General features: G+C 40.3%; 1 protein-coding gene across 1 annotated transcript; it reads right to left on the bottom strand.

Annotated features, from left to right (window-relative positions):
- Window positions 1–32,178: 32,178 nt before the first annotated feature.
- Window positions 32,179–67,419, bottom strand: Rgs5 (regulator of G protein signaling 5). The gene is made up of 5 exons (XM_051186206.1): window positions 67,269–67,419; window positions 46,925–47,035; window positions 41,721–41,782; window positions 34,285–34,451; window positions 32,179–32,780 (listed from the first exon to the last, which is right to left on the bottom strand). Exons 1-5 carry the CDS (start codon window positions 67,310–67,312, stop codon window positions 32,619–32,621), a joined length of 546 nt encoding a protein of 181 aa, XP_051042163.1. The 5' UTR covers window positions 67,313–67,419; the 3' UTR covers window positions 32,179–32,618.
- Window positions 67,420–72,089: the final 4,670 nt, after the last annotated feature.

The raw sequence follows: 72,089 nt of genomic DNA, 5'->3' as shown, positions 1-72,089 counted from the left end.
AGACTTTTAAAGCTGAACTAAATCCAGATCACAGCTGTACAGGAATTTTTATAATAGCCAGCTACTTAGCTTCACCTGTAATTCCTATTTTCCCATTAGCATTTGGACACAGTCCATGGAATAATTACCAATGGCACATGGGATAGTCTCCACACCTGCCTCCAATTCTATTGCCTGATGTATGGGTCTTTAGCTCACTAATAATTGAGAAAATACATGGATACTCTGACTTCAGCAGTAAAATGAGTGCTTGACTGTTGGCTTTTTTTTTGGTTTGTTTGTTTTGTTTTGTTTTTGAGAATAAAATTTTATGAGAAATTTGAAGCACATGGGAAATTTTAAGTATAAATAGAAAGGTTCCTGTAAAATAAAGGGAAATGAGGGAAATATTGGATTTGAAAGAAATCTTCATCTATAATTCTTTGGAATTAATGAGAGTTCCTATTTGTTGGGGTTGCAATGAAGCCTGGCATTGGAATTGTATGATATGTATGTTAACCAATTCAGTTTTTTCAATGTTTTCACTTAATGAATCTATCCAGACTTGAGTGAAGTTGAGTCGTTTGCTCAAATCTAATAACTAGTGAGTGATAAGACTCAGAATTAAAATGAGTTCAATTTGAGACCTCAGCTCTTTGGTTCATAGAAGCTCCAGTCCCCTCCCTTGAATTATACTGTCTTCAGAAACTACCTAAAATTAATCTTTCTCTAAGGGTATAATATCATCTGAGGTCATTTCACATGATATTAAACTTATCTAGCCTTATATAAAACTGATTGGGGGTGTGAGAAAATACCCACCTAAAGCAAAAGTTGGGGAATTTAATGAAAATGATATTCAGAGGCCCCCAAACCTAGAGGTTAGGTGTTTTAGGAATTATCTTACTTGCTCTCTATTACTGTAATAAAGATCATGACCAAAAGCAACTTGAGAGAAAGGGGTTTACTTCATCTTGCCTTTTATAGTCCATCATGGGAAGAGGTCAGGACAGGAACTCAAGGAAGAAACCTTGGGACAGGAACTGAAGCAGAGGCCAAGGAGGAATGCTGTGTACTGTCTTGTTCCTCCAGGCTTGTCCATTTTACATGTTTATATACCCCAGAATCACCTGCCCAGGGATGTTACCACCACAGTTATTAGTCAAGAAAATGCCTAATTGACTTGACTCCAGGTCAACTCAATGAGGCATTTTCTCAATTGAAGTATCATCTTCCCCGATGACCCTAGCTTGTTCCAAATTGACAAAGGCAACTAACCAGCACTGGGAGTAATAAAGAAGGAGGAGAAGGAGGAAAGGGAGGGAGGGAGGAAGGGAGGGAGGGAAGGGAGTGAAGAGAAAGAAGGGAAGTGCAGAGAAAAGAATGGAAAAGGAAAGAGAAGCGAGGGAAAGTGAGTCAGGGAGGGAAAAAATGCATGTCTGTAAAGCGTAAGTTAATCACATAACACTTTCAGTTATGAGTTATTGAGCCAGAGAAGCCAATTCTGATGCAGGGAGCTGAGCCCATGCACCCACTCATATAGGTAAGTTGCCATCACTCTCGGTATTTTCACTGTTGCCAAAATGAACGTAGGAAGCACCCCATCTGTGAGTCAATAACAGAAGTTCTGCAGGAAATACAGTCTGCATGTACAGGACTTGAAGGCTGCTGGGAAAGGGCTCTTGGCCCAGTTACCCTGACAGAAACCAGGAAGCATAATATTTTGGAAGTCACGAGGCACATTGGCTGAGTCTATATTCACAAAAGCCTGTGAAGTGGCTATTATTGTCCTGGCTTCCATTTGACAGGCGAGAAGAGGAAAATTCACATAGCTAATAAGTGGCAGAGTGTTCAGCCATTTAACTCTATGTTCTTCCCATAACACCATAAAGCTTTCTAAATTATAATTATCATTTCCTGAGTACAAAAAAACAAGATAAAGGCATATTTGATAGGGACACTATGTGACAGTTAATTGGGAGGATATGGCTGCTGGGGGAGGTTGAAAGCCATGCATCTTTAGGAGTCATAGGTCCAAATTTTTTGGCTTACCTCAGGGTAAGTGTTCTACTGCTTTAGGATTGATAGGGTGTATCTATGAGAACCACTGGAGTTTCCTGGGGTCCTGGAAACCAAAGGCTACCAATGCTGAGCAAGTGGCTTTTGGATTCTTGTCTCAAGAAACTTGAACAATAAAACTCATGGACCAAAGAGGGCAAGTCTTATAGCAAAGTTTATTATAGATTCATATGTTGAAGCCTAAGTGGAAAAAGGAACAGGAGGAGGGAAGAGGGGGAGGAGGAGAAAGACAGGGTGAGAAGGAAGAGGAGAGAGAGAGAGAGAGAGAGAGAGAGAGAGAGAGAGAGAGAGAGAGAGAAAGAGAGAGGCCAGTTCATCTGTATAGCAAGAGGGGTGCCTGTAAATGGGTGTCGTTAAGCTGCTAGTCTGGGTCCTTTTTAAAGGACTTATGGTAGAAACATGCATTTGCCTTGGTGCACATGTAGAGGTCAAAGTACAGATTTCAGGGCTCAGTTCTTCCATTCCACTACATGGTTCCCAGGGGTTAAACTCGGATCTACAGTTTGGGCAACAATATCTTTACCTTCGGAGTCCTCTACAGGTCCTTTCTATTAATATCAATCTATCGCTTGCTTTTGCTTCTTTGAAAGATTTGTACAGGGTATTTGAGCCAACATAGGAGATTCTGTATGGTTGATAGCAGGCAATGCATCTTTCAGATAGTCCATACTATATAAACTGGTGGATTTTCAGGTTGTGTCTTGCATTTAGGAGACACCATTTTGTAAGCAGCATTTGACTGTTTGAGTGAGAAGGGTAACTACTGCCTCAGAGTGGGCATAGAAACTGCATCATCTATCAGACAGGTCTATCAGACTAGGAATGTGGAGAGGAGCCACCAAGGTGACACCATGTAGCTACTGGGAAGGTAGGACACCCGGGCATTCTCCTGTAACATAACGCCATGCAGAAATACATAGATTAATAGCTAGGGGTTAATAATTAAGAGAGAGCTAGCCAGTAAGAAGCTTAAGCCATTGGCCAAACAGTTTATAATTAATATAATCCTCTGTGGGCTTATTTGAGCCTAAAGGGCTTCATGACCTGGAAGGAAAGAAATTTTGCTGTTAATCAACCCAACACAGACTGATACATGACTTATTCTGGGGAGTAAAAGCTGAACCATCCTATAAATTTACTGGGGTGAACTGAAACAGTAAGGGCACATGGCACATTAAAATTGTATCAGGGAAAGCAGGTCCCCCAACTTATTGGACATGTTTATTTGAACCTCATAAAACGATGAACACTAATACAATGATGTCATGGCCCCATACCAATCAATAAGTAAAAGACTCCAAGACTATCCCTCAACTGATGGCTTGTCTTGGTTCCCTTTCATCACTGTAGCCTAATCGCATGCCTACCCTTTCATTTGGTCATCGGCCCAGGCCTGACCTGCTGTTTCTTGCTCCTGACTGACTAGTTTCCTGCTCTAGGCTCAAGCTTTCCACCTTGTAGGTGAATTCTGCTGCTTCACTTTCAAACTCCAACTCCACCACTCCAGCAGCAGCTCAATACTCACACTGGTCTGATTCATTATCCAGTCAGTGCAGACTCTTTCTCAGCCCACCTCTGAAACCTCTTGAACTCTGCTGTAGCCTCTTTAACTTGTATATATTTGCCATGTGACATGAGGGTTTGTATTAGTAATTAGGATTGCAGTGAAAGGACATGCATGTGCCTTGAGATGGGTGGGGTTATATGACAAATTGCTGCCACTGAAATCACTAAATCTTGTTAATCTATTATCATTCAACAAATTATAATAGTATGGAAAGGCACAGATATGTTCATGAACATGTTTGTCATAAGGAGTTCTTGACAAGGGATATGGTTATAGAAAAGTTAAATAAATACAAAGTGGGATAGGAAGATAGGATCAAACATGTGTGACTGTGGCAAAGCTTAACTCTGGGACCTTTCAACCAAGAAGAACCATCCTTCAAACTGCCTTGGACCACTATAAAACTTGAGCAGACCTCCAACTAAGAAAGCCAGTTGCTTCCAACAAATGAAGTTCACCCCTTCAGAGAACTCTTCTCATATAAAAACTCACAGGCTCCCAAAACAGAGCTCTTGAGCCCTGTGCTTGCCAAAACCCACTACCACTGTGTGGAATGTACACATACTTTTTACTTAACAATTAATCTATGTATATATTACTACTATCCTTGTATCTTACTGATTCCTTGTTCAATACACAAAGAACCTAGAGGTTGAATCATGGACCACCCCTGAGACACCCTCCAGGAACACAAGCAGCCTATGTGCTTGCAGGAAGAGGGACTAGCACAGAGAAGAGTTAGGCATTTTGCCTTTACTAATCCTATGATTTGTCTGTTAGGACCAAGGTCATGTTAAGGAGGTTAACTAACTCCCATGAAATATGTTTATTCGAGTATAATGGATCAAAGAAGAGTCTACATCAAGGTCTCTGCTATAAACAAAACTCAGTAAGTGCTATCTATTAGTCTGTAAGAGAAAAGCACTCTCTCTCTTAAAAACAAAACAAAACAAAGCAAAAACTCTAGACACAGATTTAAGAATAGAAAGAGAATCTTGTTGTCTTGGTAATTTCATCTCTTCTCCTGGCTGTACCCTCTTTCATCTTCTCTTTTAAAACTCCCTATCTGTATTTTGTAATTCTAGTGATGCATGACTCTTCTGGGAAAATATTAACAAGCCCCACTGTTCCCAGCACCTCATTTCTGTATGCTAATATACACAGCTTCTATAAAACTCAACTCTATTCTGCCTTATGTCATTTGTTGGTATCTTCCTAAATTCTCATTTTCTCTAAAAAATAATATGGTTTTTGATGGCAACCTTCATATGGAAGGTTTCTTCTGTATGCTCCACAGATAGTAAGCATAGAAACCAGTGGCCAGCACATGCTCCTATGGTGGCATGGACTTGCAATGCCATATTGGTTAGTGTTTCTGATGCAGACACAGAATTCCTTACACAGTGAGAACACAGGATCTTGGTTCCTAGTCATAGTCTTTGGAAAACAAACATAGAACTAAAGCTGGTATTTAGTAATGTCTATTTGATGCCTGAAGGGAAACTGAATGTGGAAAATAATAACAAAAGAGACTAAGTAAGGAGAAAAGGCAGGCAGGAAGGAAGAAAGAGAGGGAAGATAGATTAAACAACACAACTTCATGGAACATAAAGGCAAATTGGACAGTAGGAGAGCTAACATGACCTTCAGACATAATGTGCCTGGTGACCATTTGGTGCTTAAGTGAACACACCACCTGTGCAGTGAGTTAAATGTACCCGACACAGTTGAATTAACAGCTGTTGCCAGAGAGCCTGTTTTGCTGGAGAGTGAATTGTCAGCTGCATTTCCTCATCACATATCCCTCAGAGAAAAGCCTACACAGGGCTCCCACTGGGCAGACAAAGTTATCAACAGGCTCCTTCCTTGCCTTTAGTCTTTTTCTTGTGTTAGCTTCTGCCAAGAATTCAACCAGTCCAAATAAGTTTAGGCATTGCTTCAGATGTTTATTTTAGGTGAGCGGTTCTTCTCAAAGGGAGGTCTGTTGACTCCAAAATAGGACAAAAATTATACTTGGGAACATTCTCCTTACCACCAGAAACCTCTGGCTTCACTCTGACAGCTTTTCAACTTCTCTTCAGCAGGTGACAATGGTGAAGTCACTATCGATACCATAAAGACTTAGGTGTATCTGTCACCTTAATGTTTTTAGGTGTGTCTACCCAGCATGGTTCTCTTTGAGACCTTAAGACAAAATGTGTGTGTTTTTCCTCTCCATCCTCCAGCATTCAAGAGTTGGAAATAAAATAAGGAAGTGAGGGAGTTCACTAACTGCAGAAGTTCAAATAAAACTGTATCATAATAAATCTCTTATGTGGTTCTTCATTTCTAATTTGGTCTGGGATACAGTCCATGATTCCCTAAGTTAAGCAGAAACTGCTTAATTTCCCATGAGTCATGCTTATGGATAATGCTTGCTGGCTGGGTCAGCTTGCCTTGACCAAAACACTGTCTTGTCCTGTTAGCTATGTCTCTCTATTTCATCTTCCTTTTTTTTTTTTTAAATAAGGCAGAAGGAGTTTGATTTAAGCTAATCAACCATGTCAAAAACTGTACTAAGCCCACATTTGTTCTGAGTTTTAGACTTAACTACTCAAACTCCAGGTACATCTGGATGCTGCAGGCTCAGGTTGATGTACATTTAAGCATTTCTCAGAGACTGAACCCTTGATGTCTCATTTCCAAAAGAGAGACTTAATTCATAGAGATAACAGTAAAATTCACAAAGAAGTATCTGTCCAGGTCATGTCACATATTAGATGTTTTCATCAAGATTTCTTAGTGAGCCATTATTTCACTTTTTTGTTGTGGGAAGTCACATGGCATTTCCCACACACATTGTAGCACTACTAGAAGTTAGCTGGCTATGTATAGCACTTTCAGATATTCGGATTTTTATCCCTTTCTGTCTTTACATTTGGAGGGTGTAGTCTTGAGACTCTACTCAACTTTTTTGAACTCTGAATGTAACAACAGTCTTTGCGTGATACAACTGAAGATGAGACACTGGGAAACCTAGACAGAAGTCACAAAGATGTTTCACTAGATGGTGCTACAGTTTGGACCTGGAATATTCCCTAAGTTCATGTTTAGAGGCTTGGTCCTCAGTATAGCACTGTTCACAGTTAAGGCTTTTGGAAGGTGTTTGGATGATGAGAGCTCTAGCCTTATTAATAAATTAATCCATTAATATAGAGACCAAATTATATGGTATTATTGAGAGATGGTGGAAACATCAGGAAGTGGGGCTGAACTTGAGGAAGTAGATCACTACAGTTGTGTGTGCTTGTGTGTGTGTGTGTGATTCACTTTCTCTTTGTCCCTCTCTCCTGTCCCCATCCTGTTCCTCCTCCTTTCCCCCTTTCCTGACTACAAGATCTTCCCACCACAATACTCTGCCTTGTACAGTCTCAGAAATATTTGAGCCAGCCAGCCATGGATTGAAACCCTGAGCCAAAATAAATCTTTCTGTAAGTTGTTTTTTTCAGGTGTTTTGTCTCAGTACGAGAAAGCTGACTAACACCAATGATTTCACTAATAACTCTAGGTGAATCTTTTTTTTTTTTTTTTTTTTTTTTTTTCAGAGCATCCATCTCTTCCTCCATCCTGTGGACAAAATGTTAACTACATTATGGGATTTCTGTGAAGTCTGAATGCTGTAATGTATTAGCTGCTCCACCAACAATGTCTCTGAGCCCACAGAAATTGCATTTCAGTGCTGAAAGCCCAGAAAAACAAAACAAAACACACAACAACAAAAACCCTGCATTTTTCTTAGCTTTACAGCAAAACTTCTCTATGCAAATTGAGATCTATCAAACAGAGGGATGCATGAGAGTCTTTAATGTCAAATGGAGTTAAATAGGAAGACAGCCAAGATATGACATCATTGTTTTTCTGGCAAAGCAGGGGAGCAAAATTCTAGGTGAGCAAAAGTCAAGGTGACTTTCCTCATGCATCAACTTTATGCTCATGGTAGGGTGGTCTTATCCTGACCACTATGATAGCTTCTCTAACCCATAGTTCCTGGGGAGGGAGTATAGAGCAGCTCCTTGGTTGACCAGTTCCATGTGGTATTGAAGTCATTTTGGAAGGCTGAGATGAGAGGCTAAGTCTGTTTTGCCAGCTTGGCCAACAATTTTGTGAGCTGTCTACAGCTATTAATAAACGTATTTTTCCCCAAGTAATTACAACAGATTTTGTTTCTACAATTAGGAACATAATGAATAGATTCTATCCAAAGGTGTATCTCAAGGGCATCATTCTTTTAGGGTTTAAAGCTTCTGATAATGGAAAATTCTTGTCTTTGGGGTCATTACATATTCAAATCCAGAAGCCTCACAAGGCATGGAGCATAAGAAAATGACTTCATTAGTCTGCTATTCAGGACATTCATCTGTAAAATGCTATTTATATCAAATATAAAGAGTTTCCTTCTCATTAAAATATTTGTTAGATATCTACTATCATTCTTGGTCTGCTATGGTTTAAATTCTAATAACATGGGAGAATATAAATTTTGCGAAATAAAAACTGTGTAGTAGATTGGTTATTTTTCTTGTTGATATGAAAGAGTACCTTATATAAACAAGTTATAGGATGGATGGCTTGTTTTGGCTCAGAGGTCAGGGAGTATTGTCCCGAATGGTGGTGAAGGCAGCTGCAGGGGCTCCATCCTTATGATAGCAGCTTGTGGTGTGGCTTGTTCACTGTTTCTCAGACAAGGAAGTAAGGAGAGCTTGAGCAGGAAGTACAGCATAGCTATAATCCTCAGGTTCCTCTCACCAAGGTTGGGACCAAGCCTTGAAACACATGCACCTGTGGCAGGCATTTCACATTCAAAGCATAACAAAGAACAACTTAGAAAGAAGTTCTCAGTTAAGACTAAGCCAAGAGAAGAGGTAAGAATATGACAGACATGAAGAGCTGTGATGGACGATGTTCTTCTATATATGTTTCCCTTATTGGTTGATGAATAAAACACTGTTTAGCCAATAGAGGAAGGAAGATAGGCGGGACTAGGAGACAAGGAGAATTCTGGGAAAGAGAGGTAGAGAGGTGCCACAAGAGAGATGCCTTGTAGCTACAAAAGGAGTAACAGGTTTGGTCATTCTCTGGTAAGCAAAGGCCAGGTGTAAATACATAGATTTATAGAAACTGGTTAATAATTAAGACAGAGTTATCCAATAAGAGGCCCTAGCCATTGGCCAACAGTTTAATAATTAATATAACATAACATCCGTATGTTTATTTGGGACTGAAGGGCGGCAGGACCTGGTGGGACAAGGAAACTCCAACTACAGAGGCAGGTGAATCCTGTTTTATGTGAAAGGAACACAGGTAAGATTTCTTGCCAGGCAGTGGTGGTACAAACCTTTAGTTCAAGCACTCAGAAAGCAGAGGCAGGTTGATTTCTTGTGAGTTCAAGGCTAGCCTGGTCTAGAAAGCAAGTTCCAGGACACCCAGAGTTGTTACACAGATAAATTCTATTTTGGAAAAAAACAAAAACAAAAAAATTTCTCTGAGCTGAATACTGAAGCAGGTTGGGAAGAGAGATGTGGATACCTGAAGGTAAAGAGTTTTGGATGAAGGGAGAGAAAGCATTGTACATTTAAGTACAAGCTGGAAGGCAATGCAGCAAGGAGAAGGATGGTGGACAATGAGGCTGGAGCAGTAGCAGGGATGGCTGACCATGGTTCCTGGGCCTCTGTGCTGGGATTGAAAATGAGATAATACACACATCCACGAATGATGGATCATTTTTTTTATGATGCCAGCTCAAGCTAGTAGGGCTTCAAGGTATGGTTGCAGAGTATTTTGTTTTTCAAAATAACTTCTTTCTTTATATGTCCTCTAGCAAACAATAAAATTGGTGCATATCCTCACAGACCGCCAATCCATGGTTCTGGGAACAGAATCTGCTTCAGTAACCCAACAGACGGGAAGTCCAATAAAGACACTGGTAGGAAATTGAAAGAAGTTGATGTTACTCGGTGTGAGGGAAGGACTGACTAGGGTTTGTAGCACCAGGAAAACGTATTTCATCAAATGCTCTGCTAAAGTCAACAGACTATGAATTTTCTGTTGATCCTAGAGCAGAACCAGCTGCTCACCTATCCTGTGAGGCTGGCATGGAAAGCCGACCTTTCTTTCTTCCTTCCTTCCTTCCTTCCTTCCTTCCTTCCTTCCTTCCTTCCTTCCTTTCTTTCTTTCTTTCCCACAATGTTGCTTCTGTCTCAATTCTTCTTCCTCCCATTTACCTGGTAAGTTCTCCCTTCATTCCTTCTTTTTCTCTTCCTCTTCCTTATTTTCTGGTTTAAGAACTGCTTGTTCATCCTATGCAACTGCTCAACCACTCAGCTGCATCCTCAGCTCTTCATTTTACTATTTTCAAAAGAGTTGAGACCTAGCAGCTCCTGTGCCACTTTCCTGGTGACAACTTCCCTGATCCCCTATGGCAGGGCTGGCTACTTCTATTCTCTGCTTCCATGTGTTTCTTTTATGTTTATGATATGTTTAATAGTTACTTCCATCTGTCTCTCCCCCTATGATGAGAGCCTCATGAGATGCACATGTCCCATTCACATTTGAACCCCCCACATTTTTATTATTACCACTAATTTCATTATTATCACTCATAATTATTTCCAATACTTGAACAAAAACGTTTGTTGACCTACTAAGGGGTAAAAAAGGAATGCAGGAAGGAAGGGAGGAAGGAAAAGAGGGACGGGGAAGAAAGGAGAGGAAGATAATTTATATACTTCATGACCCACCTCTCATATTTGTCTTGAGAAATGTGTGTGTGTGGGTGTGTGTGTGTGTAAGAGAGAGAGAGAGAGGGAGAGAGAGGGGGGGGAGAGAGAGAGAAGCCTAAACTGGCCTCTAATTCCATTTCCTCCTTCCTCATCTTCCCCAGTGGCTGGGATTATAGGCCTGTGCCACCAGCTCATTTGTCCCAGAGGAGGAATACATGCAAATTTGGGGGAAATCCAGGGCTCCTAATGAAACTATAAACATAAGTGGGCATCTTGTGATGATGATACACAAGGATCCCTGCAGGTAATATAAACAGTTTTAGCTGGCTGTTCCCTTTTCCTAGGAAGACGATATTTGTTTGGGCAATATTATCATTCCTAATTCAATATGCTAAACTCCCTGCACTGGAAAGGAAAGCAGGTCTGTGTGTTTCCTTCCTGGTGAGGGGGAATTTTCTCCTTATCATTATTCAAATAAAACATTGATTTGAAGGGTCTGATTTGCTTAGTGAGAAAATGAGCCCTGGTTTATTCCATCACCTGACATTCTGACAAATACAATAAAGATGATTCCTGCTGACTCACGGTTTCTTTCCCAAACTATTTTGTCTTTTCTGAGCCTTGTTTCTATAATGTTGAACCAAGGATATTGAAAAGAACCAAAACAGTGCTAATAAAAATATAGTTCATATTTAGTAGGTTTTCCTCCTTGATGGTCAGCAAATCAGAAGGCATTATTTTATTGTTTCTAAAACTACATTTATTTACTTGAAGGCATGGGGTATGCCGCAGCATACCTGTGGAGGTCAGAGGACCACATTCCAGGTTAAAAAAAATTTTTTTTCTTTTCCTGCTGTGTGAGTTTCTGAAACCGAATTCAGGTTATAAATCCTGGTAGCTAGAAATATTGGGCCATCTCACTGGCTCAATAAATTCAGAGATTATTATATTTGCTTGCCTAGGTATTATAAATTCTATTCTACAACAGCGAGTTTAGGTGTTTGTGAGCCATTAGTGTGTACTTAAGTTTTTCATTGACTTTCCAGTATTTTTTATTTATTCTTTATTCTAAATCTATACTATTCTTAGCAATTCTGGATTGTTGGGTGAAGCCAACAAGAAAGAAACTGCCATCATGGTTGTATTTGTCATCTATATTTAAAAGATTGCTAAGAGTCAGAGAGATAAAGTCAAATGACAAGCATTTTATATAAATGGAGATGAGTCAAAAATTAATGCCAAGAGGATGAAAGGTATTCATATAGAACAGGAAATAATATGTTACAGAGAGTTTTGTATGATGGCATTGATCCTGATGAAGTCAACGGAACCTACGGCAGCTTGAGTCTCAGCTAAAACCCTGAAATCAATATGATGTTGCTACAAAACTAATAGCCCTGCTTTCATTCTCCCTCGGGCTTGCTGCCACTTATAGCCCAGCCTGTGTATTTGCTACACATATCCGTAGCCTCATGCTCTACAGCTAGAATGATACTTTCCTCTCTCCCAGCTACTCAGGTGTTCCAGTGATAGAATCAGTAAATGAAGAGATTTTTGTGCAGAATGCATGAAGACTGGTGAGAAATCAGCAGAGAAGTGTGCTGTTCAAGGCAGAGGCAACAGAGTTCATCAGTTTTCTTTTTTCTTTGATAGTGAGTCCACTGTGGAGGAAAATACTACCCTAAAGTTAAGAAGAATGTGTTGGGACTGAAGTCCTCAGCAATGTTAATAGACCAAGCTGGGATTTCCATGGGACTTTGCTATGTTCTTGGAAAAGTGTTAAATGCTTTGACAAGTAGGATCTCGGGTAACTTCAATGTTAGTGCTGTTATCTCCAATTTACAGAAGTTAAAATCATTGAGGCCCAGGAAGTCTAAACTCTCTGAGTTCATAGGCCAAAGGTAGCCCTAGGCAGGGCTAGACGGTGCTCTATTCTGGCAAAGGTTGAAGTGCATATACTCAAAGAAATTTTAATGTGACTCAATGATGCGGAAAGCTCTGAACTGGAATGACTCAAAGGGAAAGTACACAAAATGACACTAACCACACAGAAGTAAAACAATGTAAGCAAGGGGCCCAGTTGTCAGTGAAGAATGACTGAGGCATTTGGAGATGAACCTCAGCTTTGAAAGTTCAAAGAAGACTTGGCCAATGACCTGAGTCACTTCCACTCAAAAAACTGACTCATACTGATAGAACGCACAAGAGGCTCGTGTTGATAAATAAAAGGCAGTGGGCATCTGTATTGTAACTGATTAAAGCACTCTGCTCCTGCAGACAATAAATAAATAAAAATGAATAAATAAATATCCTGAAGCCCAGATAGGCAATTCTAATCTATTACCCACCCCCCCACATGGTTCTTTGTTACCACTCATAGTTCTGGCTTTGTAGCTCCAGACAGCTTATATGCCCTTCCAGCTCCTATTCTCCTTCCTCAAAGCAGCCAGAATTGACCACTTGTTCTAAAATGACACACAAACACACACACACACACACACACACACACACACACACACACACCACAGTGTGGGTAGGGAAAGGAAAGAGAAGGAGAGAGATGGGGAGGGAGGAAAAGAGGGAGGGAGGCAGGGGAGAGGAAGGGAAAGAGAATATGCAAAAGCAATGTACATAAGATTTTACTGAAGTCATTGGGAGGCAGTGGGGTTGTTAGTTTAAGAATATTTAAAACTTAAAATCCCATATTTAATAACCCCATTCTTAAAACTACTTTAGCCCCTCTGGAAAACTACCCAAGAAACACTTTCTTCTCATCTACTTTCCTTTTGTCCATTATTTCTCTGTCATCCAAATTTTAATTCTCTGTGTTTTTGTTAATTATATATATATATATATATATACATATATATATATATATATATGACTCACGAATGCATTGAAAACAGTAACAACATAGGAAAAGGGCAATAAAGGCTACTCTCATGCCAAAATACTTAGTTCTGTATTTCTTGAGCATAAAATTTACTTCATTTTCCTTGTTAGTATTGGCTCATACTTGGACAGTTTCACCTCTAAACTCAACCTTGTCAAGGATTCCTAATGGTCACAGTTCCTTCCCAAGGAGATGGTATCAGGTCAGGGCTTAGGTTTGGTGGTGAGCACAGAGCCAAAACACAAGGACATTCTTAATTTTCTCAAGAGCCTGCTAGACTTTGTGTTTGAGGGACTGTTGTGGCCCAGTTTTCCTCACTCAGCTGTTGCTTTTGAGTACTGCTTGCATCTGTATCAAACAGTGTAACTATCTAGACTTCTACTGAGCTCATGTTATTAACCCAAATGAGTTTAAGTTTCCATATTCCAGAAAATTGTATTTCAGTGTTTTGATAATAATAAACCAGAGTCATAGTCAATGATATCAAAACTTCAAATCAAACGATTATTTTCTAATCTTACCATTATTTAAATGAAGGAGTAATCCATGCAAGAGTCTAATGAGCTCAGGAAAATTAAAGATATTCAGGAAGGAGATTGTTTAGAAGGCCATGCAACTAAGGAGGTCTCACCATTACTGGAAGAAAGCAAGGTTTTATTATGAGTAAGTTAAGCAATGGATTTTATGTTTAATTAGATGGTTTTACTAGGAGATGCAACAGAATGTCCAATATCATACTTTAAAATGTCTTTGGATGTCAGATGCTAAAATGTGAGATGAGCAACAGTAGCTGAAAAAAGAAGAAGTTTAACAAAAAAAAAAACAGACAGGAGAATGTGAACCACGTGAACATCTAGCAGGAAAATTAAAGTAAGTAAGAGAATAGCAGGTACAGAAGCTCAGTGAATAGACTGTGTGGGTTACTTACCAGAGAGACAGCATGGGAGGAATGAAAGTACAGGGCCAAGTTTTCATCATCATGCAGGTCAACTGATGTTCTGAATTTAATTCTAAACGTGGTGAGAAAGCAGCAGGAATCTCTAAGCTAGTTTATGTCTTTTTTTAAACTAAAATTTTATTTTAGATAAAGTGTGTGTGTGTGTGTGTGTGTGTGTGTGTGTGTGTGTGTGGTGTGGTGTGTATGGCATGTGTGAATGTATGTACTATGTGTATGTATGTATGTGTGTGTGTGTGTGTTTGCGGGGAATATGTGTGTGTGTGCATATGTATGTGTATATATGTGGGCTGTGTATGTATGCATATGTCTGTGGGGGGATATGTGGGTATGTATGTATATGAGTATGTATGTGGTGTGTGTGTGTGTGTGTGTGTGTGTGTGTGTGTGTGTGTGTGTGTTAGGTCTCTCAGGTTGCAGGGTGAAGGCTGTATGAAAGAAATGGTGTACAGAGATTGGAGAAGAGGCTGTTTCAGGAGCTCATGGGAATAGGAAAAAGAAAATTTTAATGTTTTCTGTTGAAAATAGAGTTTTTTTTCATACAATATATATTCTGATAATGGTTTCCCCTGCCCAAACATCTCCAAAATTCTCCCTTTCACCCCGCCCATCCAAATCTAGACCTTTCTTTCTCTCAAAGGAACACTTTGAAGGCTTGGACAGAAGTAGGAGTGGAGGGGTTAAAAGATGGACATGTCAAGTGTATTTTTGAAAGGGACACAATGATATTTGTAAAAGGAAGGAGTAACATGTGCATAGAAAAAAGAAGTAAGGATGGCTCTCAGGTCTGGCCAAGTTCATTCAAGCATAGACAGTGCAATGGGAAATACTAGACAGGGAAGGGCCTGAGGAACACTGAGCTTGAGAACAAAATGTCTGCTTGATTTGAGTTATATTTATTTTAAGACACCGATTTTGCCTTTTAGCAAAAGACAACATCTCAAATCAGTAAGATAAAGCTGATCATTAAGTAAATAGTTTGGAGAGAAATGGAGAGCCATATGGTAAAAAATAAAGTCTAGCATGGACCTTATGTGAAGACACACGCCAAATGAGTCAGTTTTAATAGCAGAGGAAGCCATAAAAGTATGTGAAAACCATTGGAAAATTATATCATTGTCTTAATTTAGAAGACAGTTAATTATGATATAATTTTCCTTTATAAGTTCTCCAACCTTGTCACATTCAAGGTACATTGTTCTAGGTTTCTTAGCCACCATTCCGGGAACCTATCAATAAACTCTGAGAAATTATATTTGGAATTTTGGGTTCATTTCTCTGCAACTTCCCTTTCAGTGCTACTGGCTTCTCAAGTTCTGTCTCCAATGTCTTTTCTTAGTTTAGTGATCAGGCAAGGAAGAAACTCTAAGCTACATCACTGCCTTTTCAGAATGTGTATTATATGAGGACTCCACACATTCTCTGAGGGGAAAGTGCAATGGGGGCATGTGAGGGTCTACAGTCCCTCCACTTCAGTGCCTTCTTTCCTGTCCCTAACTCTGTGGCATTGTTTGATTATTTCATGCACTACTTTTCATTTTGCCCAAATTATGTAGTTGTTCTCAATGAGTCGTTTATATACGTTCCTCTGTGGTGACTGTCCCTTCCTTCTCTTGGTAATCAGTTGATCATACAATGATCTGAGGAAGATTTTTATGTGATTTTGTTGCACAGTACCTACACTTGGCAATCTATGACATCAAAACTAAATCCATGCTGGAGAATAACTTTTCTTTTTAAGCTATCTTATAAAATCTACAAGAATTGCCATATGCTAGAGCAGTGCTTCTCAGCCTGTGGGTTGCAACCCATTTGGGGAGTTACAGTATCTTTTCACAGGGCTCACATATCCTGCATGTCAGAATATTTACATTGTGAGTCATAACACCAAAATTATAGTTATTAAGAAGCAACAAAAATAATTGTATGGTTGGGGTGTCACCAACAACATGATGAAGTCTACTAAATGGCCGAAGCATTTGGAAGGTTGAAAACCACTGTGCTAGAGTATAAAAATTAACTTCAACAAATTGCCATGGCTAAATTTTGTAAAGGTAATACATAATTAAACAATATAGATAAAATAAGAGTAGGCAGAAATAAAGAGCAAAACTGAAGAGACAAAATACATGTGGAAACTGGAACATGCATTGCCAGTACAACTAGCAAAGAACATATGTAATGGAAAGCAAAATTTATTTAGAATTAAATAGCAATAAAATCACTGTTGTCAAAAGTTGCATAATGTCATTAAAGCAGTACTTTGCTTGTGTATTATTTTAAAAAAGCTACAGCAAAAAAATGAGAAAAGCTAAAAATAATGAGATAAATATCCAAATTTGGATGTTATAAAACAGAGTCAGATAGACCATAATGAGGATATAGTCATTAGGCTGGTGTAGAAACAAATGGAAGACATTAAGTCATAGAGATAATCAGTAAAGCCAAGAAATTGGCTTCTTTTAAAAGCTAATAAAAAGAAATCCAATTCATGGATTGATTGATGGCCAGCAGAGATCACAACACAGTGAGTTTAGGAAAAAGGTGTGTGTGTGTGTGTGTGTGTGTGTGTGTGTGTGTTTATTATAAAAAAACACAAACACTAGTTACTAAAATGTGATGAGAAACATTTTAAGTAATCATGTTCTGGAGCATATGTTGTTCTTAATATAAAACATGCACACAAAAAGCTGATTATGATAAACTAAGATCTTAAAGAATCTCAAAGCCACTAACCAAACTGAATTATTCTTGAGCGGTTTCCAAGATGAATCCTACCCAGTGTTAAATGAAGAGACAACACATATCACACAATTTGTTCTCAAATACATAAAAATTGAGAGTGTTTCTAAGCATAATTTGCAGTTATAATTGTGACACCAACAGTGAAAAATTAAAGGCAAATATCACATATGTGGACAGAAGTAAAAATTCCAAGAAAATGCTTACAAAATAAATTTCACAAAAAAAAGATGAGCATCATATCCCAGTTACATCTGTTCTAAAATTTGAAGTGATTTAACACTATAAACTCAGCATTATAGAATTAATGAGAAAGAATGTGAATGTCCAGAGATGAGAGATATATTTGAAGAAAAAAAATCATCCCTCATTCATCATGAAATCTTTGAACAAGCTAAAATTTTAAAGTACTTTCTTTATTTTATAAGTGACAAAGGTCACGGTGGTGCATGTCTATAATCCTAGCACTTGGGAGGAAGCAAAGTCAGTAGTGTGAGTTTGAGGCTAACCTTGACTACAGAGTGAGTACTAGTGAGCTCAGGCTATCTAGTGAGGTCTTGCCTCAAACAACTAACAGGAAATAAAACAAAGAGTGCATTTACAAAAAAGTTCTCCTGCGTCTATCTCATGGTGTTTGACTGCATTTTAGGGTTAAATTCCTCATGAATATTGAAATTGAACATCTTTGAGTATTCCTTCATATACCCATGGAGTATTCTTAGCTAAGTAAATGAAAGTGTTTTATAGTAATATAATAAGGACCAGTAAAAATTAATAAGTCAATGCAACAAGTATCAGCATGACTGCCAAAGCATCATTTGAATGGCAGTAAAGCAAATCACAGTAACAAAAACATGCGTTAAAATTGTCTACAATATGAATAAGCATGGAACCAAGGAAAATATCCAAATAGCTAATAAGTATATCTTTTAAAAGTGCTCATCTAGGCAGGTGATATGGTTCAGGAGTTAAGGGCTCTTCTGCCCCAGCTGGATGACTTGAGCTCAATCCCTGGGGCCCACATGTAAGGAGAGAGCAGACTCCCCAAAGTTGTCATTACATCACCAGTACACAGGTACCATGGCACACCTGCATAAATGTACACACACACACACACACACACACACACACACACACACACACAATGAGTTCATCGTTGTCTGCAAGCTGCTAAATCACAACCCAAACCACAGCACATGTATTGAAATGACAGGAATGTGAAAGTCACAATGATCCTTGGTGAGAATCAGGGGCAATTTATCCCTGCATATCCCGCTGATGACGTAGAAGTATTTTTGAAAGCCACTCAGAAGTCTTTCATGGAGTGGCAATGTACCAAAGTAATGTGTCAGCTTGACCAAGGTGAACTTCACTTCTCCAAATTCCTCTCCTGATAGGTCACCAGTTAGAGAGGAACACAAGATACTCTTGAGAGATAAGAGAGGAACATCAAGCACCAGTCATATCTTACGCCCACACATCATTTGTCTGCTGATTTCATCCCTTTGGCTTGAGGTGGTATCTGGACCTGTGGTTGCCCCACCCTCCTCTCTCTCTTCCAACTCTGCCATCACAGAAAGAGACCACAAGAATTAACAGCAGTTGCAGTCTAGCCCCTGGCCTGCAGCTTCGGTACTGGCTTGTTTTTTCTCTCTTATTTTACATCTGCCTTTCTTCTCCAAACATCTTCTCCATGGATGTCAAGCTCCTGCATCAGACATGGCTATTAGATGCTTACAGAGACTATGTAGCCAATTTCCATTGTGTATTACATGATTCATTGTTTTTTCTTGCACTTGGTTCTAAAATATTAAATTTATATCTTGAAAATTCCATACATGTATATAATGTATTTTGATCCTCCTATTCATTAACCTGTCTTACTTCTCCACTCCCACTGAACCCCTTTCTTTTTCCCAGCAAGAACCTCTTTTACTTCCATGTCGTTTTATGTGTTTAATTAGGGTTACTTGCATGAGCATGGATGAGGAGTTTTTTATTGAGTGGTATATTTTCTAGTTGAGTTGACTATATTTTACTAACAACTTCCTTTTGCAAAATAGATACAACATGCATAGCACTTCTTTGGGTCACATTCTTAATCATGGATGTGTTGAACATCACTTTGTCTTTCACTAGTGAGTTTAAACCATTTCTGCTTAAATTCCAAATATTACAGAAATGTGAATTCACTTAACATGGGGAGGTGCTAAGTGCTGAACTTGACTAGGATACAGCAGTTCTCTGTCCCCTCTCCCCCTTATCTTACTGTATCCCTCCCCCCTTATCTTACCGCATCCCTTCCTCTTATCTGGGTGATCACTGGGTTCTTTGTAAGTATCCTCTATCATACATCAATAATTGTGCCATCCTTACTTCTCTGAGCTAAGCTATCAAATGATCCAAGTCCAAGGAAGGTGTGGACAGAAACCTGACTTAAAGCAAGCTCACTAGTACTGTGGATGATAACCGTTCATAATAGTGACTGATGTGGGGATGAGAGTGGGACTGAACCTTCAACGTATGGGATTTGCTGTCATGGGCTATGCCATAGTTGATTTAAAGGACAAAGTCTGGATAACTGATGGGGATATGCAGAAAAATCCCATCAGGCTACAGAAGTGTTCTGTTTCTAATTTTGAAAGTAGAGAGAGAAAAGTTTGTTTTCATATATATGTCTGTCTTTTTTGACTTGCCCTGGGTGCTGCAAGACACCCATGACATTAAGCACAGACGCAAGGCCTTTGGCCTGCCTCATGGTCTTCAGCACATGCAGAGGGAACATTTGCTCTTGCTGTCCTCCACTTTGCATCTGTTTACTGCCAACAAGCAAGAATTACCACTCCCTCCTCATGTTCTCCCTCACTGTAATTAAAAACAGCAACTTAACAAAATCTGCTGGATGATATGCTAATTTCTGAGAATGACTGGCACAGCTTTACTCCTGAACAATAAAATACTTCTGTTCTTTCCAGGTATTTTCTTATAATGAATTAGATTGTTTGGTAAGATTGCTTTGAATCTCAAGAATAACTTTTTAAAAATATGAGCTAAATTTAGTAAACTGTAGTTGGGATTACTTTGGGTCACCAACTAGCTCCAAAATAAAGACTCAAAGGCTAGTTATCAATTATGAATGTGTAGACTTAGCTTAGTCCTGTCCTGCTAGCTCTTTTAACTTATCCTGTCTATACATCTAGGATTTGCCTCAAGGTTTTTTTTTTTTTTTTTAACCTTTCTTTCATTCTATATGTCCAACAACTTTCTTGCTTTCTCCTATATATCTGTCTGGCCCTTGGCTTCTCCCTGTTACCTCCTTTTCTTTGTCCCTAAGCCTAAATTCCTCCTCCTACTTACTCTCCCTGCCTGGAAGTTCTGCCTATACCTCCTCACTTGCTTTTGACTATACAGCATTTTAATAGACCAAATAGGTACCTTAGGCAGACAAGGTAAAACAAATGCAACATATCTTTACATAGTCAAACAAATACAACACATCTTTACATATTCCACAATAATACAACACATATTCCACAATAATAAACAATGCCAATTGTCGAAGTAGCAAATTGGCAATTATTAGTATATTTTCACCTCTCCCCCCACATAGCCTATATTATTATTATCAAAAATAACAATTCAGCAGAATCTAATAAATGATATGCTAATTTCTTTTTAAGGGAAGCTTACTTGTCTTGGTAGTAACTTAATATCAGGAACTCAGAACAAGTCCAAAGGTGTTTTAATCAGATGCTTGAACGAGAGAAATCCTTTGTATTCACCCAGAATTGCTTTGTGAAACAAGGTGTGAGTATAGAATTTTGATGGCTAATGAATACAACATTCAGTGTTGTATGGGTAGGAGTCTGCAGTAGTGCAGTCACGGGATTCACTTTGAATAATGGCATTGATGACCAGGTTGACTACCCAAACGAGGTCACCTGCAGGCTCCCTTCTCTAGGATCTCCACAGTGTGAGCTTCAGCATGTCATTTATCTCTTCCATTTGGCGCTCCATCTGTACACGGATCTTCTCAACAAACCCCCAAGTTCACGGAGAGCAGAGACTGAAATTTCTTCATGGCTGGATCCCTAGCTAGCACGGAGACTGCTACACAGTCAGAACCCAGTTCATGTATACATATGGGTTACCTGCAAAGAACTAAGTTTAGGGCAAAGTTCTAAAATGCAGAAAAACCCAGAGCCTTGGGCTTTGCTCCTCCAAGACTTAGAATTAAATTAGGATCTTTATGTTTATTCTTCTAGACTAACATTCCCTAAAAGTTGTTTTTTGTTTTTGGATTTTTGGTGTTTTTTTTTTTTTTTTTTTTTTTTTTTTGGCTCCATGTGACTTGTTTCAGTGATCATTTATAAGCCATAAAATTGAGCCATTTGTCTTCCAGAGCTTAGGAATGTGTTTTCCTACAGCTGCTGATTCATTACCATTATTCCAGTTATACAAACATGGTGTCTGGGTAAAGTCAGAATGTAGCTGGGAGAAACATGGAGCTTGACCAGGGCACTTAGGAGGAGAACAAGAGCATATTTGACCTGGCAGCTCTCTTGGAAAATCTCTGTAAAACCTTGGAGCTCTCAGCATAGCCCTTTCTTCCATATGCTAGCAGAATATATGAGTTCCTTGGAGTCCTGTCGGTGATCCTCCATCAGGATTGGTGAGGATGATCTTCTACAGAGGAGTGGGGTTCTGACCAAGAGCAATTGTTCTGGTAGGTAAAGCAGGAGAGGTATTCTGAACACGGAGCTCTGTGCCACTGAATACCTCAGGAAACCTAAGCATCCTTCATTGTAAAATGAAGGTTAAAGTGCTGAGAAATAACATGAAACGAGACTGAGAGGGAGTAGTACTCTGTGTTTATTGCTCTTTTCCAGCTGTGGGTCTAGGGTCACTGCTGACTTTCTCTGAGTCTTAGTTCCTTATGAGAAAAATGTGGTAAGATTATTTACACAATTTGTGTGTGGAGTTCAGAGTACTTGCTGCCCTTGCAAAGGACCCGAGTTTGGTTCTATAGCTCCAGGACATTTGACACCCATTGAGCTATCTCCCCAGCTCCAGCAAGAAGCATTTCTATTGTTTAAATTTTAAATTGCATTTATTTGATTGAAGTGAATGTGCTAAAGTATACATGTGAAGGTCAAAGGACTATATATATATATATATATATATATATATATATATATATAATTTTTTCTTATTTTACATATCAACCGCAGTTCTCCCTCCTTTCCTTCCTCCCATGCCCCCCCCCGACCACCCTCCCATCCCATTCCCTGCCCCCACTCCACACGGAGGGTGATGCCTTCTAGGAGGGATCATCAAAATCTGTCAAGTCAATAGGGCCTAGGCCCTCCCTCCTGCCTCTAGGCTAAAGGAGTATCCCTCCATGGGGAATGTGCTCCCAAAGTCTTTTAGTGCACCAGGTATACATCCTGGTTCCACTATCAAAGGTCCCTTAGACTGTCCAGGCCTCTTAACTGAGACCCACGTTGCGGGGGGGGGGGGGAGTCTGAGTAGGTTCAATCCTGGATTCCCAGCTATCAGTCTGGGGGGGGGAGGGGCATGAGTTCCCCCTTGTTCAGGTCAGCCATCTCCGTGCGTTTCTGTAGCCTGGTCTTGACCCCTTTGCTTATTGAAGACACACAAACATTTCTTGTGTGTGTGTGTGTGTGTGTGTGTGTGAGAGAGAGAGAGAGAGAGAGAGAGAGAGAGAGAGAGACAGAGAGACAGAGAGACAGAGAGACAGAGAGACAGAGAGAGAGAAGACTGAGACAAATAGAAAGAGTACTCTAGTCATTGGGCCCATCCTCCATTCCTCTATGCTCTCCATGTTTGGCCTCTGTTAATTCTGTTGGTATTAACAATGTGGCTTTGCAAAATCTTAAAATTTCTAAGCTTCAAACTATCTTATATGTAAAGTAAGCATTTTGAATACTACCCACTCACTTCACCAAGGTACAGTGGTGACCAAGTAAACTAAAGTCAGGGAAAACTGAATGATCAATAGTTATGATGAAGTCAAAACATAGTTGTAGCTAAAGAATTAAGGCATCTCCAGGAGACATCTGGTAGACCAGTTAACTGCTTGCAGTTCTATATACCCTGGTGAGATTATATTCTTGGAACATAATGAATGAAGCACAGTTTCAGGCTTATTGTAGCTTTCAGTTAAGAACCAATAGTAAGATGAAATAATGATGTGTATTTGCTCTCTCTCCTGATAATAACTAATGATGTACATCCTTCTCTGACTGTGCCTTAATGATTCATACCAGATAGATGGTGCCTTAGTTAGCTTTAACCATCAACTTGACACAGCCTAGAGTCACCTATAGAACAGCCTAGATCAGGTTGACACACAGGCATGTCTGTGGGAGGTTGTCTTGATTTTTAATTGATATAGGATAGCTCAGCAAATTGTAGGAAGTACCATTTCCTATATAGGTGGTTCTTGGCTATAGAAGAAAGCTATCTAAACTTGATCCTATGGGTGAACTCACAAGCAATGTTGCTCTGTGGTTTATGCTTCAAAAACTGCTTGAGCTCCTGCCCTGATTTCCCTCAAAATTAAAAAAAAAAAAAATGGACCGTGACCTGGAAGTATAAACCAAACAACCTCTTTCTTTCCCTTAGTTGCTTATGGTCACAGTGTTTTATCACTGTGAAAGGAAATTACAATAGACAGCGAAAGAATCAAACTGGTCTACTTAGGGAGCTCAGAAGGCAGCTTTATTGCACAGATTACAACCCTCTTGTATATTTCACCAATTTCATTTACTCTAGATCATCTCTCTGTGCTGCAGAATATCCTTTTGGCAGAAGAGTGAAATGATTCATCTCAGAAATTATTTGTGCTGTCTAAGGTCTTGGAGAGGAAGAGTATAGCCTACAACTCAAATCGTGTGAGACTAAGCCACAGTAGACTGAGTCAACCAGAGGGAGATGACAGTGTGACTAGAAATCCATTCCCCCAGCCCTAAAGTCGTCTTCTGATACCTGCACTTACAGTTCAAAGAACCACAGACTTTTTAAAAATCAGTCTCTGCCTTCTGATCTTTGAGATCTCATTTTAGTCTGTCACTTGGTTTGAGGGGTTAGGATGTAAATAAATGATTTCATTTGGATCCCAACTACCTTGATCCTCATATACCAACACTTTATTGAGTGCTGATTAATAAAATAAAGGACCCTCTCATACAAGCTAAAAATATAGGCTATTTTACTTTACTTACAGTTAGTCATTGTAAGAGAGTACACTGGGAAGAAACAAATCCCCAATGCCATTAAGCCTTTTTGGATGAAGCAAGCAGGGCTTCAAATGAGTAAGATTAGCCTGCTCTCCAAGTTTACCCCCCACTGCGATACAGAACTTGTATCAGAATGAAAAGTCATGCAATGGTTACCTGCCAGAAAAAAGAATCTAGACAATCCATTTACTTTTCTCCCTTTCCAGTTCCTGCTTAGAAAATTGGCTAGAGATGCATGGAAACAAAGAACGTGATAGATGCCTGACCTACTTATTTAAAAAAGATGCCAGTGTCAGAGCCCAGGGAGTGTAGTGCAGACACCTTGAAGGAAACAAAGTAGGGACTGGGCCCAGAGGATTCTGTGGTTATTGATGGTCCCACAGTCTCCCATCTGCTTTGGTAGATAGCAGTTTTGCTGCTCCTCTCTGAGTTGGTATTAATCACCATGAATATCAGCATGTGAGAGGACCATTGTTCCCTGAGGGTAGAGCTAGAAGCCATATTAATTTTAATTTTCTTCATTTGTCTGTCTTCCTAGGAATTTAGGAGAAGATGGTATCTGTACATTTTTCTGCATGCCTTTTTCATGAATTATCACTTTTGTTTTATTAACATTCTTCCAAGAGGATGTCCTGACCATTCTGGAAGGATATTATCCATTCTACCTAGATGGTCTGGAGGGAGTTAAGACAGTGTCTCTTCAGAAGATGACGTTGGTTTGCTTAATTCTCCAAAAATGGCTGTGTGTTTATTGGGTTAACTCAATGGAACATAATGAAAGCTCTTGGACAAGAGAGAAACTGGCATGGGGGATGCTTTGAGAGCTTTAAGATGCATGTTGACATGCCAGCTTAGAGAACCATGTGTGACAGCTGATTTAGGATGCTATTCACTGGAGTGACAGGGGTCAATTTTTAATTAGGACAACCTGTTCAATGTACAAGTGACTTCTGAGGGAATCCTTGGGAGACTATCTGTAAAACCACTGAATATTGATTTAAATTATCCCAAATGGCAAGCAGTCAAATACTTAGGAATTTCTGAAGTAAATTTATATGTTGCGTTTAACAACAATGTCAGTGTTTTTAGTTTTCTCTTTTTGAGACAGGGTCTCACATAGTCCAGGATGGAGCTGGACTTAGATTTGCTACTTATCTGAGGATGATCTTGAACTTCTAATCTACCTGCCTCTACCCCTGGGTTCTGGGATTCCAGACATGTACTACCAAACCTGGTATACGTTGTGCTGAGGTTTGAGTCCAGAGCTTTGCGAATTCCATGAATACACCCCAGCCCTTGAGTGAGTTTTAAATGAGTGGGTATGTGAGGTGTTACTCAGTCAATGAGCAATGAAGCTGCCTGTATGGGTCTGCATGCTCCATTCTGCAAGATCTTCTGTCTTTGGGGTCTGTTGTCTAAGGGAAGCTACAGGCCATGGGAAGCCATCCAAAGTTCAGAACAATCTGATCCCATACTCTCAGTTGTTTTCTACCGGGTCTCAAAATGCTCCTGGATTATGTGTCACTCTTCCTATGAGAACTTGTACATAAAAGAGAACTTTGAGTGATGGACAGTGAGTTGTAAATGGCAGCTTGAGAGATGCACATGGGAAACAGCATGAGACTGGATTCAGTTCTTCATCTCCAAGTAGTGACTAGAGTAATAGTCTGAAAGTTTGCTTCTCTGCCCCCAGCTTTATATTTGTCACCTGGTACTGTCAGATAATGAGGCCATGTACAACATGTATAGATTACCAATGGTCAAAATACAACATTTGTAAGAACTTTTTAATCCTTCAATCAAAGCAAAGCTCCCCTTAGAGTACCCTAATTGTATGGCTGTCTTGAGGAAGATGTTTTAAAATATTTACTAATTTGTGTGTTGGGGGCAGGGGAATTGCCTTTGCCATAGCATGTGTGTCAAGGTCAGAGATCAGCCTTTTAGGAGTTGGTTCTTTCCTTCCATCTTGCTGAGGTAAGGTCTCTTTGTTTCTGCTGTGTTGTGTACCTGGGTCAGCTGGCCTGCAAGTTTCTGGTGCATTCTCCTGCCTCCATTCCCCATCTCTCCTTAAGAGTGCTGAACTTACAGCTATGTGTTTTCCTATCTGTCTTTGAGAGGTGGCAGTGCTTCTGGGAGGATTTTGGGGGTCAGGGATTGAGCTCAGTTCATCAGGCTTGTGCTGTTTGCCTGCTGAGCCATCTCCCTGGCATGGGAAGATTTTAAGTAATAAGCAATGCACACAATCCAATTAGAGCCATTTATATTAAAGTAAAATAGTTGACAACTTTGCAACAGGATGGTCTATATTCAGAAGACTATCTTGCTAATGCTAGTGGCTGTAGAGTTGGGGAAACTGTCTTAGCAGCATTTCTCTGAACCGGATTTCTTTAGCATTTTCTGTGATGTCAACTTTGAAAACATATACATATATATATATATATATTTATTATATATAATCTGATTTGCAATTGGATTATCTAGAAGAATACTGACATTATCCATGATTATAGACAAATCACTAGACCTCTACAGAACCCAAGTTCCTCATTGATGAACTGGAGACAGGATGGAGGAACCCTCAGGATGGTAAGGGTGTATCCTTGTCTGTGGCCCCTGTGGTTACTGGGGGAATTAAACTGTGCAGGAGAGTCCATACCAGATTCCAAGTCTGTATGCCCCAAACTTCCAGTCTCTCAGCTGAAGGGAACCTTTGCTAAGATGAGAGTGACTCCATCCTGAAAGCGACAAGATGTCCTGAACTTGGATTTTTACAAATCTTTATCACTTCCATCTGCTCATTGTCAGTTAGTTGCTAGAGAAACCTGAGTAGGTTGGGTTTTAGTCCAAATAAATGCTCAGTCAAAGAAAACAAAGTTGCATCAATCTCTACTCACTCCTATTCATTTAAGCTTCTGTTTGTGCTCTAATACCTGTTTAAGTGTCTTCTATGTTTTCCAAGAATTCTGCTTGGAAGCAAATCAGCTTTGGGTATTTAGCAGCATAATTCAAGACAGATGTCTGTTTCTCATATGTCACTGTCCTTCCAGTTGTACAAGGAACCTTTTCTCCAAGTGTGGTTGTAGTCATGCCTGTCCGCTTGATACCCCATGGTGAAGACAACTTGGAAATGTGGTCTCAATGTCAGAGACCTTACTATTTGGCTAGGAAACTTGTCTGCCAAACACAAAGCAAGGACTCATAAGCTTGTCTTTGAATAAAATTATCATCCATGTCTTTTCTTATTTTGGGAAGTCAAATCATTAAGAGGGTAGGATTTGACCAAGAGTGGATTATTTGAAAAGACCAAGAACTGACCTGATGAGACTCATTCTAACAAAAACTCAGAGACCATTATAAGAGAAGCCATGGGGAAAACCGCGGTTTGAACAACGCTGATTGTGGTGGTCTGAATGAGAAATGGGCCCCAGTTGGCCATGCTGTGTATCAAGTGTTAGGAGCTCTTTTACTGGAGGAAGTATGTCCCTGGGGAGGACTTTGGGAGGTTACAGCACTGCCCTGCTTGTAGTTTGTTCTCTCTGCTTTGAGCTTGAGGTTCAAGATGTAAGCTTTCAGGTTCCTGTTCCAGCCACCATGCCTCTGCTTGGTCATCATGAACTCTCATCTTTCTGACACCATAAGCCTAAATAAACCCTCCCTTCCTTAAGCTGTTTCTACTAATGGTGTCCTATCACAGTAATAGGAAAGTAACTCATAAACCAATAATTCAGAAAATGTATATATATATATATATATATATATATATATATATATATATATATATGAGATTTTCTAGCTCAGAGAGTTTGCCTTGCTGACTTGGTTACCTGACACACAGTAGGATTGGGTTTCACTTGGATCTGGGTTCATTTGTCCTGTTTTGCTCAAGTTAAAGCTAAAACACCAAGGTCTCCAAAGAGTTTATGTACTTACTCTGATCCTGGTAATGGTGACCAATCCAGAGTATGAGAGCTGATCAGATTTCTTTTTGTTGTTGTTTTTTGTTGTTATTGTTGTTTGTTTTTGATTTTTTGATACAGGGTTTCTCTGAATTGTTTTTGAGCCTGTCCTGGCAGGCTGGTCTCGAACTCACAGAGATCTACCTGCCTCTGCCTCCCAAGTGCTGAGCTTAAAGGCATGGGCCACCAATGCCAGGTATAGCTGATCAGATTTCTAAACTGATCTGCTCCTGCCTCCACAGTGACATTGATAATTTCATCTAAAGTGTCTGTGATTTTTATTAATAATATTCTTGTTGGGAATTCATTCAAGATGACTAGAATCATGAAAGTAATAGATGGAAATGGAAATTAATTTGGGACATTACATCTGCATTAAATATAGTTAGACCTTATGACAACTCACTTCAATTGCTTTCCAGGTCTATGTCTCTCTTTCTCTTTCCCAAATTCTCATCTTTGCTTCTGATCTTATTTATTCCCTCCAATTTCCCTTTTCCTTTGTCACACAAGCTCTGCCCTTCTATCCAGTCCCAATTCCACCAGGTGTGTCCTTAACTGCTCATTTAAATTATCTTAGTATCAAATTCAAAATCATGGGATTTGAAGTGTTCTCAGCGGCTCTGGGATTTATGCCTTTTCACAAACATGTGGAAAGAAAAGAACTACTATTTGCACTAACTACTACAGGATCCAAACTACTACCGCATGCTCAAAGCGGCTGGGTCAACAAGTGATTGCTACTGCTCCTTAAGAAGAAGTAGTCACTAGAAGATTTGATACTTTCTACTTTTTGCTTTCTGAGTTCCATTTAGCAGCCTCTTTTGGGACTGACCCTTGTTGGTGGGGATCTCTTCCATGGATCAAGGCTTCACCTGTTATAAGTAGTATGGAGAAGAAATTATCCTTTCCTAGGGGAAAAAATACATGCTTCCTGAAGAATGTTTGGAAGTCAAGAGAATGTAGGAAATCATTCCATATATATATATATATATATATATATATATATATATATATTATGTGATTTCTGTTATAGATTAATATTTATTTTATTATCAGTAAGAGTGAGTTACATACTATACAATTTATTGGATACAGTTATCAGAAAACATAATTGGTCCAGAATTTAAAACTTATGAGAAAATTGCTGACACAGGACTTAATAAAACCTCTATTCCATTCTTTACCCTCAAAAAAAGAAAACACTCCCCAAGTTCCCAAATTGTAGGATTAAAAAAAAAATGCCCTCATGTCCTCATGACTTCATGACAGAACATTTGTCAAACATTATTCAGATCACTTGCCTCCTGTGGTGTGTTTATCAGCATTTCTCTTTATTTTTGTCTATGCGTTTGCTTGTACCTCTTCCTAGACAGAACTTCAGTGATCTTAACATAGTCATTATTACCAAAGTACAGTGAGACACAACGTTTCAGAGAGGGAAAAGAGGAGGGGAAGTGAGGGAGGAGGAGAAAGACATGTCAAACGAGGGAAGGGTTAATTTGTAAGAAGCATGTTAAACTGGGTATGAGTACTTGGCTACATAGCTTCTCTACTTGATGTATATGATTATTAGTAGACAATTAATTAAGGATAAAACTCCAAAGATGCTCACTCTGTGTTGTAGCCACCGTTCATTCCCCCTATAAGCTCCCACTTAGTGTCTTGGTTATCTCCAGTGGGGGAAGTCAACCTTTTCAGTCCCAGAATGGTTTACTGGGGCTACAGAGAGTTTTTATTTGGTTACCAATTGCTCTCTTTAGTAACCAAACTGGACTTACTTAGAGAAAGTATGTTTAACAGCAGAAGTGGCTTTTAAATCGTTCACCATAGGGCTTTGTACTAAAAGGATGTTAAATGGATGCTAGAATGCATGTAGAATAGAGAGAGACTCAATGCTTGAGAGTCTTTACACCAAGACTCTATATCCCAAACCTGCCTAGAGTTCCCTAGCTCTGAGGTTTGGATGCTTGGCTGCTCCAAACTGACCTCTCCACTCCCTGCTTTCTGGCACCCACATGTTTAATGGAAAGGAAGCCCTCCATAGTTGCTCTTTCTCTAGTCAATTTCCTGTAGGATTTTAAGATGAACTTCCTTGCCTTACTTCATTGTGAGCCTCAAAATGCTTCTCTGCAACCCCCCCCCCCCCGGATGACAGTAAGACGATAGTTTGGTCGTCTTTCACACTGGGCTGTTCCTCTCTGTTTCCTAGTCAGAGGGCTAATTTCACAGGACTGGCACTTAATTCTTTGCTATTTCCTCTTTCTGATTTATTCCCCTTCTCCTTGTATCCCATTATCTTCCAAATCTGCTAAATTCCTAGGTAGTGAAGGAAATGCCTGGTAGAGGATACAGTTTCAGGAGTGAAAGTCATTCCTCCAAATTAACTAGCCATTAAACAATTCTTAAACCTCTACTTGTATATGACTGTAGTTCAACAAAACCCTAGAAAGGAGGGCTTATTATTTCATTAAATTATTTGTTAATGGATACCTACTGTGTTCAGGAAATAATCTAATTCTTGTTGAAATGAATTATAGACAGAGAACGCATCAGACAAGTAAAGTCCATAGATGAGATTAAAGAAAAACTATTTTTCATTAAGGTCACCCTCTGCATTTGAAATGAAAACTTGCTTGAAGTTCAATTTATACAGTAAAGTGTGGTGGTGCTTAAAGTATGAGAATAGAGAATAAAACATTTCCATACATTTGAGTCTGCCTTTCAAAAGGTATCCTCTATATAAGAGAAAGTGTGTGTGTGTGTGTGTGTGTGTGTGTGTGTGTGTGTTCTGTGTCTGTCTGTTTACATGAACAACCCCATTCTGACAGACACACATGAGGCACAGCCTCCTCAGTTACTTTTGACCTGATGGGCTTTTTTGCTGACTTGATTTAAATATTAATCTGACCTTCAGTCCAGAACTATATCAAACTCAGAAGCCCAGGTATGGGTCAGTTCCGAGGCTAATCGTAGGCTTCCTTCAAGAACAAAGAAGCAAATCTGCCTGTCCATTGACCACAGTTTAGTCCCAAACACTTTCCTACATTCCAGACCCACTTTCAGCCACGGCTGTGCTCTCCGGAAGAGTGAGACACAAGCACTACAGGCTCACACACTAAGTCTCATACTTTCTCACGCAATTTGCTCAAGGGAAGCGGGAGAGCAGTGGGAGGAGGAGGAAGGAATGCTAAATAAGTGAGACACATTCTTTTTCTCGAAAGGTCATCCCACTTTTTCTAATTTCTCAGATTTAAAAGAATGTATTTTCTTCCTGTTACCATAGAAACTGCTACTAACACAGAGAGTTTTTTCCTCCAAAAAGTTTCTAAGCCAATTTTAATACAGTTGCCTTCTCCTTTGGAGCCAGAATACTTACCTCCCATCTATTATGTTATATGTAAGAAGAATATATATATATGTGTGTGTGTATGTTGCTTTAAATTTAAAGTTATATAGATATATGGCAGATATATGGATAAATAGTGATGCCATTGACTGCAGAAGCATGCCTTCCTACATTCTTTTGTAGCCTTATGGCATTGCCCTTGAGGCATCCTTCCTGCCCACCTCACCCTCCATTGTCAAGCCTAGCCACTCACACAGTATGTAAGCATAGCTGATTGAGGTCTCCAAAACAGGAGCCATCTGGGTGAGTTTGTAATATCTAGTTAATTCTTTGGTTATTTTCAGACATTTGTATATTTCACCTAATACGAATAAAATATTTAAAGTCTATTTTTCCCATTATTCAAGAAACAGCGTAATCAGATTTTTGGATACTTAGCATTTCTAATTGAGACAGTCAAAGGCTGACTTGAGAGTTGTGAGAGCTGAATTTGTAAAGGTTTGTGTGAGGTTGATTTTGTAAAGCATACTCTATCCATTGTATCTCTTCTTTAGAATGTCTAGCTAACACAAAGGTACTCTAGGAGGAAGAGCTCAGTGTGTTGAATAATGTACTTGCTTAAAAACCAAGTGGTGGCAGCCTTGTGAACAGCTTCCTGCTTTTTACTAACTGAATTCAGAAATCATTAGAGGATGAGAATTAAAACAATAAACAAGACCAGTCAAATCCCCTTGAAAGGGAACCCTTGCTTGAACAATCTATCACCTATCTTTTTCACAGACAACATTATGTTAAAGAGTATTTTTTTTCTGTGACTCAAGCAGGAAGAAACTTGGTAGACAGAGCTTCATTATAAAGCAGCCAGAAAGAAGAAATGGAAGTAAAGGCCCTCAGTAGACAACAGATCCACACCCAAGTCAACATGAGCAAAATAGTTAGCAACATAGTCTAGGGTTCGCTTTTGTGTATCTTGGAGCAAAGCTGCTATGGGAAAATGAGCAGGTACTGGGGGATGCTGTGTTACTACAGAGGATGTAACTCAACTACAGGGCACTTTTTTTGAAGCCTGATCTGATTACTACTTGATTAACTCCCTATAAAACTTAGAGCGCACAAAGCGGGGCAGTGAATCCTTCTCCATCAGGGCATGGACTCTTTTCTGGGCTAGGTCAAAACTTCTCGGGGAAGGTTCCACCAGGTTCTTCATGGTGATGTCTTTAGTGAAATGATCGATGTTCACCTGTGGGTCAGGAAACAGGGTCACTGAGTCAGCATAGGCATCAGGAGTTGATGAGGGTTCCAGAGCAGCAGAATTCTCACCATTGAGATGCAAGGTAGAAGGGATGTCATGCAAAGTAAGAAAGGCCACTGCTGTTTCAGAAGCAGTGGGATGATACTGCAGTGAACACATGACTCAGATTCAGATCCACCTACCAGGCATCCTCCAACAGTAGCCAACCTATGCATATGTTATTTCATTGTTCAACAGCCTAAGAATATAGATACAGATTAAGTGGCTCAAGAACATCTCTCTGATAAGTGTTTTTATCAAATAGATTTGAATGCATGTGAACTAATGCTTGGTTCCACAGACTTTCTACCCATTAGATTTCCTGCCTTCTGATGATAATAAAGAACAATTGGCAGCCAGGGACCCTTGGTATAGCTTTAGAACCAGTCTTTGCCCCCCCCCCAAAAAAAAACACCAAAGCAGGGAACAACAATTTGATCATAAAACAAACAGTGATAAACCAGAGCTTGGTCTATTGCATGGTTAGCCTGTGCCAGGGGACTGAATCCAGTACCTGCCACATGCTAATAAAGTGCTCAACCAATTTCCCAATTGTGCTGTATCTCCACACCCATGTCTGTCTCTTGAAAAGGCCAGCTAAGTATACTACACAGCCAAAGGAATAAATATCTCACACTGCCTCCATAAGATTTATCACGTGTGAAAGAAAAGAGATGAGAGGAATCATTCCCTTACAAATCATCTATAGTAGGTCACTGACTATACACAGGGCTCACTCAATCATCTATGTGCTTTACTTCAAACCTTGTTGATAATTCAGTGTCCACATTGGATTCAAGAGAACCATGTGGGCTCATAGGACCTGACCAAATAGACAGGTCTGACTGTGGTCATCCTGGATTTTTTTAAATAAGCCTTTCAGTTTGGTTTTATTGATGGCAAAGATAAGCACAGACTTCCATGAAGTGTTCTTGAAACCTGAATGTATCTGATCTTCTGCAGTCGATTAGTGGTATATTTGCACAGTTACCCATGAATGGAAGTCCCGTTGCCCCAATAAAAGACAGATGTCAAAGGCTAGAGACTGGATTCACTGGCATCAATTAGTTGGTATATACATGTGTTTTTTTTTTCACATCTACTCTTTGTTTAATTTAAGTCTCATAACTTTACAGAACAGTTATAGTCATTTATGCATGTCAAAGAGAAGAAACTAGATCCTACATTTCATCTAACATTGGCTTACTTCTTCAGGTTGGTTGCATGGTACTGAAAGAGAGGCTCCAACAGCCATTGGTTACAGAGTGATCTGTATACCATTTAGGTCAAATGTGCTTGACCCTATCACATTGCCATTGTATTCAGTATGTGCTTACTGGTACAATATTGTACTTACAAGTACAGTAGTCTTTAGTTCCAAATGTTGTACCTGGGAATGTGCTGATATGGCTCTTAAATGGATATATTCAGCCTCCTGCCCCTCAGTACCAACCTCTTTAGGAGCCTCAGTCTGGATGAATTCTTCATAAATTTGCTTTGCCTTCTCCGCCATTTTGACTGGGGACTTGATCTTCTTGTAATCCTCACAGGCAACCCAAAACTCAAGGTTTTCCTCACTGAATTCAGACTTCAGGAAGCTTTTGAAGGTGGCAAGTCCATCTAGGTGGTAAAAAGTCAGTAGGGGGATTTCATTTGTTGATTTGATAAACTATATCTAGCTAAATAGCTCAATTTTGCTTCCAGGACATTCTGCCATTGATTTAAAAATCTTATAAATGGAAACTCGCTTAATTCTCACTATGTACCCAAAGAACTGGAGCTAAAAGTGTCCTATTTTGTAAATGAGGTCACAGAAGTCAAGTGACTGATCCAAAATACCCAGAAAGTAACTGTAGGGCTAGGACTTAAAACCATCTGGTTTTACAGTTTCACACACATTTGTCCATTATCTTAAGCCACTTCTCAAGAGAAGTGTAATTCTGTTTCTTGGAACAAAAACTCTCCATTAGGAGTCCTATTCTCTCCTGCACTTGAAGCAGGGGATAAAAACATGAGGTCTAGAACAAAGATGCTAGAGATGACATGGAAAGTTCCACCATCCTGTCCCATGCATGGACTTTCAGTTCATCCTCATCTGCCTTTATCCCTTCATTCAAAGGAAGGCAGGCTGGCACATAGACACAGAAGCAACAGAGAACAGCTCTGCTTATCATCCACTTGGACACTGGACATAGGGCTTTGCCTCATTGTCTTTTACACAAGTGGATGCAGTGTGTATATTCAGGTGACAAATGTTTATGGAGCTGAGGATTCCCATTAACACTTATGGCATTCAGGACACACAAATTCCCAAAGAAAACTTAATTTTAGTAGTGAAAACTGAATGAAGAGCCTCTTGCATACTATACAAGCACTGTACCACAAAACTATAGTCTTAGCCCCCAAAGAACATATTTAAACCTTTGTTTGTTAAAAATGAGTAATATTTACAACTGCCAGTAACTATTATCTTGCTTCCTCTTCTTACAGGTGAATTTTCTGTGAGTGCAATATATCACTTTGGTAAATGAAATAAGCTTGGTTCCCTAGCAGAGTTTGAAGATTCCAAGGAAAGTAGGAAAAAAAGTGAAGAGAATCATTGAATAGGAAAACCATTGAAGAGCAGCTACAGAGTCACAGTAGGAGCCTAAGTTCCGTTCAAAATGAAGGATAGTGAAATATGAGTACTCAAATTGCTATCTGAATGACGGGACCAGGTAGTTATCACACTAATTTTATGTGTTTATGTGTCAATGTTTAGAGGACACCGAATGTATAGACACCGAACTGTGAGTCTGTAAACAGCTGTAGGTGCTATTTGTGTACATATGACAATTACTGGACTATACACTTTCCTGTTCCTTCCCACCCTTCTAGCACTAACCTCCTAAAGAGTAAGTGGAGAGAGCTCATGAAGAGAATTTAACAAGGTACAAGAGATGAATAAAGACAAACAAATCTAAATGTATGCTGTTTCCTTCTTGAAATAAGGAATGTTCATGTGCATATGTGTCTATACATTAATCTATTTAAACCAAAATCCTAACAACTGTATCTATAAGAAGTGAATCATGAGATTGTGGAGGAAAATGAAGGTTTTTAAAAAAGGAGAGGAAACGATTCTAGTGTCCACAGGCTACGTCAAGGTCACAGTCTTGGCAGCATGGTCTGGTGTGCCATTTGCCTTCCAAGGCAGAAGTCAGAAATGACTGCCATCAACTTCAGGGTACAGGGTTCCCCTTACTTGCCTCCACCAAGACATATCTACATTCCATTATTTCTGTTTAGGTAACATATTCACATTCTAAATTCATTTTTGACCCAATTTCAACCCACTTCTCTTTTTCTTGAACACTTGGTGCCCTCTTTCCTATTGACTATAAATTTCCATTTGTTGGTCATTATTTATTGTATGAATTGAACAAAATATATATGATGATAAAGCCAGAGATACAGAGCCATTCTTTCATGTGTATGTGGGGTGTGTGTGTGTGTGTGTGTGTGTGTGTGTGTGTGTGTGTGTGTGTGTGTGTGCATGCGCGCGCATGCACGCATACACATGCGTTTGCAAGTTCATGTGTATATGTCTATTGATACATGTGTTGTGCTTCAATGCTGGTGCACATCTGTGTGCATACATGTGGAGGCCCAAGGTTGATGCTGAGAATCTCCATTGCCCTTCTTCCTTATTCTTTGAGATAGGAAGTCTCAGTCATACCCAGAGCCTGCTGACAAGGTTAGTCTCACTGGGCAGCTTGCTCCAGGGATCCCCTGTATCTGCCTTCTGAGCTCGGAATTACCACTGGGTAATCACTCCCACCTGGTAGTTAATTACATGGATTCTTGGGGGTCCAACTCTGATCCTTTAAGTTACATGACACAGTACTTAACCACTGAGTATCTTCTCAGTACATTTTTATTCCACCCATGCTGGTCATGGTCTTTCCTGCAGCCACACTTAATTTGGAGAGCAAAGAATGGCCAGGCTGAAAATGAACTGGTATTAGGTTCAGTACTGATTTCAGGCCCCAAGAAAGACACTTGGCAATTTGATCCTTCCTCTGCCCTTCTAGGACACTATTGCTGAACAATGCTAGAAACATCTGGGAACATGAGTGGGCATGAACAACAGTTCATGTCTGTTCAACAGTTTTCTCTACTTATCTCTACTTATCTACTTTCTCTTCTTATCTCTACTGTAGTTTCTACTGTGTTACTAATCATAATTTAGTGCTAACTGAAATTCAACATGAGTCATGAAATCAGTATATCCCTCCAACCCACATGACCAAAGAACATGAATTTTAAAGAAAAATACCCCAATTTTGTTACTGTTATAGTATTGTGTGCCATAGGCAAGCTATCTAGCTCTTGAAATAATGGATTCTTTTTTCCTGAAAAATAGAAATGGTTGTTGCACTTAAAGAAATAAGACCCAGGTTTATTGTTGTCATGGCTAAACTTCTCTCTTCCTCTCTCTCTCTCTCTCTCTCTCTCTCTCTCTCTCTCTCTCTCTCTCTCTCTCTCTCTCTCTCAACAGATGTGTTGATTGCTCTCTATTGCAATGGGAAAACTCTCATCATTTTTTTGTTACCAGGAAATGGAGCCATGTAAGCAGCCATACAACCAGATCTCAGAGTGCAGAGTACAAAATCTTTTCGTGGAATGTGCTTGTGGCAAACCCACAGCCCCACAGCCCCACAGATCCAGTTGTATACATCATCAAACACTCTGAGTCACCCATTACACGTCTATGTAAAATTTTGAGAAGATCAATCCTTCCAAAAATTGTTATTTCAGACCTGAGATCTTGTGTGACCTTAGCACTCAGTTCACAGCAGGAAATGAACTTGTGCACCAGCATCCCATCTCAGAGATCTATTTCCTGAATACTGACTGGGTCCATCTTTCTGGTGAATTCCACAATAATATTGCAAGGCTCTTTGTCAATCTATGTACTTTAAACCAAAACACATAAAACAGCATTATGGCCTGCTAGTCTGGCAGCCATTTAAAGTTACTCTTTCTTCCATGTAGCTTTTCAGCATCTCTGGATTCTCTTAGTAGTTTCCTCCACAGTCACATCTAGTCAACTTTCTACACTCGGTTTTTCTATTGGTCCCTTCCTCAGAGACTTTTTCTGTTGAATTCCCATCCCCTCTACATATAGCTTTTTAAAGTTGCAGTTGAAAAGATTCCAGGCCAAATATCTCTGTTCTATAACGTACACATATCTTTCTTACCCCTTTTCTTTTACCTGGGGACTTCACACTATGGAACTCCAGCACAAAACCCTGAGAAAGCAACTATGGGACCTGTATGAGGCAGCACAGAGCCTCTAACTACCTCTCAGCATACTCAGGCATCCCACTATCCAGGACTCTGATGTAATCCATCTGATGACTGTCCATAAGCATTCTGTGGGCATGGTACCCATATATCATATGGCAGCTATATATTATAATCTCAGAGTTGGCCCTAAAGAGTGATAGTAATTTGACATTAGGCAAATCAAAGTAGCAGCTTTATATAGAGGGGAGGGGACCACATATAAAACCCCTTGGAGGACAAAAGGAACAAATCCTAGAATCTAAGTCAGATTGTTATAAAATATTGAAAATGAGATTAGTACAAATAGTTCAGTAGAGATGAATTGGGGAAGGACACTGGAATAGTATTGGCAATTTATAAAAATCATGGCATGGTTTATCAGTTCAAAGCTTAGACTTTAGACCCAAGATTGCTTAGTGGTGAATCTTGACACACTTGACTATGAAATAACACAGACAAATCATTTAGCCTATTGGCATCTCTGTCGCATTTTATGTTAAATGCAAATATTAATGAAACCTGGATGACAAGGCTGTGGTAAGGGAATAAATAATTCATACATGGCTTTTATATGCTGCCAAGCATAATTTTCATGAAGTTCAGTACACACTGGCTTTCTTCATCATTATTTATACCAAATTAAAAGTTACTATTTGTCACCCAAATGTTGTCTCATCTGTGACATCATCTTTTTCCCATTGCCACCTGCTCACTCTTGAGGACTTTGTCAATGGAAGGAAGACATAATTTTCCTTTTCTCCCCCTACTTGGTACTATCTGCTAGTTTGGCCATCTTTGCCAGAGACTGTTAATTATCTGAGTTTTCCTTATCTTTACTTCTATTTTCCTACCTCCCTCCACAAATATATGTCCCTAATATTTAATAGTGAGTCTCAATGAACTATGAAATCACCATCTCTCTCCAACCCACAAGACCAAAGAACATGATCTGTAAAGGAAAGTAAATGCCCCAATTTTGTTACTGTTACAGTATTGTATGGTATAGGCAAGATACCTAGCTCTCTGAATAATGGATTCTTTTTCTGAAAAATAGAAATGGTTGCTGAACTTAAATCTCAAGATTATTGCAATCACTAAATAGAACATACATGAAAATTACTTAGAATATGTGTGTGTTTGTGTGTGTGTGTGTGTGTGGTGTGTGAACAAGGCATACATGAAAATGAAAATGCATTAAAATGTCTTTCATATCATTTTTATTATATCATTGTCAAAAGTGAAAATTGTGACTGTCCATCAGTGAGGTAATGAGAATGATGAATCAGGACATAGAAGGAAGAAAACTGGAAAGCCAAGAAGAAGCCAAGGCAGGCTGTGAAGATGGGAACTAAAGGATGAGCCTGGAGTCAGATGCTTTGTGTCCCAAGGGACAGTCCAGCCCACGGGGGTGTCTGAGGAAATGCTCTGACCTTTTACAACTCTTGGGAAAAGAGGACCCAAATAAAAACTGTGCTGCCACAGACTGGCTTTATCCCTGTTTGCTCTTAAGAATGGCGGAGCGGGAGAATCCGTGTCCCTGCCAGCACTAGGGTGGAATTATATAAGCTCCCAAGTGCAATCTATTTTTGTTTTTAAATATCAACATACTTGTTATGTGCCCTATAGACCTGACAAATGAAAACAGATGGCTTCTGTTTTAGAACTGAAGGCAAAACTTATAAGCATGTGATGTATTTTAAGAACAAAGTCAAAGACCCCAAATGATTAAAAATCATTGTTAGGGCCAGTGAGAGACGGCTCAGCTGGTGAAAGCATTGGCTGTGTCAACCTGATGAGTTGTGTTCCAGAAACCTCAGTGAAAAGAGAGCACCAACTCCTAAAAGGTGCCCTCTGGTGTCCCCTCACTTTCACGTACACACTACACACACATGCATGTGCACACACACACACACACACACACACACACACTCATGCACACATTACTAATACAGAAAATAATTTAAAAATGAATTTGTAGATCCTTGCTAATGAGAAAGATAGAACAACAGCTTATCTAGAGTTTATTTCTACTGAAGAAAATTTTGATTTAATGAATGCTTGGGTAATTCTATCAACTCTGAGAGGCAATGGCCTATATTAACACAAATAATTCCAAATGTTCCTTATGAATAGCGAAACTGCTACCCTTACCCCCGTGTGTGTGTGTGTGTGTGTGTATTTGGTTTTGCTTGTTTTGTTTAGGCAGCATCTTTTTCTGTAGTTCAGATGGATCCAGAACTCACCATATGTCCCACAGAAATTTTATTGTCTCAGGCTCCCAAGTGATTGAATTATAGGTAGGAGCTACCATGCCCAACTTTAAATAGTTTACTCTTTTCATCGAGCGTGGAGAAAGGGATCATTATATTTCAAGTAGTACATTTTTCAATATATCTGCCTTTCTTATTTGCTTTATATCAATCACATCTGATATCAGTTATTTCTGATTATTAGTTTCAGCAGATTAAAAAAATAATATGTTGTAATCGATATTGGACAGCCATAGCTTGATTTACAGTTATCCATGAAACATAATGGCAGATATGCAGGCAACAGGCCATGCACTGCTTCTCTAGGATGATGCTGCTGAAATGTCTGGATGCTGGCATAAAACTGTCTAGGAATACCTGCCCATCTGCATTTCCTCCTTAGGAATGACTGTAGAAATAAAGAACAGAGACAGAACAGAAAAAAAAAAAAGACATAGAGATAGAAGAGTCACAGAGAGAACCAGAGAGGAGAGACAGTGAGAGAAATATAATGGAGAAGCAATGGACAGACAGTAATACCAGGCAGGCTATCTTATCTGTTGGGCCGTTCATACCCATGCCTTTAGCCCTCTTATTGATGGTGCTAGTTTGAATGGAGAGGTATCATTTTAAGGAAAGCATTGGCTAAAATAGCTACTGGATGTTTTTCCATATATTGTTTTCAAGAAATTATACATATATGAGCAAATGCATAGATACAAGCATAAATTCTCTAAGAAGTAGAAAACATTATTGTGATATCTTCAGACCTCAAGTTCATACTAAGATAATCATCTGTAATTGTAAACACTTTGGCTCCTCAACAATGTTAAGTTGTTAACATTACCAACTTCTGGCTTAGCTCCTTAGGTTTTTTTTTTTTTTTTTTTTTTTTTTTTAATTCTAGTTGCCCCTTGTCCCCTTAAAATTAAAATGTGCAGTGTGAGTAAAAAGAATTGCAAATGAACACTTTGATATCTATCTTTCCCCCTAAGAGTTCTGAAAACAGTCTGCTAACTTTTGTTTCTTTATAAGAGCAGTGAATAGCTCACATGTCAAAACGCTGTTGGCCCCAAAATTACTGGAGTAAGATGAATCAATAAATACATACTAATATTTTTGTTCTACATGGCTGTCCTACATTCATGGAATTTATAGGTCCCAAGAAACAAACTCAATTAACTTGCTCATTCATTCAAAAAAAAAAAAAAATATTCACTGAACGTCTTGTATACGTCAGGCCATGATGAAGGAAGGTGCTTTGGTTCTGTCCCCAGTCTGACCTTTTGTGAGAACCAGGTGAACTTACAATTGTTGTGGAGAAGTTTGTCCAGGGAATGACGCCACTGCAGAGCCTCGTCCAGCGAGGGCCTAAATCAATAAGGACAGAGAAGGTTGACGGTGTAAGAAGGAAGTTAACTACAGGCATGACAATGACTGCACTCTGTTATAACCACCAGTTTTCTTCTCCCACCAGAATGTACCAAGGTGAGCTGCTGCTCTCTGAGGGAAAATAGCTGACTTTGTCTTCCTGGGTTCATAGTGCTTGTACCCTTGAATCATTACATTTGGTCTTTATCATCCAATTAAAGCAGACTGGCAATACATTCATAATGAGATGAAGTTAATGAAGTTGTTTTTTTCCCCAAGGTCTTAGATTGTTTAGTAACTGTTCAGGACAACTCAGAAGTATTCCCATTTCTGGTTTTTGTGAAATAATACCTTTGGGCATTTAAATCATTGACATTAGCAACTGATGTCACTGAGACAATTTCCAATCTGCATTTTATTTGCCAGGCATATGCATCCTCATTTTTATCTCTGTAAGGAATCCAAGATGGGGTAGGTCTTTCTGGTTCAGTGTTGTTGCGACCATCCCCTAACCGTTCTTTGTAAGGCATGTGTGAATGAAGTCATGATTTTAGGTTAGTTTTTCAAATGCATGTCTTCTATTTTTAAAAGACAAGGAGGAAAAACAATCAGGTAAAATAAGTCTTGTAAAATAAACTTAGATGGGTTCTGCTGTCCTAGCTGGACACATAAATATCAGACCAAAAGCATAAAAATGCCTCACAAATGTATTTCTAACAATTAAACTACCATACATTTTCCCCTGGAGCAGAAAGGAGAGCAGAAAGAAGAGAAATGGCATCAACATGGATTATAAGTATGCACCCATATCTTTTCCATTCATTTCGATGGTAACCACAGTTGTGGTCAATAACACCCTTCGGCTACTCTATGCTGATTCATACCAAGCACTTTTCAGATATATGTATTGTGTATGTGTTGTAACCTACATTACATATAGAATTTTCATATGTATTATATATGTGAATAACACATATATTATTCTGTATACACATGTTAACAGTGTGTTCAATCCTTTACACATAGCAGACAACTGTCAAGTCCAGATGGTCTTAGAATCAAGAGCCCATTACACAACAGAACAATAGAACTAACTCAGAGCAAAGGGTAGGCCTGGTTCACTCTGAGCCTACTGATTTTATAAATATTCTCATAAAATGAAATAGCTTTTACTGACCTTGTTCTTTGGTTAGCATAAAGGCACACAGGAAGAAACAATGCCATGAGCAGGTGCCCTGGATTTAAACATGTTACCAGATGCAATCTGCCCCAAATGGTCTCATTATAAAGCCAAGTAATGGTCAATATCAGCAGCACATCACGGCCAAGATTAAATTCCTGAAAGGGACATGTGCCCAGCTTGCTTTGGGGTAAAATTAGTCCAAAGTGATTTGAGGGCATAGTTGAGCAGGGCAGATTCCCCCCATGCCATGTAGTCCAGTGTTCTGATTACCAGTCTAGGAGGTAACAGGTTCATCCTGTCCTGATTCTCAGAATTTGCCAGCCCTCATTAAGTGTGACTTCTTTGGAAACAAGATAGATGCAGATCTAAATGGCCAATGAGCATCTTGGTCATCAAGGTCATTGCTGACCACAGAGAGTGAGCACAGAATCTCCTCTCCCTGTGTGGGTATGACAGGGAGGAAGCTAGCTCAGATAAAAAACAAAATAAACATTTATAGAAGTAATTGACTATGTGTTTTGTAATGCCCAGTGCAAATACCACCAGATTCAGAAAGTGACCACTTCGGTTTGGAAACAACAGCTTTTTCCATTCTTAACTGCTTTTCACTTGCTGGATAGTTCATAAGCTAATAGCACACACAAACCCTGCAAAAGTCGTGTACCTTTCCTAGAGAACTTTCCCAGTCTTTCCTATGTTCAGCATCAGTCTGAAGTAATAAGTGAGGTTGGCTGCAAAGACCAAATATTTATGTCCAATCTGGGGCCTGAATGTGTATACCAAAATGTGGCACCTATAGTCTCCATCTGTTGGCCATTGGATAAAGCTCAATCCATGTTTATGGACTTGATGGTTCATGAACGAAATACACTGTGTAGGAATCTTTTAATAAACAGGTACCAAATTGATAGGTAACCAAAGTCAGCCTCAGTTTATCCAGAGTCAGCCTTGTGGAAAGCCACAGATGACTCACTGTTTGAACAGAGTCATGAGCCATTGCTACACCTGCTGGTAATACTGGCCAATATTAGCCCTGGGGAAAAATTAAACTCAGCAGCACCAATGGCTGGATTTTGTAGGTTTGGTTTCCTTTTTGTTTTGTTTTGGTTGGTAATCTATTCAGTGTCTGGTATATACTTCATTATCCTTCATCATGTTTTCCCATGTCCTTGCTTTTGACAAAGAAAACAAACCTTGAGTTCATTGGTGTCATTTATGAGAGCCTGCTATGTTCTTCCTTCCTGTCCTATAAAGCACACATAGAATCAAGTCCATGACTATTTATTTAGCACTTACCCCATGGCCAATGGTACTCTTGGCATCATGAATAAGTTACATACTTCTGAAATGCTTGTTCTTTATATCTACAAAATTGTACACATTTCCTTTCAAGGCTCACTCTGCAGTTAACCAGGTTAACTCTGCAGGAACACACAGGATAACATGCTCTGACTTTCATCATAAGCCAGGGTTCAGACTAAGTTATTTGTGGAGGCCATTCTGGGATTTTAAAGTGGACACATTAAGACAACACATTCAGTTAAAAATTGATAACTGATGTCAAGGAGGGAACATTTAGACTATAAAAACCTACTTTAAAGGGTGTCTGTCCCTGAAATTTTGTAATTTAGCATACTACAAGCCATAATGTTGTTACAAACTCCATGTATGTAGCTTAAAAATTCTGGTTATTATTCATTCTGAAGACCTGCAGCAGAGCTTTTGGGAATTTGGAGGATGGGCAGAGGAGGAAAGGGAGAGGGAGGACACAGGGCCATGAGTTAAGGAAGAGAGTTCTAATAAAGAGGAAGCCATGACAAAACAAGTCAACTCTGCAGACAAGTCAGACACCCAGGAACAATAACTTCATCAAGGATGGAAGACTTAGGGAGCAGACGAAAGTCTGCAAGCCTCAGCTAATGAAAACAAAGAGAAAGAAAGGTGCATGAGCCAAAAGGATGAGGGAGAGATTTTTTAATAGCATTTGTTTTCTCCTAATGGAAGAAGACCCAGGACCAATTTTCGAACACTAAAGTAATAACAGAAGCTGGGATTTGGCATAAGACTGTGAACAGCTTATTTTCTGTTGTTTTCCAGGGGCTCATGTTTTTTTTTTTTTTTCATCAGATGAGAAGTTAAAATATATTAAAAAATAGAAAGTATTTCCTCCAAGCAATTGCCCAAAAAAGATGAGAGAAGCTAAAAATACATACCTTCAATCAAGAGATTTATTTTATTTTCCACAGATAACACGGGTTTAAAAAATACAGAGAAATATGTAAGTGAAGAAATGAGATTGGCTGAGCTCATGAAGAGCAAGGTCACCCACTGAAGGCTAAAAGCATAGAAATTTACTCCATGTGAAGAGGTAAAATATAGCATGTATGTTTGCAAGGAGCACTTGTTCATTTTCAGGGTGGAAAGCAGCACTCACATACAGTATTCCCTGGGGATGGGAAGGGTTATTTTTTTCTCAAAAACAAATAATATTTTTAGAAGAAGGGGGGTAATGCAAGACAAGTAGAGTAAATAAGACAATAAATATCAGTTCCAAAACTTCTCCAAACATTTCTCTCTTGAATTCCTAAGAGCCAAGTAGTTAAAGCATCTGTGTGGCATTCTAGAGAAGAGACTGAAAGCAGGAAATAGAGAGCTACATTTGAAATGTTAATCCCAACAGATCAATAATTACCACATTGGTTGCTTCAAAATAGACCTTTTGACCTGCTGGCTATGCAATGCGGTTCTTGCTGCCTACTAGTCTAGGCAGCCTGCTGCTTCACTTTGAATTAGCTTCTCCTTTTTAAATGTAGAAAATTCAATTATGCCTCACTTCCGGTTTGTGAACACTTTGAAGTAATAAAAGGAGGAAAATGGAAATATCCACTTAGGATGATGGAAAATGACTTTAAAACAGAATAGCCCAGTTCTGTATCTCCCAGCCAATCAACTATATTAAATTGAAGGTCATTTGGACAAAGGATGAGTTGGCCAATTTATACAAATATTAAATTAAAAAAGAGAAGTAGAGGTTAAAAGGATGTCTGTACTTTTCCCACACATCTGTGATCTTGAAGCTTTTAGGTAACAGAATGAAGGAGTTGGCATCCTTTTGGCTTTCCGGCTTCCCTTCATCATTTCCATGGGTACCTCTGCTATAAAGGGAAGACTAAGTGCATCTATCTAGACAGCAAGGGTCTAGGGAGCTAATGAAAGATGATGGACAGTGGTGATGATGGATGGACTGTGCTACTGAGTCAAAGTAGGTGGACTTTTGAGCCTTTGGAATCATACCTTTCTGCCATGCCTACAATGGTGGAAGGGTGGGAGTGGGGATGGTGTACACAGCTGGAGCTGAGGGACAGAGGACTGTAAAATCCCTGTCAGGAACTTTTTTTTTTTTTTTTTGAGTTGGGAAAAGAATGCTTGGTGTGCATTAAGTGGGAATGGCTAGGCAAGTGTTCACCCCTCGCTGAAGTTGCAGTTCTTCTGTTAGACCTTGTATTTTCAAGAAGAAACCACTGAGTCCTGAATTGTCTGCCTTTTCATCAGCATGACGTTGCTCACATTTCCCTCTCAAGGAAAAGGCCTTGGCTATTACTTCCTAGTGAGTGTGCGGGACTCATAATTAATTGGATCAGGGTTACTTGACCCAAGCCAATAAATTACAAGATGTTTTGACCTTACAGTCAATAACTGAGTGACTGGTACCATTTTATAAAATACAGTTCACCTTCCCAAAGATGAGGCAAGGTTCTATTCTGTAAGTATTTCATGTTATGATCCAAACACACAAGTGTTAATAAAAATATACTATTTATGAACTGATTCTCTGAGGACTCAAATGATCTTCAGTGAGTAATTGAAAGGGTAGTCCTACAGATGGATGTCGGTGTTATCTACTTGAAAAACAACAATCATCTCAAGGGAAATGTGAGGAATCCATATTCATGACTCACTTGTGGGTCTTGGCTGGCTTCTCCGGCTTCTCATTATATGGAATGACAAGGTCAACAGCAGAGTCTGGCTTCTGGAGGAGAATTCCCAACTTGATCTTGATCTCCTTGGCCCTGAAAAGGATGGATGTCAGGGAACAAGAATGACACATGAGCACACAAATCTAAAACAGTGATTGTTTTCTGCATCAGAGAAAGGAAAGTGGAAAAAAACTCATTTGCTTTTTATTCCCATTGCAAAAAAAAAAAAAAAAAAAAAAAACCTTTAAGGTAGAAAATAGGACACACCCAAGTTCCGAAGTTCCAAGTTCCAACAATAATGTTTAGAAGACACCAATTCATTTGCACCATATCATTTCAATCTTAATTGTTCTACTCAGATTTTCTAATTTCCATATACTAGGTAATATAGCCTTGTTTTCATTCCACAGAGGAGAAAACTGAATGACAGGAAGTTTAAATATCTCAATGTAGCCCAGTCAAGTATGTGGTAAGCAGTCTGTCTCCAGAATTTTCAAGTAGAATTACTAACTGAACTTTCTAGCCATCTCCTGAAGGCTCTTGTTTTGACCATCAATTAAATGCACTACATTTGAACAAGTTTAATTTTATTTTTATTTCCAGATCTCTGTCCCTTTTCTATAAAATGATAAATTAAAGCTAGATGTCTTTGTAAGCCATTTCTAATCCTAAAATTATACTATTTTCAATTGTTCTAAAAATCTTTGATCACTGTCCCATTATAGCTGTTGTCGTGTCCTCCTTGCAGCAACTTTCATAGAGGAGAGCGATTTCCAGTGGATGGACTAGGGGTTTAGTAGGCCTTTAACTTCAGCATTTTAGTGAGCAGATATGGTCAGAATTCTGGATAGTCTTCTATGATTTTCATTTAGTTTTAAAACCAGTCTTTGGAGGAAATTGTCATTGTTCTATGCTTTTAACAGACCATAGAAATTGTATACATCTATCATCTATTATCTATCATCTATCTATCCTCTATCTATCTATCTATCTATCTATCTATCTATCTATCTATCTATCACTTATCTGTTTATGCATGTATTTATATGGCGTGTGTGTCTTCACATTTGCCAAGTCACATTTATGGAGGTCAAAAGACAGCGTTTAGATGTTAGTTCTCTCCTGCCACTTTGTTTTAGTCAAGGTCTTTTTGTTTGTTTATTTGTTTGTTTTTGTTTTTGTTTTTGTTTTCTCTTAGTGCTCAAATCAGAATGCTCTGGGAGATTCCAGGTAATTCTCCTGTTTCCACCTCCCACCTCATCATGGGAGTGCCAGGTTACAGCTGTGATCCACAGCATCAAGCTTGTTGTGTTTTCCAGAGACAGAACTCAGGCTGAGTTCTGTTACCAGCTGAGCCATCGTGCCAGTTCTACAATCCTAATTTCAAATATGAATTCCCAGGACACTCCAGACCTGTCTTCCTTTGCCACTGTGGCACTCCACGTGCTCTTTAATCTAGGGTTTATTGGGTTACCATACTGAATTATGGTTATTGATTTGTGCCTGTTTTCCAAGCGCTATAGAAGAGCCCTTTAAAGGTAAGAATTGAGTCTTAAATGCATTTTAATCCTTGTGCCTGGTACAGTTGCTTGGCAACCTAGCAAATATTCAATAGTATTTGTCATGGTGAACTAAAATTATCTTGATTTTGTTTCTTACCAATCTGTTAACATTTGTCTCCAAGTCAGTGCCAATCACAAGCAAAGCTTCAAAAAGCTATGATGGGGTCACTTTGTAACCAGACAGGATTTTGATAGTGCAAACATACTTTAGTTTATGCATGGAGATGGCAAAGAGGTGAAGTACATGGCCAAGATTAGTAATTATGCATATTCAAGTCAAAGTTAAAAGAGCTCCTCTTGTAACTTACAAACCTCACACAAATATCTGAAATATGATGATGAAGCTGACTTAAAAATAGTTAACTCTATGATATCATTTCATTTATATTTCTTTTGGCTTCCATTTTTTAATCTAGAAGCTTCTCAGTGAGCAAAGCAAGCTCCAGCACTCTGTAACACCCAGTAGAGCTCAGAATAATGAAACATCACAGTGGAAACTGTAAATATTCTGATGGGGGTGTTATATAATACACTGAGTAAGATACCTCTCCTTTGGTTCTGGGCTCTACAAGTTACTTAAATTATCTGATGTGAAGTTTTTTCTGGCTTGGAAGTTGGGGCTGATGAAATGGTAAGTTCTGAGACTTTTGTGAAGATTAATGTGCTAACATTTGTGAGTCACTAAGCATAGCATTTGGAATACAATTCTACTTCTGTAACACTAGCTTTAACTGCATACTCATTTTCAACCGGGTTTCACCTATGTTTCCTACCTATAAGCCCCAAATAGAAGGGTCAAAAAATATGTTATTTTTTAAATCATGAAAGCTTCCTCAAATATTCTAGCTCTGGAAGGAAGACTATCCATATTATATTATCTGGAATAAAATTATTATCTGGAGTTGATTGGGAAATGTATGTAGCACTTGTGACTGCCATCTGCTGGCCAATATGTAGCATTTATGGTCCGAGATAAAAGGTTTATCTCCTCTCAGGCACACTCTACCATACAGTATGAAGAGAGTCATCTGCCTCTTAGCCTCCACATTGCTCTTCCTTCATGAACATAAGAACTGTTACCAACATGGAACCTAACACCACATGACATCTACAAACACATAAACACTAGTGATAAGCTCTCATATTTGTTGTTGTTGTTGTTTTTATTGTTTTACTGATCATTTAGAATTTAGGAGTCCTCCTTTTCATCTACCCCCCCCCCACACACACACACACACTTCTATTTCTTTGACCTTTTCTCCTTTGCTTCATCTAAACAAATGAACAACACCCTTGGGCCTTGGTCTTTCTTTCCAGGTGTCTATAGTCTATTGCAGTTTTACATTGAGCTTTTCAGAAGGGAGTAGACCATGCTGACAAAGTTCCAGTTCCCATTGGGGTGAGTCCAGGGGACTTCTCAGAGGAAGTAGAGGTAGATTTGGAGAATGGCCAGTTGTCACCCAAATTAGTGAGACCTTTTTGTGTTTCTCACAAATCTGCTAACATTAATCTTGCAGGGCAGAGAGGAGACCATGTGAATGACAGACTGCTTGCTTGTGAAATGTGACATACAGATCAGAATGCTTTATTAGGTGAGGCCATCTTGTCTCCCTCTTCCCAATGGAAGGATGACAAGGGACTCTCATGCTGCATCTAGCTTGGGGCATATTTGACATGAGTGCAAGAAAGAGTAAAAGCTAGAGAAAAAGCTCTGCAGAAACACTTCCAAAGCCCCAGAAATAGTTTATCTATGTCATTTGTTTGGCTGGTTTGGCCTTTTGTGTGTTTAGTGATCTAGAGAAGAAATGCAGTTGACAACATCCCCTATCTTTAAAATTCACATTTTGAGCCTGGGGATGAATCTCAGCTGGTTGAATGTTTACCTACCATGTGAGAAGTTCTTGGTTTGACCATCAGAGCCACATAAACTGGGCATGGTGGCAAAAATCTATAATCCTACCAATTAGGAGGTAAAGGCAGTTAGATGAGAAGTTCAGGGTTATTCTTGACTACATAGCCATCCTGAGACATATGATACCCACTCTATATACACACGTATATATGTGTGTGTGTGTGTGTGTGTGTGTGTTCCCCTCCTCTGAGCTGAGAACTATACTGGAACACCAGGCACAAGGAAAGGGGAACTGTGTGCTTTGGAAAGCACTGTTTGGGAGGCGCTGCACTCCTGGTTTAGTGCATAGGCTTAAGGAAAGGACATTAGAAAGTTAGGGGGAAGTCAACTGGCCTAATTATTCATTTGCAGCCATGCAGAAAAGAATGAATGTTATTGCATTTATGCTCATCAAGCAGTAATTGTTTCAAGTTGACAAATGATAAAGTTCCAGCCACTCCGAATACTTGGCATCTTAAAAAAAACAAAACAAAACAAAAAAGAATAAAGAATAAAATCATGGAGTTGCTACACTGCTCAAGAGTTCCTGGAAAATGTTTTACCCCAGATTGCCTTCCTGTCTTATGGGGATAGCTCAAGTCAATGGGAAAAATCAAATAAGCTTCAACTGCTGAATTAGTCTCCCCTTTAAAGATAAACTTAATGCATCTGACATTCATTGTATTTCAGAAGCATCTCTATCTGGAAAGGAAAACTTTCAAATTTGTTTACCATGCCAGCTACCATCTCTAGATTTCTTTGACTGCACACCAGGCATTTTCCCCTGGCTAAACTGCATTAATGCTGATTCACAAGAAATGATTTGTATCTCCTCTGGCCTTCCTTCCCCCTCCTCTTGTTATCTTTTTGTGTTACAAGGCAAAAAGAACTTGTTTTGAAGTAAAATCAATTGGAAAAGCCTGGGTGAGAGTTTAATTAGAGGCTCAGAGGAAGTACTTCTGGAAACGAGTCACACCAAGCTGCAATGGTCTGAATGGCGGTAGCCTGTGCAAGCTAAATCCGCCCCCATGCGGGTATGCTGGCCAGAGGATTGGAACTCCATAGGCTGTAGACCACCTTAGTCCTTCCTGCTAGCGGTTGCACTGGTGCAAGTTGTAACCTTCGGATGCATGTGTGTGCAAGGGCAGCACCAGGGCTCACTACAAACAGAAGCACTACAGTCTCTTTAGAAATATAACTGTATCCAAGAAGATTTGATTGACAGCCGATAAAGAGGCTCAGCTCCTAGACATTTCAAGGAGTAAGATGGTGTTTCTGGTCCTGGAGATGTTTGGAACAACTTCAAAGGGCACAATTGCACACCATGCAAACTATGTTGTAGATGTTTATTTCATCACTGAAAAAATGTGGATGGGACACAGGTGAAAAGTCTATGCGCTTTCTTGCTTCCTAAAAAAATAAAAAAGCAATAAATACCCATGGAAAAGCACACACACACACACACACACACACACACACACACACACACCAATGTTTTCTAGCTACCTTCTTCAGCTGCCCCCAACTCCCTGACATCGTCTGAATATGACTGCTAACTTAGTTGATTGGAGAGGCATAAAGCCACTAGACAACTTCAAGGACCATAAAATGACTGAGTTCTGTTTCTGTCTTCTACCTTTAAAGTAACTGGAGATAGAGAAGTATGAGGCTGAGGATGAAGCATGGTGAGTGCCAGCGTGGTGAGTGCCTGCCTAGCATGGGTAGGGGCTTGGGTAGATTTCCAGTACTAAAAGCAAAAACAAGAAAGAAAAGAAGACAGAGATCAGGGCTTAAGTGGAGCATAATTCAGTTATTCATATCTCTTCCATGGGGTATATTTTAATGAGAAGAGAGATCTGAGAATAATGCAAGACTACACCTTAACTATGTTAAAGAGACAGAGGGGCTTCAAGAGTCCTGTGCTTGAAACACATTTGGTAATCACAAGCAGGTTTAATCCTAGACACCAGACACATTTCAAATACATCTTTGAAAAAAAGACACTCTGTAAGAAGCTTGGGATATGTAGGGCAGCATTTTCCAAACAAGTTTCCAAAACACTTGATCTATTATTATTGGATGGTTAAACTCAATGCAATCCAGATCTGTGTTGCAGATGCCCCCTGCTGGCCACAAAGAGGCATGTGCTGCAATGGCTGTAGAAAAAACCCTACAGGTTACTTTTCATAATGGTGAAAAACTAAGCTATATGCTTCTTGCTTCCTAAAAAAAAGCAATAAATACCTATGGAAATTCATGAATGTGCACGCGCACACACACACACACACACACACACTCCTTGAGTTCTTCTGAACATGACTGCTTAAAATCATTATTAATTCTCAAGGCTTTGGATAAGGCCAGATCGGGCCATTTGTATGGAGAAAGACTACATCACTCTGGCACCTACTACTTCCATCTGGCTAAAAAGAAACCAACCATTGCTTTTGTTTTAGCCATCTAATGCAGTGTGGTACATTAAAATAAACACTTAACTTCTTAGCTGATATACGTAATTTATATTTGGTACCTTAGGCAAATGGCTCTAGGGTTAGTTTGCATAAAATATCCCTCGGTGATGTAAGTGGTAGAAAGGTGAAGAAAGACAGCAAGAAATATACAGTGCCATCATTGTTAAGGAACTGAAATGTGGCTTCAGCAATGACAGCTGCTTCCCAAGGCTCATGTGATTAACTACATTATACGACATTCTGAACTATAAGATGGTTGAAAAACTGGAATTGACAATGTCAGTTGTCAAATATGGCACATTTATAGATAACACATTTATTTCTCATGTCCTTCAAGCTCTGGTTATATTCCACCGTTTCCTGTCAGATTTACTAACAACTATTGCCATTTTTGTGTGTGCACACACTTACCTCAGCTGTTGTCATGCAGATGCCCTCAATGGCAAATGCAACAAAGCACTAGGGAAGAGCTCAGTAGATAAAGCGCTTGCTTTGCAAGCATGAAGAATCCAGAAACTAGATTTTAAAAACTGCCAGGAACTGTGGCAATGACTTACAATCCCAATTTGGGCCAATGAGAGACAAGTAGTTCCTTAGGTACTCACTGGCCAGGCAGCCTAGCTTATTTTATAAATTACAGGCTAGGGAGAGGACTCTGTCTCAAAAAATAAAATAAATAAATAAAACCCCTGAGGGATGGCAGCCTAGGTTGTCCTCTGGCCATGTTCAGTTTCTTCTTTCTCCTCATCACTTGTTCACTTAACAGATTAGCGAGTGGTATGTTTGCTGTGCCCGCTCCACGCCTCACACTACGACTTGTTTGGAAGTCTCCTGTGGAACAAAAGGCAAAACCAAAAGATCTAGAAACAATGGAAGCTCTTAGCCCATTACACTGCTAGTTGCCTCCAATCGCTACAATGTGAGATGGGTGTAGGTCCCTGGGTATTTGCTCTAGTCAGATATTCACTTCTCAGTGGTGACTGGCAAGCCTGTTTAGAAAGCTCGTCTCCTGTGGAGCCGGTCATCAGTAAACTGTCCCTGCTGATCTGGTCAAGACCAATGTTTGGTACAAATAATGGTCTCTCTCTAGTTACAAGGGTGAGGCTCAGATTTGGATTGGGAAGCCTATTGTGGACCCCCTGTCCATGTGAAACTGAATATGTGAAGATACAACTGACCTTTCACTCCTAGAGATGGCACCTGCGGCTTGTTCCCTACTTAGCCCAGACTCTGAGGTTTTGTTGGCTAAAATCAACCAGGAGGGCATCGGAATCTCAACTCTGTGATCCTATTGTGGGTCAGTGAATCTTTCATACAAAGCACAAGCAGAACACAAACAACTGGGACTTTGTTGATATTATGGAACAAATTATATAAACACTTTGTATCAGCTTGTTAAGAGTTTGCTCAAAAAGAATGTGTTCAGTTTGGTTTCATTGTAGGTACAGTGGTCTTGCTTTCATGCATCGATTGTGAAGCTGTTGAGAAACAGCCACCCATAGCTAACCATTAATATAGTTGGTTACCTACTGGAAATAACCTAGAATTGGTCTTGAATAGATCATCTTATTTTCCAATAGTTACTTACTATCTGAATGAACTTACCCCAGCTGTATAACCCTGGGCCTTAACACGATCTGTAAAATGAGGATAAATTAGGAGATGGTGTAATAAGTTTCTGTGAGAAGCGCAAGTGATAATGACAGGAAAGGCTGATCCAGGCCTGGTACATAAGCAGGATGCTGTACATGCCAGCTACTGTTATTATCACCATTGTAACCACAGTCATCACCATCTTCACCATCACCATTTCTGCTTATTCAACATCTGTGCCACCCAGTGGTGCTAGTTCTAACTCCTAACATTCCTTTGACTTGGGGACTTGTAAGCTTGAGCTTTTGAAAAAGCAGGTGATGATGGAGAGCTGAATTCTACTTCAGTATCTCTTCTCCATAGATCATTGAGGAGACACTTCTGCTTCTTCCTGATAATAATGAAAACAATTGAGAAACAAAAAGAAACAAAAAAGGGGGGAGGAAAAAGAGAGAGAGGGAGAGAGAAAGAGAGAGACTCCCCTGAACAAAGGACCACAACACTGCCATTTAAGGCTCTAGAATTAGTTGGTTTCCCCCTCCAGCAGCTGCACATCTCTGCCCATTGTCACACACACCAGGGCAAAGCGGGGACTGCAGAGGGGGAGGATGGATACACCGGTGTCCATAGTGACTCAAACACAAAGTGGCTGAGCTTGCCGTTCAACCTAAGATGGATACCTACACCCAAGCTGCAGCCCCTGGACTGACTGCCAGAGATTCTGGAGCTCCAAACAAGAAACTTAAAAACAACAGTGTCTGTGTAAAATGATTCCAAAAACCAGCTTTTTATAAGTAGAATAATGCTCTTGCAAAGGAGAGAGAGGTTGCTCAAATTCAAACAGGAGGCGTTTAGGAGGATTTATGAACCATAACTGTGGCGAAACCATGGAAATAGTGAACAATAAATGTGGAGAAGTTTCCATTACCAAGAAAAGCCATCAAGGCAAGAGTAGCAACCAGCTGCTGAGGATAACCTTGCCATGTGACCACCTGACTCCATCTCAGTGACATTGCCAGATACTTTCCAGATCTCCAGTCCATTTCGTACTCACAAATAATACATGGACCCATTTACTATCATCCCTGCAGTGGCAGAAAAGAAGTGTCTGCCTTTGACTAATGAGAATCCCATCTCAGATCACAGGACGGAAAGCAGCCATCTACATAAGTGCTGAAAGGGCTGTTCCTAGAGAGACGCCAAGTGGAGCATTGAGTATCCGTCCAGAGAGCTCAAACCCCCAAAGCTCCTTTTCCTCCAAGTAGATAACAGGATAGCATAATACTGAGGGCAGTCATAGCTGCCTTAGATGTCTCAGCCCATTTCTACACAAGTGTGACTTTGGGTATTTTCTGAACCCTGTTTGCTTGTTTTCTCATCACCGACAAGAAAAATGGCACCTATCTTCCAAGTATCTTTTGTGATGAAGTAATGAGCTACTGTATGTGAGTTGTTTATCTTGGTGCCTGGAACATTTACCATGACACATATACATCACAGGGCTTATAATTTCTAATGTTATTACAGAAGTCCTATGCTAAGAAAGGAACATATCTAGTATAGTCACAGAACAAAAATATTTGGGCAGTAAAGGGAAACACATTGTATCACGTGACAGCGCTCCTTAGCCCTCCTGCTAAGGTAATCAGTTTGCTGGGTGATCTTGAGTGAGATTTTAGTTCTCTGTTCTAGTCAAGAAAGGAGGGAGGGGCAGGGAGGAAGAAAGGAAACAGGTGATAAGGCTCCTGCTATTCCTCTAACTATAGTAAGATTTTTACAGCTGTAACATTTGACATTTTGGGCACATAAATGAGAAAAGCAAGGAGCCAAGATCTTCATGGGCTGTGAGTACCATTCACCATACCTTCCACACCTTCCCAATACTCCATTGGGAAGTGGTAAGTAGAACCACTTCATTGTCATAACCTGTACCCCCTGATCCTTATGGACTATCTTCCTCATTCCAATAGCTGATAGGTCATGTGTCGTCCCCTTTTCCAGAAAATTCTTGCAATGTGTCCTTCCTTCTCCACCTTTAAATTTACCAGTTCTAAAGAACTGAACTGCTGTACCATCTGCCTCATCCTTATCCTCCCCTTCCCATGCCACCCCTTCCTATGCCCTGCTTGGTCTATCCCAAACTCAAAATGTCACTTTCTGTCTTTCCATATCTCTTGTTACTAACCTTGTTTCCCTCTATCCTCGACAATTTTTTGCATGCCAAGTACCTCCTTGATAGTTTGCATGCACTCTCTCCTGCCACAAACCAGGTTCAAACCCTTCTGATTTCATTCCTTTCCCCAAAGTCTGCTACCACTTCAGCCTATCCAATTGCTTTAGCTGTTGGGATGGGGTGGGAAAGTGAAAGCAGAGTTGCAGCACATGGCCGTATCTTCTACCTTCCACCATCCAGTACTAAATATCACAACTCACTTTGCATAACAAAATGATGGTGGAGATCTGTGGTAAGGATGATCAACAATCCCTACTGAGGTGGCCATAGTAGCATTTTGATGCAGAGTAAATATTTAATAAGCACAAGTGTTATTATTACTACTGCTGCCCCTATCACAGCTTTGTGTATACAGGATCCATATATTCATTCTGTACTCATCCACATGTCAGACTTCAGCTGTCTGTCATGGGCTGTGGAGGTTGATAGATATACATTGAATAAGGAGACGGAATACGATTAGTGGGTATGTGCTTGGTTGACATTAAGGTAGTCTTCTTTCAGACTGAGAATCTCTACCTCATTACATGGGCAACTCTGCAAGTGTGATGGATGAGTTGGCTGCTTTTTCTAAGGCCTCTGTAGCTGCCCAGCACAATGCAACCACGACATGGTATCTCTCCCTGTTGTTGCTTTACTTTGTATTTTTATGATAGCATTGTTTTTCCCAAGCTCTGTCCACTCCCTACTTAAGGATTCTCATGGAAACTGGGACATTTCCCAAGATTTTATGTCCTGTGTCTGACATAATTATCACTCAGGGTAAGTTATTGGGGGTAATGAAGAGACAGTGTAGGGACGGGATGGACAGGCCAGAAACAGCTCATTTCCCTTTGACCTTCAATTCCCCATCTTATTCAAAATAGCACTGGCAGGAACACCAGACTTTTGGTAATTCAGTTTGGAAGCTAGATAATGAATAGTGGGAAATGGTCCTCCACTTGAGGAAGACTGATATTTGTGGAAATTTTGAGTTCCAAAGGTGGAAGGGTCAGCAAAGTTCCCACGAGAGCGTCTATGGACAGTGGTGGTCCCCACAACCGCCAAGCATTCTTTCATGTTCAATTACAGAGAGGCTCTGCAGACTAAACACTTGTTACTGCATGTGGTTCCTATTTTAAACTTATTTAGCATATCCCAGAGAAAAGATAAAAGAATAAAGGGTATTAGAGAAGGAGAAAAGGAGAGCACACCAAGATTAAGATCTTACTAAACACCAATAAGCGGTCTATCACTTGTCTAACTCAGTTTCTTTTCTCATGATGCTTTATTACCTTAAGAAATCAGAGGTCTTATTCAGTGTTTCTCTTTGACAAATGACTACAAAAAAAAAAAAAAAGAAAGAAAGAAAGAAAGAAAGAAAGAAAGAAAGGAAGGAAGGAAGGAAGGGTTGTTGAGAAAATAATGGCAAAGCAACGAGGATCAGAGAACTGTTTCTATTGCTAGAATTAGATTTCAAATGATCTTTCTTCTTTCCCTGGAAAAGAAAATGTTGAAACAGAAGCTTTTAATTTCTCAGATTTCTATTTTCAAGAATTATCTACTGTTTCATAAATTCATTTCTACAATAATTTACTTGTCTGACTTTAATGAAACAATGGCTGCTTGCAATGGTTTATAATAGGTACTGTGGGATAATTTATGATATTAATAAGCATTTCTGGCTTCTAGTAGCTTCCGGTTTATATGGAGACAAGGATGGGGTGACTTGTTGCCATACAGTCTTGACACATGCTAAAAGTCCTTGATTTTGAGTTAACATACCTGTGGCTGAGCTGAGGTTTGTGTGTTTCATTTTCTGATTCTGAACAGGCATTTCTTTGTTAGTAAAATAGTGACATGGTCATGATTGCTAGGAAAATTTGATGCCAAGTATTCTAACCAAAGGTGAATGTGAAGATATGGGGTAAGATGTGATGTTCCCTGGGCCATGGGACCTCAGCAAAGGAAAGGTCAAGGCAATTGGATTACAGGTGTAAGGCCATCCCTGCCCCACTTCCCAGCCCTAAGAAGTGGTATATGAGCTATGGAAGAAAAGAATTTTTGTGTGGGAGTTCAAGGGAGGCAGAATGGCTTCTTCCTAGGTGAGTGGGCTTTCTAAGGAAATTCTGAAAGGATGAGTGTTTGGGGGTGTATGGATTGGCAGAGACTGCATGCCAGGAAGAAAGGGTGGGTTGTTTTGTTTGTTTGCTTTGCTTTGTTTTTGATTCCAGAGATATCGGTCTCTTCTTATCCTTGTTCTAACTCTTCCAAAATTCTCCCCATTCTCCTCACATTCTTTCATGTGAAAGTTTGCATTTTCCTAAAATATGTCTTAAAATTTTCAAAGTAATCAACACATTCTTCTGCACTATAGCTTTCATACACTGAAGACCAAAGAATGAAAACTCACAGAAGTTGTTACTAAATTTTAGATCTGGGCTTGTTATGGCAACAGGGTCAAGGAACCAGGCAGGCAGCCACTCAGTTGTCACAGCTAGGATCCATGGTGTTGACAAACACGGGAAAATTAGCACCAGTCTTCAGGCTGAGAATCTTCCTCAAGACTGGGGACTTATGTAAATATAACATGTATTGCAAATATAAGTCAGGACTGATACAAAGCACATACAAGAAAAAAGAACCTCTTCAAGGAGGCTCTGCCTTGACTTGTGGGATCTGTGGCTATAGTATGGGGCAGATGTGATAAAGTTAAAGTGGGCTCATTGTAAATCTGTCATTGCACAAAGAAGGCAATAGGATCAGTGTCTTAAGGTGATGTGACAATGAGAGCAAAGATACTGGAAAATTGCTGGCTTTAACAATGAAGGTAGGGCCATAAGCCAAGGAATGCAGGTCACCCCCTAATGCTATAAAAGGCAAAGAAATCAATCTCCCTTACAACCACCAGAATGAAAGCATCCCTTAGGATCCATTTCAGACTTCTGACTTCTAGAACTGTAGGAGAATAAATGTGTATTGCTTCAATACCAAACTTGTGGCACCTGTTACAATGGCAATTGGAAATGTACTCATTATCTTCCTTTTGCTTTTTAGGTATGGTTAGATGTGCATAAAGTTAGTTTAAAAGTTAGTATGACTTTTCTCAGATCTGGGGAGATCTGATGCCTCTTAGGCCTTCAAGGGCTCATGCACATACAGAGGCACACATGTATACACACACACACACAGAGAGAGAGAGAGAGAGAGAGAGAGAGAGAGAGAGAGAGAGAGAATCAAGAACTTTAAAGGAAGAATTTGAGTGAATAAAAGAGACATTAAGAAGGTTAAAAAAAAATAAGGTCCCAAGGTAACACCAACAAGGGTTGAGTGAATGAAAACCCTTCTCAACACCCAAAGTGAGAGGGTCCTAAATAAATCCCTTCTTTTTACCCAAGTTTAGAGAAATTTATCAGACAGTGGCTCAATGAAACCCTCACTACAACTGCTTGAGACAAAAATAAAGTTAAAGACCAATAAAGGGTCCCTAGGGCCAAGTCCCTGCTGAGGACCCGGGTTTTGTTTTGTTTTGTTTTTTAATGTCACTGGGTAAAAGTGATCATGAAGATATATTTACAGGAATCCTTTATATGGGAGGCCTGTGAGCCCTGGTGCCCAGTCCCCCTGGTGCTGATCACTTCTGCCTGGTGAAGAACACAGACAATTTTAAGTCGGTTAGACAATCAAAATTCAACTCTGTGTGAGGCAATTGTGTTTCTTTTTCAATTACCGACACTGTATCTGACAGGGAAATATCTCCTATCTGGGATTGTAAAACAGATATTTAAACCTGATCTCTAAGCAATGCTAACCAAGCATGTAATAAGGACATCTTCATGGTTGCCTCTGCTGGAACAGTACAGAGTCAAAACTATGTGGGAGGGTAGAGACACTCAGTGGCTCTGTGGCAGATTTCCTGATGGGGACCTTGGAATGTAGCTGGCCAGCGAGATTGACACTGGTGGTTCTTGAAGGCTAAGGTCAGATCTCGGTAACGGAGGACCCCGTGTCTGACCTAGACTTTTCTCAGCAGGACTTAGACGTGAGGCTCAGAGTTTACAGAGGAACTGGAGTAGAAGACTTGGCATGTGATCGGAAGGCCAAGGAGCACACGCTCCAACTCCTGGTGCTCAACACAGAATCGGCAGAGGGATGAGAGAAGTAGAAGTGGCAATTGGTACACTGGTTCCCTAAAGCAGCAGGAAGGGTGAAACATGGGAGACACCTCATGTACCCTCGCAATCTGTGCTCATTTTCAGCATGAGATGCACCAATTGAATGTTCCTGCTTTGTGTCCCTGTTCTGATGGTGGATCTGGAGAAGAGGAGTTTGGGGAGAATGTTACATCAATATCCATTTTCTCTTTTGCTAGGTCACCTCACCCCCCAGCAAGCCCCCATGAGACCAGTACTATACTACAGTAAGTGTTGGGTATGGTTGATTTCCGAGGACTTAATAGAGACTGCCTTCATCCTATTTAGCAAAAATTGGGTCAACAGTAAATGTGGTGGTAAGAATAACCCTTTAGTTGTGAGCCTGCAAGCAGCTTACCTTATTGGGTAAAAGTGACTGCTGCCAAGCTTAATGACTTGAGTTTCTGGGGTCCACGGGGTAGATGAAAGGGGGTTACTCTTGTGGGACAGGGACTTTATCCTGTGGAAGTTGATTTTAACTCCAAGTAGATAGTTGTCAAATTGCATTCAATTGTAGGGCACAGCTATAAATTAAATATGGGTTCTCCTTTCTAAACTATAAAGTGCAATTGATCACCCCCATAAACAGTGTTGGGAGGTGGTGAGGTCTTGAGTGGAATTGATGCTGCTCTCCAGGGATGGATTAGGTACTCTGAGTGCAAGTTGCACACAGGAGGGTTACTCCTCACCCCTCTCCTGTTAGCTCTTCCATAGGCACATACTTGACATTTGCTCTGCCATTGGGCTGTGATTCAGTATGAGAGGCTAGCGCTATGCTCTTTGACAGTTCAGCCTACTGAACCATGAGTCTAAATAAGCATCCTTCTCTTACAAGCCAGCCCATCTCAGACATTCTGCTATAGCAATAAATTTTTGATTAAGTCACCCAATTAGCACCCACAGAAAATGAATTTCTTAGTGTGGTCCACACAAGTGGTGCCAGGAGTGATGAAAATTGTAAAACGAAAATTATGAAATAAAGCAACATCTGTTTGTCTAAGATCAGAAAATAGCTTACCAATTTATAACCATCTTTGGCAAAGAAGTTATTCCCTGGGGATGGCTAGATTAATCAGTGGGTAAAGGCACTTGCCAGCATAACTGAAGCCCTGTCCTTCAGAACCCATGTAATGGAAGGAGAGAACAGACCCCCTCAAATTGTCCTCTTGCCTTCACATGAGCAATGTAGCAATACCTACACACACCACACTACACAAATAACACATACACACAAATAAATGTAGTAAGAAAAAGCCATTCATTTCTACTAAATATAAATGCCTGATTGCAACAACAGTATGTCTTTTATCAAAGTCTTAAAAGACCGTACAAGGTTGTGGGTCTTTATCTACCCATTCAACTGGTATACCTGTGTTATATATGGGGGATTCAGGAGATGTAAGACAATCTATTTAGGTCTCATACTTCTACAGGCCCAAATGTTCCTTGTAAACTACCACTTAAAACAAGCTGCCAAAATACAGGGAGCCACATTTTAGATGAAACATCTTGACTCTTTCCAAACTTCTTGAATCCTGTAGATGAGTGTTTCATCAAGAAACAGATGTTCTGCACACACACAAATCAAAAAAAGTCACAGCTTGACCAAAATAGCTGTCCACACTTCACTGCTAATAATAAACACTTGGGGAGCAGGGTGCTTCACACTGTAGCAAGCAGTTTACTTCATGCTCCATCTCCTCCTCTGACTCTAAAGGGACAGTTCCAATGGCTTTCTAGAACATGGGGTTTAAGGGATTTAAGTGAGAACTCATCCAGATGAAATTGGCGCTGCTTGAGAAGTGTCTGGAGAGGCAATTGGAGTCGATAGGACTAGTCTGTCTCATTTGCTATTCATGAGGTGAACCTGCTCAAGTAGTTACTGTCTGGCAGATTCCAAAGCTGTTTGGCACAATCCTTTAAACCCTGAAGCATTTCCTTTTTAAAGGAAAAGTGCCTAGTTAGGCTGTCTTACTTGGGTATAGCAGCCACAGAATGCCTTGCCAGGAAGCACCCTGTGAATGTTCTAGGAGCTGTGCAGCCAGGTGAAGAGTCCAAAGATGCATGCAGAGTAGCTGTGTTGATGACACACGCTTCCAACCTTTAGGTTCATAGACCCACTGATGTTCCAGAAGAGATTTCTGAATAAGAATTGTAACTTCTAATGTTTTATACTGGGTACATACTTTGTGTGTGTTATTTTTAAAGGAGAAACATGAAATATACTTTGGGAGAGTGAACAATTATGAATGAAATAAATGTTTGTCAAAGGTTTTGACACAACACTGACTAAATAGTGTTTTCCAGGCTACCTCTAATACAAAGGGGGTGGGGGGATTACTCAGTAGAGTCTATCTCTGAGCCTGTCACCTTGTGGATTTTGTTTTGTTTCTTTCTTGTGCCACTTCTTTCCAAAGAGATAGAAACTTTCAGATGAGGAATGAGGCTCAAAGAAAGCCAGGGCTTTCCCAGTTCCCACAGGAAGGAATCAGGAGGATCACTGTGGTCACCAGTCCTTCCATGTCCCTGTTATATTCCAGGGCTAATGCAGAGGCAGGGACAGACTGCAAAGCCACCCTTCCTGCCTGCACTGCATCTGCCTTCACCTTTGTGCTGCTCCAGTGACTCCCCAGACACTTTCTGGGACAGTCAAAGAGTCAGGCTATTGCTATCTTTATCCCCCTGCAACTGGACTCTGTCTTTGAAATATGGTCCAGATCCCACATTATCTGAGAACTGATTCAAACTTTAAAGGAAAAAAGAGAAACAGGAACCCGTTATTGGCTGGTGTCCATTCACATCCTGCTTCCTGTTGCTAATGCTTGATCCTGCCTAAGTTAATTAAAGTTTTGCCTCCTTTTGCTCAGGCCAGCAAGACAAGCCATCAACACTGGCCCAAGAAACAGACTTATTTTGTTATCATTCTATCCACTGTAATCTGAGTTCTTACTAGAAAAGGACAAAAGGATTAGACAACCTTCTAAGAACCCTTCCCAGCTGAGCTTCTGGGATCTGAGAGACCCTGATTCACCATAACTCAGACTAAAGGAGAAAGAATGGGAAGAAGTGCTTTGCTAATATAGTGAATGCAAGCTACTAAAGGAGCTGTGGCAGAGATGCCTCCCAAGCTGTGAAGTTCCTTAATGGCCAAGAGCCAAAAGCTTGCCATCCTTGGAAACAACCTGCCCTCCCCTGCTTACCAATCCAATACTGGGTTCTTTTCACCTTCTTCTTTCCAGCTCCTCCTCACACCCCTGCAGGAAACCCTCATTACCTCAGTATTTAGAAGCACAGTCTTTTCTCCTTTGTGATTTAACATGTCCCTACTAATGTTTGTTCTTCTCCATCCTCAAGGACAGCAGAGAAAAGTGACAGGCTGACAATGGGCAGACCTATCTCCAGCTATTATCAATTATTGAAGAACTTTTTCAGGAAAAGATTTATCAAGAGTTTACTATGTACCAAATGCTGGCTGTCTTTTTAAAACTGTTATAGGCAAAGAAAGAAAAAGACCCTTGCGCTAAACAAATACCTTCAGTTCTCAGAGTCAGGAGTTTGTGTGAGCCCAGGTGTTATTAATCTGTTCTTTGATACTATAGCAAAATAGCTGAGGCTTCCAATTCTGCAGGATCTGCAGGCTTTGTAGCATGGTACTTGTGTATCAACTTAGACCTGGTGAGAACCACATTACAGATGGTATAATATAAGAGGAAGGAACCATGCGGTGAGTAGAGGGGTCCCACAAGAAACATCCACTAAGCCCCATTATGGTTTGTAACTTGAATGTCTCCACAAAGATCCAAAGATCCATGTGAAAGGTTTGGTCTGCAGGAGGTGCTCATGGCGGGTGGTGGAATCTCTAAGAGGCAGGACCTAGAGAGCCACTGGTGGTATGTCCTCATAGTGTGGTATAAGACTTCCACCCTTCCATCTGCCTCTTTGTTACAAGGGAATGAGGTGATCAGTTTTGCTCTGCCACACACTCTATCTTGTAACAGGTCCAAAAGCAGTGTAGCTAGTTGATTATAGATTGGAACCTCCAAAACCAGGATCCATAGAAAACCTTTTGTCTTTATAAATTGATCTTCTCAGGTGTTTCAACCATACCTCTTAAATATCCTATGGCACTGTCAAACAGTCTCCAACATATTCATCCTTGGTGGATAAACCAAATCCAAATTATGCAATAGTGAGTGAGGTGTGCTATGTAGGAGATTGTGCCAAATATGGTTGAAAATTTGGAGGTCTCCCTCCTTCCCTACTTGCCTGAAACTTGGTACAGATTGCATTAACATTGGCCAAACTTCCTGTCCCCTTTTACATTCATGTCTGTACATGCAGCCTGTCTCCTTGGCCTTGAAGGCATTCTTCACATCCCTTTCTCCTACATAGACCTGCCAGACTCTTCTCTCCTATAAGATTAGTTTAAGCATCATTTTCTTAACTCCCAGCGAAGTCCTCTCTGACAATCAAAAGTTCTGAAGCCCAACCAGTCCCCACTTTGTGCTTCTAGCACTCTGTATCTATCCCTCTCCACTGAACCACAGCACCCAGTAATATGCATCCTCATTTACCTTCCTACATGGGGCCACTGTCCTGTGAGCAGGGTGTGGCTTGTCGTCTAGATTTCTAAGGGATGTGTACAGGCTTGAAATACCTGAAATTGTTTCATCAGGAAGAATCCACAATTTGTCAATGACCTCTCCCAACACTGTTAGCTTACTATATTCTTAACATTATGAATTCTGCAAAATGCTCAGTTACGCCACTAGCCTATCCACCATAGTGGGTTCCAAATGTATACATTTCCAGCAAGACTAACACTAATCTCCAACTAGAAATAAAGTTAATAAATTATAAATGTAAACATAAATAAATTCTAATGTTGATCATGAATCTAATACAGGGCAATAATAAAAATAACTGCAAGAATCCCATCATTGTATCTCTGTAAACATTGGTGTGTCATTTACATAAAAACATAGGACAAGATGAATAACCATGTCAAAACGCCCAAACTCCTGCAGACTGTCACAGTAGTGGCATCAATTGTTCACCAGGGTAATGAAGTAAGATCGCTCAACTGTAAATACCAGGTGGGCTCAAGGCATCCATCCATGCAGTGCACAGTCAATGTGTGATTCTCACAGTGGAAGAGCAAGATACATCATCTGCTTTTCAAAGAAGTTGGGTTGCTTCTCAGCTGCATGCAGCCTTTTACTGGAGCTTTCTATAGAGGAGGTGAGCAGGATCAAAACAAGCAATTGTTCCCAGCCCTGGGTTCCACCTTCCTCCCCCTGGTCCAATGAGTAATGAACTGCTGAGTTACTAGCCAGCTCACAGTTTCTGCTGTGGTTATCAGTTCAAAATCTTTGTGCATTTGACTGCAGGGAATATGCTGTATTGTCGTATCTTTTTTTTTTTAATCACTTCAAATTTATTACTGTGATGGAAATCATAAAAGGAAATGGAAAGTTTTAAAAAGGCAAAAGTCCTTGATGGCCCTCTAAACGATATGATATAACCATCTCAGAAAAATATCACCACTGCCCTTAGGGACAGACGCAGGCTGTACAACAGTCACTTTTACTTCCTTTGACAACTGGAGATCAATGTAAATCTAACCAGACCCATTCCCTAAGAGAGCAGAACCCTTCTATCCACCCAGATCATGTGGGCTGTTGGGTTAAGATGTTTCCAGTAAGATGTTTATTTTAGATGTAGAATTCTTTGCAGACTATAGCACAGTCTGGGGACAACGGTGTGTTTGAGAACGCTAGATAATTAACAAACCTTGTATCCCAGGGGCTTTCTTTTGTCCAACAATCCAGCTACTTCTACTGGGTTAGGGTACTGGGAAGAATGTGAAGCTCCGCTGCCCCACTGCAAACCTGCATGCAGAACCTGCAGCCCGATCTCTAGATGTGAATAAAGGTCATTCTTTCCACAGTTGTATAATGTCAGACATTCTTCTGAGCACTTCACACACATTAAGCACTTACACAATCTCCAAAACCAGCCTGTAAGGTAGATGTGCTTCCTACCCCCACTTTACAGATACAGAAAGTGAGAAGTTAAAGAAACTACACAAAGTAGTAAGTAGGGGAGCCAGAGTTCAAATCCAGATGATTTTATGCTTTTCAGTGTTGGAAGCTACCTTTTAAACACACACGCCAATAAAACAGGCATCTTCTGGGAGGAAATGACACATGAATTATCTCCTGTTGGATCTCCAGCTCAGATCTTTCCAGATCTCTGTACTGCTACAGATGAGACAACACCAAGTCTAACACCAAATAGCTGTTTCATCCCTGTGACCTCACCCCACGGTGCTCCGGGCATCCTCCCTCGAGTAAAGGCTCACCACACCTTTATGTCTTACACTGCAGAAGTTCGGCTCTCACCTTTCCAGGCATGACTGCGGCAGCGCTGCCAGTCCCTTACACATTTTGGCGAACGGCTTAGGTCCTCAGGCTTGAGCACGAACTTTTCAACAGCTCAATGGATATCTGAAAACGTCAGCACTGTCTGGGGCAGCCTTTCCCTCTGAGGAATATATACAGGCTCTCTCTCAGCTCTGTGGCTCTGAGGACCAATCAGGAGCTCTGGAGAAATTGTGGGCTGGAGCACAGAGGCAATTTGCCTGAGGTGGGGGCTGGGAGGCTTCCCTGGCTGCAGGCATTTCTGGGGCTGGCTTCTGACTGCTTCAGAGGCAACCTTCTGTTGTTTGTTAAGTCAGGGCTGAGTTGGACCCTAACTTAGTGCTTGAAGTCTGCAATCCCAGGTCCCAGAAGAGTGAAGTGGGCTTTCGTCAAAAGCGGAGTACCAGGATCCACTTCTGGGCTGCCAAGGATCCTGGGATGCATCACTGAGCCCGCTTTTCTCTCACACTGGAAGAAAGCATGCTTCTTTTCATGGTGGAGAGAATTTGTACCTGAGAATCCCATGTGCTGGGCACTTGGATGCATGTTAGGAATTTGGAGCTCAAAGGCTCTGATGGCTAGGAACTTGGGTGCAGCAGGTGTGAGCAACAGAGGCAGGCCTGCCCAAGCTGCTGCCAGCTGCCTGAGCACATTGTTACAAGACTCAAGGGGTACAGTTGTGATCCCAAAGCCCCACTCAGCCTACTTTCTTCAGTGAGCCAGTTAAGGAAGCCAAATTAATAGTGAAAAGGCAGAAGAAGAAGATTTGTTCAGTATGGCCCCGGAAAGACAAAGAAATCCAGTGACTCTCCTGAGTCTATTTACGGGACTTGAGGGTAGGTTGCAAACAGAAAACAAGGGAGTCACATAACCAAAGTGCATTCCCCTGCCCACCCAAGTCCAGCTCCTTTGAGTCTCTCTTGCAAGTCAGTCTGGTGGGAGGTCAAGCTCATTGCACAAGCTGTAAATCTTTCTCCAGGAGACAAATTCCTGTTCTGGATGTCCCCAGGGTTTCAGCCACTTCCTCTCCCTGCAGGAGAATGCTGGGGGTGGGGGGGGGTGGGGGGGGGGGGTGGGGGGGGTGGGTGTCTAATCTCTTAGAGTCCTTTCTTTCAACAGTCTGTTGGCCAAACTAAGTGTCTCCTTGGAATGTCTGTTCCTGGCAGACAGGTCAGTCACAATTCCCTACTCTCTGCTTTGACTAAACCTAAGTCTTGAGGTGAAATAAGCCTGTGACTGAAAGCAAAATCACCAGGACAATACAAGCAGGACTGGAGGTCAGAATGCACCCTGGTAGTGTCTGGTTGATATGCTGAGAAGCCTTTCTTCATAACTCCTGGGCTTTGTTTCTTTCAGAAGACTGGGACAAGCAGTTCCCTCCCTTTGAAAAAGGGTCTGGCTATGAAACCTGGGTTGGCCTCAAACCTCTGCTCCTCCTGCTTCAGCCTCCCAAACTGTGGGGTTCCAAGCAGCCACTTCTCTGCCCAGTGTGACTCCTCCATTTCAATCCTGACAGTCCCCCCCCCACCCCCCACCCTCCGCCCTGAGTCTCTCTGCACAGTGTTCTCCCAAGACAAGCTTAAGCATCTGGTGGTTTGTTTTCTACTGTCCCTGGTAACAGTATAAACTGACAACCTGACTACTCCATGGTACAGTTAAGAGGGGAGGGCTTTCATTGTAGATATGAAAGAGAGAAGAGCCAGAGGCATCTGGAGGAGTCCAGGGCAGGGAAAGACGTAGACTGAATATGGCCTGCAGATTTCACCTGGCCATGACAGAAATAGAGTAGAACCGAGAGAGCGATACACAGGGAGGGAGAGCACAGGAAAGCAGACAGAAGGGAAGGAGAAGACAGAGGGAAGAGGAGGGAGAGGGAGAGACTCAGGGGAAAACAAAGGGAAAGAGCACTTCAAAGTACAGCAGAATTAGAAAGAGAAGGAGTGCTGTGCTGGAGGGGGTGGAGGGTTGGCCTGTGAGTGGGGAAGTTTGGGAAGGGGAGGAGCTAGGATGCTTTGAAATGTATAACATGTATTTGTGATACCAAGACAGTCTGGAGGCCAATGTATGCCAATAGGTTCCACAGATAGCCATTTGTCCCTTCTGCTTTTTGGAATTTGGGGAAATGGAGTTTTCCTTTGGACCCTCAAGTAATCAGGATGGGATTTGTTCTGGTTGATCTGATTTGACTCTACTTGGGATGCAAGGAATGACAGATAACAAGGGGTTAGTGTCAGTAAACCCTTTAGGCCCAATTTAAGCAATATCTAAGAGGTATAAAAGGAGTGTCTCTTAGATTAGGGGTAGCTTGCAGAGGCATCTTTTGCGATGCAGGATGCTCAGACCACAACCCAAGAGAGAGCCCGAGTAAGCCCATCCTCTTCCTTATAAGGGGTCACACATACACACCAAAGTCATACCCTAATGCCATTACCTCAAGTCTGTTGGTAGAATAAGATGCCACTACAATAATTGGGGTCCTTTCTCTTTGTTCTGTGGGTAATGTCTTAGTACCCTAAAAAATGTTGTTTGGTTTTTCTCTTCATAAAACTTCAGTGGAATTCTAATAGCTATAAGGTTTTACAAAATCATAACCAACAAGAATAAGACTAGAGGGCTGGAGAGATGGTTCAGTTGTTAAGAGCACTGGCTGCTCTTTCTGAGGGCCAGGGTTCAATTCCAGCACCCACATGGTAGCTCCTAACTGTCTGTAACACCAGTTTCAGGGGATCTGACACCTTTATACAGACATATCAAACAGGATTGTACATGAAATACAAATCAATCAATTCTACAACCCCCCCCCCAAAAAAGACTAATTAAAGAATGAAATGTAGAGAGCATGGTCTGTGTGCTGGGAGGAGGTCACTGTTAGGATAAAGCTTAAGGGAAACCTTAGCCGGCAAGGATGTCTGAGGCCAAGGGGGCAGTGAACAAACACAACAGGTAGACAGAGTTTAAGTGAGAAGTTTATTAGAAAGAGAAAGGGGAGAAGGAGAGGAAAGAGGTAAAGAGACAAAGAAGCAGAGAGAGGACCGAAGAGAAGAGGGAGACAGGGAAAGTTCTGTCTGCCCCAGGGGAACAGTAGGAAAGAGAGGGAAAGAGAGCATAAGTGGAGGGGGGGGATCTTTCTTTTAAAGGGGTCCTTTGCACCTTCGCACCCTGGTTCAGACTACTAAACCATGGAACCCTGACCAGGGTTCTGCCAGGTGACAGGGGTGGGCTAGCATAATTCATTAATCCATACTCTCAGCAATTAGGATGTCCACCCATGATTTGACTTTTAAATGTATTCAGTTTATTCACACAAACATTTCTTATACTATTACACTAATATAAAAATTAAACAGACACCCCCATCAAGCAAGTAGGGTTGGGCAGAAAGTGCTGCTGCAGGTTCCATTGGGGTATGCCTCAGTGAGGATGTCCCAGCAGCTTGTAGGCTCAACCCATGTCTGCCATGAAGTCCTTCAGCTATGACAGACCAGGAGGATGACATTGGTAGAAGTCCAGAAGGTCCTTGAGAGTATCCAACCAGCAGCTAGCACTGACAGGTGGGCACATGTGAGAACAGCAATGGTGCTGGAAGTTCAAAGGTCACTGAAGTCAGGGACACAGAAGGACCATTAAAACACACAGAACTTTTTTGCCAAAGGGTATCAACAGGTAGGCTCTGTCTGAGACAGAGCAATGCAATCCAAGAGGCCATTTACAAAATTCCAATTACTGTGCATCTTACTGGGCAGTAGCTTTGTGCTATCAGGACCCATAGCTTGGGGCTGGTTCATGGACCTGTCAATGCCACCTTAGGATTAGTTATTTATGGCATATCAAAGCCTACCTTGGCTCATATCTGAACTATCCTCTGGCCATCCATGAACACATCAGATCTTGCCTCTGGGGCCTAGTGGCAAACTCCTATCTACAGGCATTACATGATTTCAAGTCACACAAAATGGTTTCACTTATGTTTCCAACATTAAGTGTTTAGGTACAGACTTAGAAACACCCAATGCCTACCAATCCTTACAAGGCTTACACAGTACAAGAGACATCTTTATATCGAAATAAAGTCAGTAACAAAGTGGCCTCATTATACAAAAGAACTAAATAGAAGCCTATTATATATTAATTAAACTTCTACTTCTAAAGGAAAACCTACAGTCTCCAGTTTAGTAGATTAAGTCTATAGTATTGATGACCAAAACGTTAAATCTCTTACAAGTTCAGGACCCATTTTAGTTATAAAAACCACTATGTACAAGTGAACTAACACATTAAAACACTCATTAAGTCAAACAAGATTATATCAGCTTTTCATGTTGTGTAGATGGCAGTTTTCCCAGATACGTTTTTTAATTCTAAAAGTCTCGAAGACTCTAAGAGGTCATTACACCACACATGTAATGAAACCTTTCTTTGGAGGGTGGCCAGGCCCTCTGAAGATCCAGCATTCCCCATTGTAAGCAGGCCCCAGGTGGTCTCTGGAGTAAGTTGTTAATGGAACCATAGAAAATTTTTAACAAGTCCTAGCATGGCATGAAAAGTTTCCTTCATTTGTGTCAGCTGTCCCTACAGGGTCACCATTAAGAACAATGATGTGGATAGGAGGAATTTCCTTCCTATCTAACCTTGAGCCACAAACTTGTGAGTTGTTTTTCTTTCTCACCCAGGGCATTGCCATGCATTTATGGGGTTGCCTGGCATTTACCCATGGTCACCAGGCACAAGTTATTCAGTCTAGCTCAGGGCAAAGGAGAAGGTAGGCCACTGTGACTGTTGCTCAGGCTGCCTTTGGCTGCAGCT

The sequence above is a fragment of the Phodopus roborovskii genome, unplaced genomic scaffold (genome assembly GCF_943737965.1).
Source record: "Phodopus roborovskii unplaced genomic scaffold, PHOROB, whole genome shotgun sequence".
NCBI lineage: Eukaryota > Metazoa > Chordata > Mammalia > Rodentia > Cricetidae > Phodopus > Phodopus roborovskii.
Note: the sequence above shows the minus strand (reverse complement) of the source record. Positions and strands in the feature narration are given on the sequence as shown.

Excerpts from the sequence above, each read along its gene's own strand:
- Rgs5 (XM_051186206.1), bottom strand. The coding sequence starts at position 67,312 with ATGTGTAAGGGACTGGCAGCGCTGCCGCAGTCATGCCTGGAAAG. Across the intron at positions 47,036-67,268 it reads CCGCAGTCATGCCTGGAAAG|GGCCAAGGAGATCAAGATCA; the intron begins GTGAGAGCCGAA and ends CATCCTTTTCAG. Across the intron at positions 34,452-41,720 it reads CAAACTTCTCCACAACAATT|ATGGACTTGCCACCTTCAAA; the intron begins GTAAGTTCACCT and ends TTTACCACCTAG.